Source organism: Onychomys torridus, chromosome 16 (assembly GCF_903995425.1).
Source record: "Onychomys torridus chromosome 16, mOncTor1.1, whole genome shotgun sequence".
NCBI lineage: Eukaryota > Metazoa > Chordata > Mammalia > Rodentia > Cricetidae > Onychomys > Onychomys torridus.
Genome location: NC_050458.1, coordinates 58,012,770 through 58,074,727, shown reverse-complemented (window position 1 = coordinate 58,074,727; position 61,958 = coordinate 58,012,770). Strand labels below are relative to the sequence as shown.

The 61,958-nt window shown below is 43.5% G+C and overlaps 1 protein-coding gene across 2 annotated transcripts; it reads left to right on the top strand.

The window, feature by feature from the left end:
• Window positions 1-7,947: 7,947 nt before the first annotated feature.
• On the top strand, window positions 7,948-40,824 carry Gxylt1 (glucoside xylosyltransferase 1). 2 transcript variants are annotated; one of them, XM_036208252.1, is made up of 8 exons: window positions 7,948-8,176; window positions 13,582-13,674; window positions 19,953-20,124; window positions 22,759-22,884; window positions 28,257-28,508; window positions 33,705-33,828; window positions 34,169-34,341; window positions 38,967-40,824. In XM_036208252.1, the coding sequence occupies exons 1-8, from the start codon at window positions 7,965-7,967 to the stop codon at window positions 39,126-39,128; spliced, it is 1,314 nt and encodes a 437-aa protein (XP_036064145.1). In that variant the 5' UTR covers window positions 7,948-7,964; the 3' UTR covers window positions 39,129-40,824. The 2 variants fall into 2 exon arrangements, with proteins under 2 accessions (XP_036064145.1, XP_036064146.1); XM_036208253.1 differs by lacking the exon at window positions 13,582-13,674.
• The last annotated feature ends 21,134 nt before the right edge of the window (window positions 40,825-61,958 follow it).

Sequence of the window (61,958 nt, the reverse complement as noted above, 5' to 3'; positions counted from 1 at the left end):
TTGTGTGCTCCTGTGTGGGTGCTGGGAATCAAACTCTGGTTCTCTGCAAGAGCAGCAGGTGCTCTTAACCACTGAGCCATCTCTCCAGCCCCGTTAGCTGTGGGTTCTTTTAACCAAATTCTTTTACACTAGAAGAATTTGGATATTTTGAGAGTTTATTACCTTAGTGATAAGCAAAAATGAAGGTGTACTTTGAAGCACACAGGAATATACACTTTTACAACTTATTGTCGGATGGATGACTTAATGGCTCAAAGGTTTTAATTAAGGTTTAATTAAAGGCTTGATAAAGTGCTTTCCTAAAATTATAGTGGTAATAGCCCAGATGAAGTATAGTAATAGAAGAAAGAAAATCAACTAAGTTGATGGCATATGTCAACTTTCTTTTAGGTATAAATCCTCAGTGCCTAAAAGGATGTCCTTTTGTCATACTGTGTACATTCATGGTAAATGACTGAGTTGCTTGTTATACTTCCTTAGCAACTTACCTCCTTTTTGGAATCTTTGTAAGGATCTGATGTAGGAACTAGTCCCAGAAAGGAACCTTGGCTGTGTGATTTTACAGTGAAGTAAAAACAAGAATGTGTGTGTGTGTGTGAGGCAAGGATAGCAGTAAAATAATAATGCCTTGACTTCTTGCTATTTACCCTCTCAACCACCACCAATGAGCAGACGCCCGGAACAAAGAATGCAACAAAGCTGTACAGAAAATTCAGTGACGAAAAACGGCCAAAGGCCAGCAGTGAGAGGTGCCGAAAACAAGGACGATACTGATGATTTTCAAGAGCAGAAGGCAAGGGAGGCTTCTGCTCCACCTTAGCAAGCTGTCCTAACAGCATAGGAGGGAGAGTTGGCCTGGAAGACGGTGCGAACGGAACAAAGGAGAGAGGCAGAAAGAGTGTCAGGGTGGCTAGGCTTCTGGACTACACCTCACAGTGTCACAGTCTCTGGGGACATGTTAATGACATGCTAAGTCATCTTCATGACTAGTCATCAGCAGTTTCCTCAGCACTGTGTTTCATAATTTAGAGTGTTTTTTCAGCAAGCCAGTTCCCTGTAAGCTACTGCAGACAAATTTTCTTCATGTAAATAATTTTCAGAACACACACAGCTACTAGCACAGATTGTTTAAATATTAGGATTCCAGTGTACTAATTAGGCTTAGTCAGTGTAGATCATCTTGTCTTTATGAGCTGGGCTAATTCCTGACCATTTGAAATACTCTGAGAAGACCAGATGCTTCACTGGAAAATGGAAGAGTTCTGGAAGGTGTCAGTATGAGACATTTCCTATGTTTTCTGTGTCATGTGTGCATACGAGAGAGAGAGAGAGAGAGAGAGAGAGAGAGAGAGAGAGAGAGAGAGAGAGAGAGTGTGTGTGTGTGTGTGTGTGTGTGTGTGTGTGTGTGTGTGTGAGAGAAGTATGTTTGTGCAGGGGCTGCCAGTGTCATTCCCCAGGAGCTACCCACCAGGTTTTGTTTTTAATTTTTTAATTAAAAAAATTGAGACAGGGCCTCTCTTTGTCTCCCTGGCTGTCCTGGAACTCACTGTCTATACCAGGCTGGCCTTGAGCTAATGGACAAAGAGGTCTGCCTGCCACTGTCTCCTGAGTGCTGGGATGATAGGTGTGTGCCTGTGTTTGTCTGGTTTTCTTTTATATGTATGTGTGCTTGGTGTACCGTGGTGTCAGATCCTCTGGGACTGGAGTTACAGACAGTTGTAAACTAACATTTAAGTGCTGAGACTCGAACCCAGGCCCTCCGCAGGAGCAGTAAGATCAGCTCTTACCCACTGACCTTACTTTCTAGACCTCTACCTTGTTTATTGAGTCGAAGTTTCTTAGGGGTCGGTAGCTACCAACTCGGCTAGGCTGCTTGACTAGTGAGCCCAAGAGACTGCTTATCTCCACTGCCAGTCCTGGGTTACAAGTGTGGCTCACTGAATTTTTTCTTTTTCTTTTTCTTGTGTTTGGAGGTTCTGGAGAATCAGATGAGTCCCCATCCATGCTCTGTGTAAGCACCTTTCACCTGAGCTCCCCGGCTCTACCTTCTGCGTCTTTTCACAGGCCATAGCTTACCATCCAGTACTTGCCTGAATTTTCCTGATGTAGATTTTTGTCACATCAGTATTATTTAGTTGAGGATATTTATTAAATGTATTTTGGCTTTTAGTTACTGTTTCAAGGTTTGGTTACAAAGAGGCTAAAGACCAGGAATTCACATTTTTGAGATCTATAAATGCAGGCTACCCCTGTAACAATAAAAAAAATATGTACAAGACACAGAAATAGGGGAAGGAGTGCCTGGAACCTTTTTCTGAGAAAATTCCTCTAGGCCTGAAACATCACTGCAAGTCTGCACTAGAGGGTTGGGCCTCACTTTGGCGCTTGCGGTTCACCAAGTGTGACCAGTTGTTAGAACGCGCTGTGATTTGTAACTCCAGCTTGGATTGTCAAAACTTTGCCCTTGTAAGCAATGTAATTTGAGATGAATTATTTTCTAATTTATTGAATATATTTACTTTTATGTGTATGATTGTTTTGCCTGTATGTGTAGGTGCACAGCGTATAGTACCTGAGGAGGCAAGGAAGGCTGTTGGATCCCCTGGAACTGGAGGAATAGGTGGCTAAGAGTCGCCCTGTGGCTGCTGGAAACCAAACCCAGGTCCTCTGCAAGAACTGACTGAGTTTTTCTTAACCCCTGAGCCATTTTTTTCCCCTTAATTTTTTAAAAGTAAGGTCTCATTTCCTTTTTTATGAAGGTATTGAAGAGAGCAACTGTATTACTGTCCAATTAGAAATCTTCCTCAGACCGATTTCATCAAGTTTACTTCATCTGAGAAATCAGTTTGCCATTTTCTTGCAGGCAATTCAGATGGTTAATTGATTATTCTCAATTTTTGATGTAGTTGTAAGAAATTTTAGCTAAAATTGGCTGTTTTAATAATTTATGTAGGACTCAATGGTTGTAGTCTTAACTTATTTATTATTTGTTACCAATTCTGACTTTATGCATTTCTTTTGTTCTTTTAAACTGTCTCAACTCCTGTGGATAAATAGGACTTAAAGTTAGTAATTAAAAGTATTTTTATGTGTTATGCTTATGTGTGTATCTGGGCACCCGTGTGTGCCTGGAGCCTGTGGGGGTCAGAAGAGAGCGCTGGATCCCTTGTCCCTGCACTGGAGCTCCAGAGGCTTGTGAACCATCACGTGGGTGCTGGGTCCTGAACCCAGTGGTTCCTCTGCAACAGTCACAGCTCTCAATCACTGAGCCGTCTTTCCAGCTCCTTTATACTAGTAATTAAAAATGGTTTTATTTCTAAGCGTGAGGATAAGGCAAAGGTGGTAAACTTGGGGCAAGAATCTGGTGCCTCTGCTTCCTTCCCCTGCTGTTTCTGAGGAGTGACTCCTAGGGCCTGAATCTTTTCATCTGATGACTAATAGAAGAAAGCTACCTTCTGGCCATCACCTTTCTGTAAACTTTTAATAGGAAAATACAGAAGCTACATTGAGGACCAAGATTTAATAATCTGGGGTTCCCCATGGGTGTTGTTCCTGTTATTCCCTTCGCTTCATAATTGTAGCAGCATTGAGATGGCGCTGTGCCTACTTGAGGGTGGGGAATTAAGCAAAAATGAGACTATCTGGACAGTAGGAAACGAGCTTGGGAGGAGAGAGGCAAGGAAGACTGAAACAGTGAGCACGTCTTCACATGGAGCAAGTTTGAGTTTTCAGAAAAGGAGCACAGTGAGAGCGTCAGGCCCAGGAGGGCTAATGTACAGAATAGAGAGGACCATATATCTAGCACAGAGTGAGATAGTCTGAAGGACACTCAACTTTTCCTTGCTTTTGAGACAGGGTCTATCTCTGTAGCAGCCCTGGAACTTGCTGTGTAGACAAGCATGGCCTTGAATTCACAGAGCTACCTGTCTTAGCCTTCCGATGGCTGGCACCAAAGTCATGCTTCACCACATCCAGCCAAATGTTTGTTTTTAATGTTGTATTTTGTTTGGACACAGGGTCTTGTTTAATTATCCAGGCTGGTCCCGACCTCGTAAACCTCCCATTTCAGCTTCTCCAATGCTAATAGTAGAGGTGTGTACTCCCACAGATATCTAAGAATCATTTTCTCATTACTAAAATACTGATATGTCGATATGAAAAGAATATGGGGGAACAGAGGCAGTGCAGCACACCTGTAACCCTAGCCAGCACTTAGGAGGCCTAGGCAAGAGGATTTCTCCTATAGGATTACTTCTTTTTAAATAAACACTCAAAGGTAGAAATGAGGAGGAAATAATAGAAAGGACTGTATACATATTTGAGTGGCCAAGGAGAGGGATGAATGGAAAGAATGAGAGGAGAGAACACCAACATTTAAAATTGTTATTTTTAATTACATATGTGTGTGTCTGTGTGCATGTGAAGTCCAGAAGAGGCCATGAGGTCCCCTGAAACTGGAATTACAGGTGCTTGTGAGCTGCGCAAAATGGGTACTGGGAACAGAATGCAAGAGCACTATGAAGTCAATCTCTGAGTCATCTTTCTAGCCCCATACCTTCTAAAATAGAAGACTTAAGATTTGGTGCAAGTCCACAGTCAGTTTTCTATCCCAGAGATCTTTTGTGTAGTTTTAGAAAAAGAAAAGAAATTACCACTTTCAAATTTCATTTCCTGTCCTTGCCTACAGTGTTACCACCTCTAATATGCCTGATTTTAAATTCACTCACATTTGTTCTTTTGAGTTGAATTTGGATTTTCCCAGCCTGTCACTGGAAAGTTAAAGATTGTTGTTCTAGAGATAGACTTGGAACACATACATACAATAAATGAAAGAAATCCACTTGATGTTGAAATAGGTAAAGGTGTTTTCAGTAACAAAAGTCAATTTTGGATTATAAAAATGTGAGTGAATCCTGGCCAGAAAGCAACACACAGCGACTCCTCCCCTTTCCAGCTAACCAGGACTTGGTGTGTAGGCAGTACAAAGGTTTTTATTTTTAGAAGGAACTTAAAAGATGACATGGCATGGTCATGAACCCCTATGTCAAGCACATGATTATTCTGTATGCTATAGATTCCCTGGCTTTAACAATCTGAGTCAAGAGATCACTCCTCATTTTTCCCACATGTAGTTTCTTTTTGGGAAAAAAAAAAAAAAAAGCTGTTCTTAGAAACCTTTTCTTTTCTTTAAAATGGGGCACACTCTGTTGCCCAGTTTGATCTGGAACTCACTGTGTTGACTAGGCTGGCCTTGAGCTTATGGAGGTACCCCTGTCTCTGCCTCCAGGGTGCAGGAATTAATATGGAAATCATCAAGCCAGCTTTACTCGGTGTCTTTTAAATGGACCATTCTTTGCCTGGATACTCGCTCTAACTCTAGCTAATACCTCCACATCATCCCATTTTCCATTCTTGTTAGTGCCCTTGTAAAGTTCTATACTTTTAAAAATCTTTATTTCTCTAAGAATTGTAAGGTGTATTAGAAAGATGTAGTACTCTCTCTGTTTTTACTGGCCTGTCTCCCTTTTGAGGGTAGGACACTCCTTTTATTCCTGAATACTGTGCATCTGAGCCTCTTGTCTGACATGTAGAAAATATGCAATAAATATTTATTGAATGAACAAATGTATGCTTTCTTTGTCTTCACGCATCTTTGATAGTTCACTGGATTTCTTTTTTTATTTTTATTTTTTTAGGTAAGGCAAGACGTTTAATCCTTAAATCAAGGAAACAGCCCGCGCGCGGTTCATCTAGTGACTCCCATGGTTGCAGAGCCAGCTTTTGGTGTGGGGTTGAAAGCTGCTGTGCCCACACATTGTCCTTTGTGGACAAACTTCTCAGTGACCCAGATGCAACTTGAACGATTCAATAGTGTGGTTTTTCTCATGAAGTGTGTGTGTGTGTGTGTGTGTGTGTGTGTGTGTGGCATTTTAAGTGTGTTTTTAAGTATGCATGTATTTTAAGTGTATGCTTTTAAGTGTGTGTCTATATATTCTTAAATGTGTGCATTTTACCTGTATTTGTCTAAAAAATGTTTGCGTTTTAAGTGTGTGCATTTCTAAGTGTGCATTCTAAAGTATTTAGCTGTTTAAATGTATTTTTGTGTGCATTTAAAGTACATTTTAAAGTGTGTGTTTAAGCCTCAGTTTTGGCTCTGAATCCACTTTCTCCAATCTCTGTTCCAACCTTCACTGCAGCCAGAATTGCTCTCTAAAATGCAAATGTGATCATGTTACTTCCTTCCTTAAAAAAGCCTTCACGCAGATCAAGTTCGAACTCCCAGGAGTTTGCTGAGGCCAGGCACTGTAACTGCCAACCCCCTCTGCAGTCTTATCACTCCTCGGGTTCACTCTTGCATTCACTTATCCTGGCATCACACTTCTCACAGTCTCCTGAATACAAGAGCTGGTTTCATTGCTCACTCGGTCTAGAATTCCCTCCCTTGCTCAGGCCACCCTTACTAAGAAATCTCAACTATACAGGAAGGCACAAATGACTGAACTTTTGGGCGTATCCAAAGCCTTACAGATGGCTATCCTGTCCGCGTAAAACAGCCCTTTTCGAAAGGGAATAAGAGAATTTATTCTGAGCCAATTATGAGTGACCCGTGCATGGCGGGGGTTGGGCGGGGGGACGAGACGTGGATTCAGGTTGCCTGGAATAACATGTTCCGACATGGAAGCATTTACACTATAGTAACAAAATAAAAGAAAGAAGTTAAGGCATTGCCCAGACACCGGCTGCATCACCAGGTTGATGATAGCATACTAAGGAAAAACTGACAGGTTTTAGATCTTTAACTGATGACATTCTTAGCTTTCCAACGGGTGGAAACCAGGGGTCCGCTGGTTTTGAGTCATGAGGCTGTTAGGTCAGACACGGGTGCTCCACGAATGCTTTATTCAAGGTCTAAAGGTATCTAAGACTAACCATGAAGTTTAAGCTAGTCACTTTGCCTCGTAAAGTCGTCACCGCAGGTCTCCCGCACCAGCAGAGGTACTGGAGCTGCACACAGTTACGTCTCTACCAACGTGCCCGCTGGGCTTCGGTGTGAGCCGAGCTCACGGCGCGGGAAGTGGCGAGTGACCGCTCGGCGTGGAAGCAGCTGAGGAAGTCGGGGGCGGAGGAGGAAGGGAGGCTCCGTAGGGAGAAGACCAATTTCGCTTTGGGTACGCACATGAATTTGTAAGCAAAGCCCAAAAACGTAAAAGGGAGGACCCCTGCCTCCCAGGCTGTTGTGTGGAGGCGCAGGAGCAGGCAGAGTGGCCAGAACTACCGCCGCGTGAAGAGGCGGCACGAAGCACAGACGTTCTAGACGCGAGGCTGAGGTCCGTGGGGAGCAGAATGGGGCGAGGAAGAGCTACCGAGTGCGGAAAACCACGGCTGTCTTTTTAATCACGCAGCGATTATCTTAGAATTCAAGCTGCACAGCGTCTCAAACCACGCGGTGGAAGAGTCGCAGATTTAGGTCAAGGGCCTGGAGCCCCGCTCCTTCGATACACCTCTCTGCAACTCAGAGCCGGACAAGCTCTTAAGAGAGGAGCCAGCGTCCACTCCTCCCTACTCTGCGCGGTGGCCCGGCCCACTCCAGTGCGCAACTCCGCTTCCGGAAGCGCGGCCGAGCCCGGGCCGGGAGTTGGGGCGTGGCGCGGAGGCGGGACTCGGAGAGACTAGGGGAGTGGCGGAACGCAGAGGCGGGACGGGGGCGTGGCAGACCGCGGGGGCGTGGCACGATAGGGCAAGGGGCGTGGTGTGTATATGGCGGGCAGGGCTTGGGGCGGGGCGGGGCGGAGTGAGACCTGGCAGGGATTGGGAGGAGGGGCGGGGTGGGGCGGGGACCGGCCTGGTCACGCTGCGGCTGCGCGTTGGGGCTCCTCGCAGTTCGCCCGGGCGGGCACGGCGACGGCGGGGCGGCGGTGACGGCGGCGGCGGCGGCGGCGGCGGGGGCGGTAGCGCGGGCCGGGATGCGGCGCTACCTGCGGGTCGTAGGGCTGTGCCTGGCCTGCGGCTTCTGCTCGCTGCTGTACGCCTTCAGCCAGCTCGCAGTGTCCTTGGAGGAAGGAGCGGCCGGAGGACGCAGGCCGCAGGCCGCGGCGATGGTTTCCTGGCTGGCGGACGGCGAACGCGGCGGCCCCGGGAGAGGCGCGGGCAGCGCGGGCTCGGGCCGGCCGGGCAGGTACGGGCCGCAGTGCCGGGCGCGGGGGTTTGGGAGTCCGCGGGCTGGACGCGCCGCTCCCACCACCGAGCACTTTCTGTTTGGCTCGGGACCCACTGTTTAGAGCAGTTAGAAATTGTATTAATTCGCAACTTTGTAAAAGGCTCGTTGGCAAGTAAGTGGTGGCCCACAAAAATCCTGATTACAGTGTGGCTAGTGGGAATTCCCTCCCGTTTCCATGGAGTTGAAGCTGAGCTATTTAAGAATCAGGCTGGCGCCCTTGTTGAGTCCCCCACCTCCCAGGTGTCTGAATAGTCATCCTAAATCTTAACATATTCATCAGCAGCCGTGGTGGTTAGATAAATCTAGCCGAAGCATAAAGCGAGCTATGAATTTTTGTTTTGGAAAATACTCGGTTTATCCGGAAACTTAAAGGAAGTTCAGAAACGGGAACGATACTTAATATGCTCATATTTTGTGGGAGGGGTGGAATGAAGATGTCGGTCTTTAAAAAATTGGATATTTATGACGCAGCATAATGATTTGGTGGATTTGCATAAATCGCTGCCAGGGTTATGAAATTTAAATGGAAACTGTGTTGACAGTGCACTTAACAATCTGAGCATTTCTCACAGCCTTGAGGGATACCTGTAATGGGCAATTCTGGGACCAACATATTGGAGAGTAGAAGACTGGGAAGGGATTGTGAAAAGTACCATCAGAGAGTTGATGGCCACTTCCAGAGGGGAGGGGGTACAAACGAAAAGCAGCATGGGGATTCCGAGTTACTATTTTGTGATTTGATTGTAGCTAGAGAAATGTGGGATCTAGGTATATCCTCGAGTATATTCTTAATATATTCCATTGCCCACATCTTTAAAAAAGTATTAATTACCCAGAATTACATAACAAGAAGTTCTGGGGGGGGGAGGAATCTTTCCAACTCCATAAAGTACAACATTTTAAATGGTAAGAATGGTATTTCAGAGAAATCTCTTCTCAATTAGTGTATACTATTTGAAACGATTATGTCAAGCCAGGCTTGGTGGCCCACACCTGTATTCTCAGCACTCAGGAGGTGAGGCAGGAGGATGGAAAATTCAGTGCCAGCCTGTGTTTCATGGTGAGTTCCAGGCCAGCCTGGGCTACGTAGTGAGATGTAGGTTCAACAGACCATGCAAGGGCCAGCTAAGTACCCCAGGGGTGAAGGGCTTGGGCGCCAGGTGCCGAGTTCCTCTCTCCAGGGTTTTAGTAGAGAGACTGCGTTAAGTTTTAGCGTCCGCCAAACCTGTGCCCTCTGTCTCTCACCTGGTGCAGGATCCCTGGATCACCTTGTTACTTGGTTGTGTATTCATTTCTCTACTGTAAAATGCAGATAATAAATTTTCAGCTACCTCTGGGATATAATCGACAGATAAAAGTTGTGTGTATTTAATCCTGACAACTTAGTGTTTTGATGCCCGTTCAGAGATGATTGTCACTTCCTCCTTTTGTTTTGGCTGGACATCAAGTTCATTTTTTGCTGAGTACTGTTGACACGGGTGGGATACTCTGGGAATTTAAACACTGGGAAGAGTGAGGATTTTTATGTGGGTGCTGGGGATCTCAGCCCAGGCCTTATGCTTGTTTTTCAAGCACTTCACTGGATCTTTAAATAAGATTTAAAATGTAAGAGTTTTAAATCTTATCTGTTTACTGTGTTTTTCAACATGGTGTTACAACCAAGAAACAACCTAAAACTTGACTCTTCCCATCCCCATATGTATGCATTAACTCTGAGTAGAGTTTAATGACGACCCAGCCAAGAGCCCTGTATCCAGGAGTAGTAACTGCCCACTCCATTTCTTAGTCCTGTGACCCCCAACTCCCACAGATGTGTTGTCTTCATGGATTTGCTTGTCCTGAACATTTCCTACAAATGAGTCATACCAAGTGTGAACTTCTGAGTTTGACCTCTTTCATTTAGGTTGTATTTTTAGGGTTCATTCGTTGTATGTGTAATATTTACTATTATGATACTATTTTATTAAATGGATCTGACACATTTTGTTTGTTAGTTGATAAGCATTTGGGTGGTTTTCTACTGTTTGGCTGTTATGAATAATGGTGCTATGAACAGACATTTATATTTCCTTTTGTTGTTGTTTCGGGACAGGGTCTCTTATAGCTAAGACTGGCCTCAAGCTCACTGTGTGGCCTAGGGTGACCTCCTCCTCCCTCTCTCTCCACACTCTCTTGACCATATGCATCTTTCCTATGAACATAGGTGTTTTTAGTGCTCTTGAATAGTTAGGAGTATTGGGAGTGGAAGTTGTGGGCTATGGTTGCTCAAACTATTAGTTTTTTCCCCCTAAACTTATGTATGCACTATAGTTACTATGTGGAGGTCACAGGACAACCTGCAGCAGCTGGTTCTCTCCTTCCACCATGCAGGTTCCAGAGATTGAACTCAGGTCATCAGCAGCAGCAGCAAACCTTCTACCTGTGGAGCCATCTTGCTGGTCCCTAAATTTATATTTTAAAAGAGAATTATGGCTTATATCACTCTTCCTTGCTTTTCTGCAATTTATGAACTAACACTAAACAGTAACTGTTTCTTAAACATTATAGGCCTGTGGCTCTGCCTCTGCATTGGACATCTTGTTCTAACACCAAGGCTGAAGAAGTTCTTGCCCTGGGTGTGCTCAGTCTCATACAGTAGTTGAGTGAGAGGGCTGGGAATGTACGGCAGACCTAAGGGTTAGTCTCTAGCATCATATTACTTTGGCCAAAGCAAGTAGCTTAAGGCCAAAGTCAGTGAACAATGTAAGCCAGGTTCCCTTTAGAGGTGGGCAAATCAATGAGATGAGGATTCACTTACATGTAGTTCAGGGTGTGAGTGAATAATTATGAGCAGTAAGCAACACATATAAGAACTTTGTTTGTTTGTTTTTGTTTTCGAGACAGGGTTTCTCTGTGTAGCTTTGCACCTTTCCTGGAACTCACTCTGTACCCCAGGCTGGCCTCGAACTCACAGAGATCCACCTGGCTCTGCCTCCTGAGTGCTGGGCTTAAAGGCATGTGCCACTTTCCTACTGTAATTTTTGTGGGTAATTTTTCGTTGAAATTCAATGACATTTTTCTGGCTGCCCTCAAACTCACAGAGATTGCCTACCTCTGCCTCCCAAGTGCTGAGATAAAAGGTGTGTACCACCATGCCTGGCAGGCAGATATCATAAAAGTATGGGTAGTAAGGACGTACAAATATTAGCAATGATGAGTGATTTGTTAGGCTTTGAACATTTTTAAATTGTGCTTGGTGACCATGGATCCATTGCAGCATCCAAACTTGAGAGTCTAAATTGTTTTGGGCATGAACGCCCACCCTCAATCTTAACACACTGGAGGCAGAGGCAGGCACATCTCTGTGAGACAGCAAGTTCCAGGCCAGGCAGGACTATATGGTAAGGCCTTGTTTCCTAAAAGAAAGAAAGAAGAAAAAAAGAATCTCAAGTTGTTATTGTATATAAACAGCATTTATTGTATGAGCAGTTTTATCAATAACTTTTTGAGGGGGGTGAATGGGTGCAAGGAACAGTTAGTTGGTATACCTTATGCATGCATACATGGCAATCCCGAGGTAGCACTTTTGATGAACTGAGGAGTTCCTGCCTCAGCCCCGGAGTGCTAAGGATTACAGGTGTTGCCTCCACACCTTAGTCCCATGGACTCTTGCTTGATACACACTGTTTTCATTCAGGTTTGCCCTTGAGGCTTGGTTACATTTTCAGCCACTGTGGCCTCTCGCTCTGCTGATACTTGATTAACCAGGCAGAGGATAGAATCCTGTGTCTGCATCTCTAATAAGGGATCTTAGGACCAGGCAGATTTAGGAAACAATGCCCAAATTGTTTGTTGTGTGAAACGGAGTAAAAGCTGCAGCAGAAAATGGCATTGTTAGACCCAATTTTACAAAGCAATTTTTATTGAGAAGTTGAGATTTCTGTTTTCATTTCCCTCTTAACCTGTTGTGCAGTTTGATAGAAAAACTTGAATAATAGGGTTAGTTCCTTTTTTTTTTTTTTTTTTTTTTTTTTGCCAAGAACAAAGGCACATGCTAGGTGTTGGTTGTAAGTAAACTGTGTTAAAATAACACTGAAAATGTCTTTATCTGAAAAGTTTGTTGTGAGGCTTAAATGGATGTGCAAGCACCTGAATTCGAAAGATGCATATGTGTTATGTGTTAGGATATCGCCGATTGCCTTTAAGCAGTGTTATATTTTAAACACAAATAGTTATCCCTAGTAGGGCACAAACAAAGTTTCTAATCAAGTGGTAAGCATTACTGTTAGGAACACATTTACTTTCTTGACTAATCTTTTTAAAATTAAAATACACAACTTTGTAGACTTTGATGTATCTCTCAAAGGAAAACCAAAGAGCAATATAACTTTTCTTAGTGATTTTAAAATCCCAGTGCTGTGTTTATGCAGTAGCGTAGAGAATTTCATAGTTAGTATTTAAAAACTCACCGGTGAGACCCTGGTCCCAGAGTCTTATTCCATCACTAGTCCTGTGTGCATTTCTTCAAGATATGGCATTATGCCTTCAGGCTGAGGATTGCGTCATGGATCGCAGAAGTTTCTGGGAAGTCAGACCCGAGAGTTTTGCAAGTCTGAAATTTCCTGGACCTTTTGATATTAGAATAGCAACTTTGAATTGACTCCATGGAGAACAGAGCTCCGTGGGGCTGAGAGCTGGAGTGTCCGAGGTTAGTGGCGTGGTGCATAAGGCCTGCAGGGTAGTGAGGGAGTGTCAGATGGTTACTTCGGAAGGAAATGACAGTGAAAAGCATTTGTGCAACTTGAGATACTTTTTCATTTTTAACCCCAGCCTTAAGAAAGCCCACGGGTCTCCTCATCTCAGCTTTGGTAGTATATTGAAACAGAGAAAGTGGGAAGAAACAGCCATGACTGTCAGCACAGTGGCTTGGTTTCAGCTTGAAACACCATATGAGTAGTTTGAGTTGATTAATTTGAATGTATTTAATGATCTTTTCCTCCCATTACACCTGCGTTTGTGACTTTTTACGTTTGTGGTAAACAGAACATGTAGGTGAAATGAATTTTCTAGGATAGTATGCATAGTCTGTGAAGAAAACGATAAGATGTATTAATGTCTTGTATATGCCATCAGAGCAGAGGAGATTTTAATGTTTCCAGAGAGTTCCTGACCAGGAAAAATTCCAGTTGTAAGATATTCTCACCTAAATAATGATCTTAAGTAAAGCAGAAATCAGTTTTGTAAAAATGCTCCGGTTTTCCATAGTAGTTGGATTTGCAGTTTGCTGCTGTACATTGAGCATAGTTACCGTGGTATTCGGTAGATCCCCTGCTAGTGCCCAGCCTAACTACTCTCACTGGCCTGTTGTCTCTCCTCACTGTCAGGTGTGCAGGCTCCTCTCTGTGTCACTGGAGTCCCTATTGGATGCTGCCCTCTGCTGTTTGTGGAATGAACTGCTTTTGGGAAGCGGCTTTTAGGTAGGCCCTTACTATTTAATTGGTAGGTCAGCATAGGTAAGATTAGATAGTAGATGAACAAACCTTTCACTGTAATAAAACATAGCAGTGTTTCTCTTCCTGTAATTCAGTATCATATAACTAAATAATTGATATTCTGGTTAGATTTTTCTATTCCTTTATCTCATCTTTTAGTTATTACTACATTTTAATGCATATTACATGTAAATGCTCTAAATTTTTCTGTATGTTATTAAGATAAACTGTAAATCCTAGGGGGATTTATGATTGAACTATACTAATAAATTGATAAATAGGTATGGTCTAGTTTGCTTTCTGTTTCTGTGATACAGTAATCTGAAGAAATGCAGCTTGGGAGGAAAGGATTTGCTTGGTTTACACTTCCAGGTCACAGTCCATTCTTGAGGGAAGTCAGGGGAGGAACTCAAGGCAGGAACCATGGAGGAATACTGTCTGCTGGCTGGCTTTTTTGCTTGCTCAGCTTTCCTTTCCATAGAACCCAGGACCACCTACCTCAGGATGGTCTCCCCCAAACATGCCCATGTTCTGTTCTGATCCAAGTGATTCTTCTCTTGGATAACTCTTAAGCTGTGTCAAGTTGACAATCAGATTTATGTAAGACAAGATGATAAAAGGCTTCCACTAGATGTTTACAGATAACATGCACATTGCGTATGAATGAGTGCATGTGCATTCATGTATGTGTATATACATCTGTCAGTTACCTAATTTAAAGGGAGGGGCTTCACTCCTGGGTATTACATGCCCAGTATTTTAAATACTGGGGCTGATGACATGGTTCATCTGGTAGACACTTGCTGCCAAGCCTGCCGTTGAGTGGAAGAAGGTAAGTGACTCCTACAGATGATCCCTTGTTCTCAGGTGTGGACTGTGTGCACACCCGCTCCGAACAGATAACATGTGGTAAGACCAAAAAGCTAGTGTACCAAAAACACATTCTGTAGGAGATGTGACAGCTGAGGAAAGACTGTTAGCGTTAGCCTAGAGGTTGGTGGGGGGGAGGAGGAGGAGGACATACTTACTGAAGAGTGAAAGACAGGCCATTGTTTCCTGACTGTTTAAGTCCCTGCGTGAGGAAGAAGCTGTTGGACCAGAGCCTGTGCTGCTCCTGCCTTCAGGGAAAGAATCAAGTGCTGGTAGGGGTGAGGTGTCGCCCTCCTGAGACAGGAGTGTTGGAGCACGTGAGGATGACCTGACGTGCTGGGTTCAGGAGCAGCGACATTTGAGGCTCCTCTGTTTCTGCACTATCTTATGGTTAATTTAGATTCTTGCTCTGTTTGCCAGTGACCATGCTGCTTACCACATTCTTTTTTTTCCCTCTGTAATTAAAAAAAGTAAAATGTAATTACATCATTTCTTCCCTCTGTACCTCTCCTATCCCCCCCACTCCTCCTCAAATTTATGGTCTCTTTTTCTTTAATTATTATTTATTATATATATGTGTATAGCTATACACCCTGCTGAGTCCATTGAGTAGCTTGTGTGCATGTGTTTTCAGAAGTGACCACTTGGTACAGGAGAGCCAGCTAGAGGCTCATCCCTGAAGAAGACTTAATTCTTCCCCTTCAGCAGGTATTCATTGCCTGTGATGTAAGTTGCTTCCTTAATGTTTATAATCATATACATAAAGTCTCAGATTCTCAACTGTGTATCCTATAAGCAAGTGGAAAGGGTTAGTTGATACAGATTTTCTCTCTGTATGTCTGTATGTGACAGATTTCCACGTGTCGGTCCCAGACTGATATTTGGCTTATCGGCTCCAGTAATTGCCATGTTTCAGCCTTTCAGTTAGCTTGAGTCTACAGGCATGTACTACTACACCAGGCTCTTAAATTTGAGATGTTAAGTCATGCTCCTCTTTTACACTTTCTGTTTGTAATATTGTAATCTGTTTATACTATGTGAATACAAAAAGAGAAACCATTTTGCAGTGTGTCAATATTCTCTAAAGTATCTTAAACTCAGTCCCCCCCCCATCTTTTAAATGTATACAAGTGTGCTCACAAAGGCCAGAAGAGGGTGTCAGATCCCTTGGGACTGGAGTTACAGGAGGTTGTGAGCTATCTAACATGGGTCATGAGAACAGAACTCTGGTCCTGGAAGAGCAAGCAAGAGCTCTTAACTGCTGAGTCCTCTCTCCAGCCCTTAAACTCTCTTACGTAGAGCTAAATCCCCCTCCATCCAGTGACCCTGTATCAGACAGACAGTGGAAAATGCAGATCCGCGTAATTTCGCTGTTTTAGTTTTGTGTGTGTGTGTGTGTGTGTGTTCCGTGATTCTGCATGTAGGTGCGTGTGTCACGGTAGAGGTCAGAGGGTAGTCTTGGGTGCTGGTCCTCACCTTATGAAGCAGGCTGTACTGTTTTCCTACTGTAAACAGTAGAGACTTCTGGGGATTTTGCAGTCTGCTTTCAAGGAGGAGGTTACGGTTCTCTCCTTCTACTGGGGGTTCCGGGGATTGAACTCAGTTTGTCAGGTTTGCCTTCAAGCATTTCTGCCCACTGAGCCGTTCCACGGGGCCCCATCTTTTGTGATACTTTTGTTCTGTAGAATGACCCTTAGTTGGGATTTGCCTGTGTCCCTATGAATGGATTAAGGCTTTGGTGTGTTTAGGCTCTTGCCCATGCTGTCCTAAGGAGTCAGCTGGTACCATAAGCATGGCATTGTTGGCCAAGTTTTATCATGTGGTTCCAGTGCTCGGCTTCCTCTTCCGCTTGGTAGTAGTCTCTAGGTCCACTTTGAAGTATGTGTGGGGAATGACCTGTGGCAAAGTAGTGATTGTGGTGATTCTCTTACTTTGTATTTGTTGGCAGAGTTTGAAGAGTTTTTCCCCTTCGCCTCTTACTTAGGTTCACTCATGGATTCAGTGTTTAATTTTATTATGTTGGTCATTAGTGTCATACTGTTTGGTTTTTTTGTTGGTGGTGTTGCAGACTGAACTCAAGAGTGAGCTGAGCAGGAGCTTTAGCACTGAGGTACACCCCAGCTCTCCCTTTCTTTGTGAGTCTCGGGCTCCTCGGGTACTAGAGGGCATTTGGAATGAGAGCGGGTCTGTGGAAGACCCTCAGGTGCTGCTCAGGTTAGGCAAGGCATGGCTCTTTGCCTTGCTTGGGGCCCTTAACAGGTCCTTGTCCACTGAGTTTGGGAAGGACCCTACAGTGATGGCAATTGCTAAAGTGAGGTCGCTCCTCACATCGTTTAAAGGTTCTTCTTCTCTTACCTTCATTTCCTGTCGCTGTGATAAAATATCCCTACATAAACAATTTAAAGGAGAAAGGATTTATTTGGTTTCCACATTCCAGGTTATAGTCTGTTGTGGGAGGTCAGGGTGGCAGAAACCCGTCACACCCGGTCAGGAACAGACAGCAGTGACTTGTTTGTTGGTGTTAGTGCTTGGCTTGTTCTGCCTGTTACTGAGTCGGACCCAGTTCCTGAATTCTTGCCGCCCATGTTAGGGTGGGTCTGCCCAGGTCGGTAACCCAGTTAAGAACTCTCACAGGGCATGCCCATAGGCCAACCTACCCTAGACTGTTTTTCCTCCTTGAGACTCCCTTCCCTTTCGTTCTTCACCATGCCAAGGTGACAGTCAGAATCAACCAGTACAACTAGACGGCTTTCTAGTCAGTAGCTTACGACACAGTAATTTTAGCTGTCCCTAGAACTACTTGAGGGATGTTGGAAGGATCTTTGATAGAAAATAAAGCTGGGTAGGGAGGCTGCCAAAGGGAGCTGCAGCACAGTCTAGCCCCTTTGTAGTCCAGGGCTCCTCTCTGGATGACTAAGCTGCTGCCCTCTTTGTGAGTGGGCTGAGGGATCCTGCTGGGCCTCGCTCACACTTGAGGCCATTCTGTGAGGTGTCCCTCTACTCACAGGCGGCCGTGCTGTGTTTCCCTCCAAAGTTATGCTTTACTGAATTAGAAGAACCCCTGGTGCTCTTTGTATTACCTAAAGATTTCTTCTTGTCATGCAGGAAAGTAGGTGTGATTTCAGAATTCTTTTTGGGTAAGATTCCTTATCTCTGCAGGGATTTTAGTTAAGATAAAGGACATTTTAACAGCCCACGATGAAGAGCCTAACATTCAACTGGCCAGAATGACTGCAATGGCTGTCTCCCTGTGAATGCGTAGGAAATCAGTCACGAAGTCTGGAAGCTTCCTTTAGATCTCTTCTGATCTTCTGCAGTTGTCCTTTCTGTCCTTGGTGTGGAGGGGTCAGGTGGTGGGTGGAGACATCTTCAGTGCGTGTTGCATCTTGTCGGCTTGGGTATTGGAGTCTGCATAATGCTGTGGAGAGATGCCACAGTGGAACCGCAGACCCACAGCTCAACTGTCCTCACTAGCATGCTTGGGGGATTGAATAGATTGTTTTTGTTTTCACTTTGTTGTTGCTTTTGAGACAGGATCTCAGGAAGCCTAGGCTGGTGTCAAACTTGTGATATATATATAGCTATGAGTGACCCTGGACTGCTGATCCATCTGCCTCCACTGCTCACGTCCTGGTATAAGTCATGGCTGGCCCTTGAGGCAGCTTTTTTTTTTTTTTTTCCTTTCTTGAGGAACATTTCTCTTTTTTCCTAAGGCATATAGTGTTTCTTAACATTGTCTGCAGAGAGTTCTGGGCAGAGTTCATGTGACTGTTACAGGTCAGTTAACATTGTCTGCAGAGAGTTCTGGGCAGAGTTCATGTGACTGTTACAGGTCAGTTAACATTGTCTGCGGAGAGTTCTGGGCAGAGCAGCATGTGACTTTTAGGTCAGTTCATAGCTGCTCTTGACTTCTGACTTTGGGGTATACTCTTCTTGTTGACCAGTTAAGCAATCTGAACCTATTGGAGATTCTCATTATTATTATTATTTTTCCCTCCGGAGATAATCTTCTTATGGAGCCAGACAGCCAAGATTCTCTTGCCTCTGCCTTCCGAGTGCTAAAATTAAAGGCTTGCACCATCTTGCCTGGTTGTGATGTTTTAATTTTCTTAGACTTACTTTATGTGTATGAGTGTTTTGCTTATATGTCTGTGCACCACATGTGTGTCTGCTGATTGCCAAAGTCAGAACAAGGTATCCGGTGCCCTGGCCCTGGAGTTACAGATGGTTGTGAGCCAGCTTGTGGAGAGGGACAGTTGAGACTGTGTAGGAAACCAGAAATTCTGGACGGCCTTGTTAAAAATACTAAAATAAAGATAAAATCTTCTCTTGGTTGGTGACACAAGCCTCTACTCCTGAGAACTCGAGAGGTTAAGGAAGGAAGAGTGCGAGCCCCAGCACCTGCCTGGTCCTCTGCAAGAGCAATAGGTGCTCTCAACCACAGACCCATCTGCCCGTCCCCAGGCGGATGTTCTAATGAAGGCTGGTTTAGAACCACCATGACGAGTAGGGTCTGAACACAGTGAACAGGAAGAGGAGGTAGAATTCTCTAGAATTGTGTGCCTTGGTTGCCTTCGCTGTTCTGTGGCCTCTGCTGTTTTGAGATGAACTGAATTCATGTTTCCTTGTCAGCGTGAGTGGTACCCATACAGTTTCCCTGTTAGGAAATGAAGGCCTTAAGGGGTACGAGGGCCAGGGATTCAGGGAGAAGGCGGCACTTCCATCCAGTGCCTTCAGTGGAGCAGTGTGGGAGCTCATGCCCACACCAGAGGGAGGAAAGGGCTCCTTGGCCTGAACACCACTGCTCGGTTAGGAGTGAGAGGAGATCTTTTCTTCCAAAAAGCCATATCAGTATGTGTGAGGTCCTTTCAGAAATGTTTACACATCTTGGTGAGTACTTGGTAAGTGGGACTGAATGTGTGCCCCTGAGAAAAGTTACACGAACAGATTTCTTATGATAAGCTTGGCTTAAGACGGGATGTAATATTAAAATATGTGTGGATGAAATTGTAGCTGACTTCATAGTGATCTGAATGTGGGTTGGAGGAGGCATGTAAAGGGATTTTAAATGGCATTAGAAGAAGTTTCAGTGAAAGAAACACAGTTTTAAAATATTTGGAAGGCCTTTCTATTACTTAGGCTTCCTTTCTTGACACCCATTGTGAAGTTAGTTATGTGTTCTTGGGACAGTTGCCTCGTGCGGTGTGTTGCGTATGGAAAACTGGGTGAGGGTAGAGGCATAAATGATTGGATGATGGAGTCAGCATTGTACTGTTTATTGACATTTCTTGTACATTTTAAAGAGTTGTAAACCTGCTTGTAAACATGGTGAAAATATCATTTAGCAGTAAACACGTGCTGAGCGGTTGGAATGTGCTCTTCTTTGTTGGTAGGTATAGTCTGGAGACACAGCCCACGGAGAAAATGCACCTTGCGGTTGTCGCCTGTGGCGAAAGACTGGAAGAGACGGTGACTATGTTGAAGTCAGCTCTCATTTTCAGCATCAAGCCCCTGCAGGTCCATATTTTTGCCGAAGACCAACTACATGATAGCTTTAAAGACAGAGTGAGTACCCGACGCACAGCGGCGATCGTAGAGGTGACCGTCTCATAGTCTGTCTGCTCTAGTAGAACTGTCCATCCGGCACCTGCCCTCTTAGGGAGAGTGCTTTCGAGGAATCCAGATCCAGTGTAAAGGGAGATTGGATTTTGAACAAGAATAGGCAACCTCAAATCCTCTGCCAGGTGTGAAGAGTCTATTTACTAACTCTGTGACATGGTAGTTCTTCATCTGTAAAAGTTCCTGGCTGTGGTCAGCCCATTTTCAATATAAGACTACCTCATGGTTTAAAGTGGCCGTTTAAACTCCAGCCATCACAGCCGTATTGTCCCCAGTGTGAGGTGAAGGAAGGATGAAGAAGGGAAAATGCTTTTCCCCTTACGGGCACTGTGCATTCATAGTTGTGACATTTCTTCTACTTTTGGTGTGACTTTAATCATTTGATCGTAGCTAGCTGTTAGAGTTGAGAATACTGTCCACTCAGGGCAGCCTTGTAACCTGCTTAACAACAAATGCCCATGAGGAACTAGGGGTCCATTTCAAAGAAGAGACAGATCTTGTATGCGAAGGCAGATGACCCGCATCTCCCAGCCGTGTGTTCCGAGGAGTGGAGATGATTCTTGTGTGATGTGTCCCCCTTCCCATCTCACCCCATTCATGTCTCTGCAAAGTCTAGCTTTCAAGCTGCTGTGGATTTCTGTGTTGATCTATGTTGTTTGTTTTTTTTGCTCTTTTAGGGGGCCCGCCACCCACCTCCCAAATAAATCACAAGTGGAGGCTTATTCTTATTTTTAAGTGTCTGGCTTCAGGTTGGCTTGTTTCTTGCTAGCTTTCCTTAACTTAAATTATCCTGTCTACCTTCTGCCTCTGGACTTTTACCTTTCTCTATTTTTATATACCTTTTATTACTTCTTACTCCTTGGCTTGCTGTGTAGCTGGGTGGCTGATGTCCTCCTCCTTCTATGGCTGCTTCTTCCTTTTTTTCTTCTCCCAGATTTCTCCTTCAGTATATTCTTTCTGCCTGCCAGCCCCTCCTATCCTTTCTCCTGCCTCACTATTGGCCATTCAGCTCTTTATTAGTCCATCAGGTGTTTTAGACAGGCACAGTAACCCAGCTTCACAGAGTTCAACAAATGCAACATAAAGTAACACACCTTAAAATAATATTCTACAACATATCTATATATGCAGATTCTTTGTTTTCCGAGTTAAATTAGTTCATTTCTATGTTGAAAGAAAAATACCATTTGTACCTTTTTAGTTTTTGGCCAAGAGCCTTAATTCTAAGAGATAGAAAAGGTTTACCTACACTTTAAAATATTTCTAGTCATCTTTGGGTTTTTAGAAATTCATTCTTTATCACCTTATTCTCGTTATCTAGATTGTTTCTTAAACTATAATTTGCTTTTGTTGGTATTTTGCTGTTCTTTTGAGACAGGGTCTCAACTGTGTGATCCAAGCTGGCTTTGAACTCCTGTTGATCCCCCTGCCCCAGTTTCCTGAGTGCAAAGCAGGGTGTTGCAACAAAAGCATTCTCAAACTATGTTAGAAGATGCTTATGCTTTCAGAAGTACTTGAGCACAACTCAAAGGGAGATTTTCTGTCTGGTGTAAACTACACCCCATCTCCCCATGGTCATTTCTCTGTGCTCTTTGGGTACTTGAACCAAAAATTCTAAAGCTGGGCTTGTTGCCCTGTGCTCATCATTCCAGTTAGTTAGGAGGCTGAGGCAGGAGCCCAGGATTTGAGACTTGCCTCTGGAGAGTGGCTCTCCTTGTTTAATAGCTGCCGGAGCCTGAGCCTGTCGGGAGGCTGTGCTGTTGAAGCAACAGTGGTAGATTGTATTGAACTGAGTCTGGACCAAGGCAGTGTTTCCAAGTGAGTTCAGGACATTAAAGAGGAATGTTCATTGTAGATTTTCTAAAAATGTATTTTGGGTGTCTAATGATTTTTTAAAATTGGCACTGGATAAGTATGTGTCAGAATAGTTTATTCGGAATACCAGGACACATCAAAACTTTACTTATGTGGACTAAATTAGTGTTATATTAGTCTGACACTTAATATGAACATTTTTTTTTTTGTATAATATATACTAGGGTAATTGAGTGTTTAATTTTTCTGATTTTAATTTGTTTAGGATTGAGAAAATTCACATGAGTGAAATGAAGTGCAATCAAACTTGGCCTGTTGGCTTGGCAACAAGCACCTGTGTGGGCGCTCAGCCACTTTGCGGCCTGGAATTCACTGTTTTTTTGGTGGAAAGGGAGGCAGTCTGGCTACTGAGCAAGCCCTGGTTGCTCTCTTGTGCCCTCTCCAGCACTGTGCTCAGGACCTGAGCTCAGATTCTCACTCTGTGCTCTGTGGACCGATCCATCTCAGTGGCCCTAAACAGTGACTTAAAATACCCACTGTGCCTTAGATCTTACAGTGAAGTGTAGCACACTATTAAGGTTTTCAGATTTGAAATGGGAACAGAGGAAGTAATGGAAAAGAACCTTTTAGCTGTGTGACATAAAATGTATAAGTTTTAGCATTTCTGTTTTGGAGCTTTTGCATTATGATGTTACAGAGAAGGTTGAAAGTAAAATAAATCTACATTGGTTTGTGTTTTTAACTGATTCCTTTTTGTATTTTTAGCTTGACGGCTGGTCATTTCTGCAAAGATTTAACTATACTCTGTACCCCATCACCTTCCCGCGAGACAGCGCCCTGGAGTGGAAGAAGCTCTTTAAGCCGTGTGCTTCCCAGAGGCTCTTCTTGCCGGTGAGTGGTCCCTCCCGTGTTTCTGTTCTGCTCTTTTACATTTGAAATTTAATTCTGTACAGACGATGTCTTAGAGACACTGTGACCATGGCAACTCTTATAAAGGAAAACATTTAGCAGATTCTGGCTTACAGGTTCAGAGGTTTAGTCCATTATCGTGATCATGAGAAGCATGGCGGGGTGCAGGCAGGCGGGGTGCAGGCAGACGTGGTGCTGGAGAGGAAGCTGAGAGTTCTATACCTGTATCAACGGCAGCAGGAAGACAGAGAGACACTGGTCCTGGCTTGAGCATTTGAAACTCAAAGCCGACTTCCGGTGACACACCTCTTCCAACAAGGCCACACCTCCTAATAGTGCACTCCTTGGTGACCAAGCATTCAAATCTGTGAGCCTGTGGAAGCATTCCTATTCAAACCTCTACAGAAGAGTTTCTGAATAATTACATAAAAACCTCACTAAGTAAACAAAGACGCATGTCAAATATGAGGAAAAAGTTTCCATAGAACAAGTCAGGGCTGTAATAAAGACCTAAAAGGTGAAAAGTTTAGGGCTTTGGATTTAGCTCAGTGGTAGAGCTGATCCTCAACACTGAGAAACAGAGGGTTTTTTTTTGGTAATTTCTGTTGAAACAGCATTTCTTGTACATAGTTGCTGTGAACTGTTTTAACCATGGGAAGGAATGCTGGTCAGGTCTCAGTAGAGAGTGTGACCTGCAGGCTCCATCCGGCTGCATGTGCCCTTTGGGAAGTCACTGATGACATTTATGGCTTAAGCCCAGTTAGCTTCCCTTTCCTGAGTGATACTTGAGTCACGCTGCTCTAAGGCATGAGAGCTGGGGAGGGGTGTGGCAGGGAGGGGTGTGGCGGGGAGGGGTGTGACGGGGGGAAGGGTGTGGCAGGGAGGGGCGGGGGTGTGTGGGGAGTGCGGGGAGGGGTGTGGGGGGAAGGGGTGTGGTGGGGAGGGGGCCCCCGCCCGCGGCATTTGCTTGCTGGGGCTCCTCTTTGGTGATCTTGGGTAAAGTCTAAAGATACCTAAGTTTGAGTTGATTTCACTTAAAATTCAAAATCCACAGTAGTTTTTCCAACTCTTAATGTTTAAAATTCTTATGGGATATTCAGTTTAAAAATAAATCAAATGCTTATGGTGGTAGTTAAGACAGTGATGGGCGCACGCCTTTAATCCCAGCCCTCAAGAAGAGGCAGTGCATCTTCAAGTTCAAGGCCAGCCTGATCTGCAGAGTGAGTTCTAGGACAGCCAGTGCTGCACAGAGAAACCCTGTTTCGAAAAGCAGTCGGTAAACAAACAAATAACTGCTCCGCTTTGACTAACTGACTGACTGACTAATGCTTATGGTAGTTCAGATGTCCAAGTTGAAAGTATAAGCTCTGCCAGGAGAAGCAGTGTGCACCTTTAGTGCCAGCGTTTGAAGCAGAGGCAGGAGGGATCTTTGGGCTTCAAGGCCGGCTTGGTCTACATAGATACAGGACAGCCAGAGCTACATAATAGACTATGTTTAAAAAAAAAAAAAAAAGGTATAAGTTTGTGGACAATTTATAGGGAAGAATCTTCAGTTCTGGCTGCTTGTTGAGTGGTCAAAGTAGCTGAGTAAGTTAGGAATATAGTTTACCATGCCCAAACATAGCCATTATACATTTAAGTTGTGATTATTTTTATTTGAGGATCTCTTTCTTGTTTTTTATTTATGTATGCACATGTATATGTGTATGTGTACATGTAGGTGCCTTTGGAGGCCAGAAGAGGCATTGGATTCCCTGGAGCTGGAGTTAAAGGTGGTTGTGAGTTGCCAGATGTGGATGTTGGGAACTGAACTCAGGCCCTTTGGGAGAGCAGGAATTAGTCTTAACCATTGAGCCATCTCTCCAGCCCAGTTGTTTGAGTTTTTGTTTGTTTGTTTTGAGATGGTCTCCTGTAACTTAGACTGGTCTCAAACTGGAGGTGATCTTCCTGCCATAGCCTTCTGTGTGTTGGGTCACAAGGCCAGCTTTCATGTTAGGATTCTGGTGGTCAGATTGGCTTCACCAGAGATCTTTGAGGCTATGCTTAAAAAAATTTATCTCCCAGAATCTTTCTCAATTTTCCTTTCTGCTGTTAAAACACACAAATGAGGAAAAACCTAAGGTGTTTTAGACTTTGTAAGCTTTTAATATGAACATAATAATAATAATAATTTTAGGCAGGGTCTCATTATTTAGTCCTGGTTGATCTGGAACTCAATGTGTAGACCTTAGTCTTGAACTTGGGGATCCAGCTGCCCCTGCCTCCTGGGTGCTGGGATTGAATGTGTACAGCACCATGCCTGGCTTTGTATGACTCTTACATTGGATTACTGCAGTGTCACAGCTATTTAATGTATGAGTCTGGGTAGTTTCTCCCAGTCGGCTTAAGTGTCAAGGTGCATAGGAATATAGTGGAAAGATACAGGCTTCCTGTTTTCATGAAGCTTATTGTCTGATGGAAGAGGTAGACATTAGACTAGTTACACAGATACGTTCCTGAAAATAATACTTGATGAAAGAAAAGCACGGTTAGGGATTTCTCTGCTACTTGTATTTAATAAGTTTTACTGCTGATATTTTTAACTGAATTTACTGGATCCTTTTCATGCTGTTGGTTTAAAGTCCTACATGGAATCTTGAGCACTAAATCTGAAACTTTCAGTTGTCCCTTATACCTCACTGTTACTTGATCTTTTTAACAAGATTTAAGTAAGTTGATGCTTTTATCCCCTAATGACAAACTTTTGCTGAGATTCCTTTCCTGTGAAGTAGAAGAAAGCACTAATGTGCCCAGTAACCATACCTTCTGTCCGCAAGGCACCCCAGGAGAACCTCGACACAGTCACTAAGGTGCCCTGTCCCTGTACCTTCTATTCTCAAGGCACCCCAGGAGAACCTCGACACAGTCACTAAGGTGCCCTGTCCCTGTACCTTCTATTCTCAAGGCACCCCAGGAGAACCTCGACACAGTCACTAGGAGATTGCGTATGTGGTGTTGAGCTTGAAGCTGTTTGATTTTGTGTTTATCTCTTTCTCTATCTATACACACACACACACACACACACACACACACACACACACGTATATATTTTCTTTCTTTTTCTTTTTTTTTTTTGTGGAGCTGGGGGGCCACCCAGATCTCACACATATGAGGCAAGTGACCTACCACTGAACTGAACTTGAAGCCTTCTTTTTACTTGCTGTAATAGAGTCCCCCAAATTACTCCAGCTGGCCTTGAATTCAGTATCCTCTTACATCAGCTGCTTGACTAGGTGGGATTATAGGGCCCATAGCACCAGGCCCGGTTTTGAAGTTCTAAGTAATGTCTTTGTAGTCTTCTAAGAATGTTCATCTGTACAGATGGTGTTTTCTGGCACACTCAGTTCTGTGATCCAGCATTCCTTGGGAGGCTGAGGCAGGAAGAGCCTAGGGATCTCCAGTCCAGCCCGGGATATATATTGAATTACAGGGTGTTAGTCGGGGTTCTCTAGAGGAATGGAACTGATAGAATAAATCTGTGTATATTAAAAAGGAATTTATTAGAGTGGTTTGTGCCTGTCATCTGGCAAGTCCAACAATGGCCGTCTCCTGACAGAAATGCCAAGAATCCAGTAGTTGTTCACTCAAGAACGCTGGCTGTCTCAGCTGGTCCTCTGTCTGCATTGGGATTCCAAAGAAGTCGGTTTTAATGCCTGTAAGGCCTCAGCAGCAGGACAGATGAATTTGCCAACAAGAGTGATCGCAAGCAAACAGAAAAACGAAAGCTTCCTTCCGTGTCCTTTTATGTAGGCTACCGCCAGAAAGGTGTGGCTCAGATTTAGTCTTCAACCTTCAAGTGATCCAGTCAAAAACTATCCCTCTCTGGTGTGTCTAGCTGCTTTGTTTTAGTTGGTTCCAGATGCATGCAGTCAGATTGACAACTGAGATGAACCATCACATAGAGCCAACTAGGACTCTATAACAAGATTCAAAACAAAACAAAACCCACCCAAACCATCAACACCCCTAAGAATAATTTCCACCCTTCTCCGACAGTGGGGAGACACAGCCTTGCTTATGTCCTTTAACTGTGGTCTCTGAGGAAGGGGACTTCCCCAGCAAGGCTCAGCCATCACGATCAGGTATTTTCCTTATTCACCACTAAATTAGCCAATGGCAGACTGCGAGAGGAGTGGGGATTTCAGCTTGCCTGCTCAGTGAGGCAGTGGCTCAACTCTGTTGCAGGACAGGTAATGAATTTGCTGAGTAGCAGAAGGATCAAATCTTGTTCTCACTGTCTTTTTTTTTTTTGAGCTGAGGATCGAACCCAGGGCCTTGTGCTTGCTAGGCAAGCACTCTACCACTGAGCTAAATCCCCAACCCCTCTCACTGTGTCTTAACTAAAATGTTTCAGGTGCATCCAGCCCTATATGAATAGGGGTTAGCCATGAATATAGCCATTACGGAGTTGTAGACTTACTTATTCTGGGCCTGCTGCCCACAGAGGCTAGCTGTGAATACAGAGTTGTAAAAGAACATTATGATACTGTTTCTTTTACTTTTGGTAACTTGATTACATGGTCCTCCAGTGTGTGAACTTGGTGGATGATGTCATGTTGCACATGCCAAAAGGTTGGACACTCTTGCTAGGTTAACCTAATCATTGAGTTTTATGGATATACCAGGATAGATAACAAATTTAAATTTGCAAGAGTCAAATTTTAAAAGTTTGTAAGGAAAAATGAAAACTTATCTTTGAAAATTCTCCATGGGGGCTTTACAATTGATAATTTTACAAAGTGGAGATTTACAATTTCACAAGTATAATAGAGTCAATCTCAGTTTTGAAATAAAAGTCTGCTTCTCTCCGTGTTCTTCCTGAGTGTGGGGTTTTGATATGTTGACAGTGTGTCTAGAAACAGGAGCATAGACTGGAGCAGATGTCTTGGGCCCAGTTTGTCTTTGCACTTGGTAGTGGGTCCTGATGCAGTGCCAGTGTTCAGCAGAGGGGTTGGGTCTGGGAGACCTTCAGTTACGTTGCTTTATTTGTGTTTGTATTTACCTGCTGTTAAGACTCAGTGTATGAATCCACCTTAACTTAGTGTATTCTGTAACTTGAAAAACGGTTTTCTCCTGACCTTTCATATTCTTTTTATTCTCACTGTAAGTGTTGAGTTTTTTTAAATTAGAATTTGTTTTTCTAGCTTTTCTTTAAAAAGGTGAAAAAATTAGCAAAGTATATATGTACTTGTCAAAAATGAATTTCAGAAAAATTACCTTAAAACATTGTAAATTGGTTTGTTAGTTGTAATTTCTGTTACTATGCTTTTACTAGATATATTTATAACTAATTATTTAACTATCTCTCCTCATAGTTAATCCTGAAAGAAGTTGACTCACTGTTGTATGTTGACACTGATATCCTTTTTTTACGACCTGTCGATGATATTTGGTCATTACTGAAGAAATTTAATTCCACACAAATTGCTGCGATGGCACCCGAGCACGAGGAGCCTCGGATTGGATGGTATAATCGCTTTGCTCGGCATCCGTACTATGGGAAGACGGGGGTGAACTCTGGAGTGATGCTGATGAACTTGACGCGGATGAGGAGGAAGTACTTTAAGGTAATGAGTGATGACGGCTGGTGATTGCAGTCCCCTTTCTCCTGAAGTCATTAAGACCTGAACTACCCTGGGGGCTGGAGAGATGCCCCGGGATTAGGAACTCTTACACTAGACAGTGATGAGTTTCTAGCATCCATATTAGGCAGCTCACTACTGCCTGTAATTCCAGCTCCAGGGGATCTGAGGCCCTCTTCTGTGTTTTGCAGGTGTGTGCGTATCACATTATATCCTATTATATCCATCAAGTAAACTTTTTCTTTTTAGCTTTCCATTTTCTGAGTCTTTACAAAGATCTTGATTTTTTTTTTTTTTTTTCTTTCAAATTTTCCCAGTTTCTTTGTGTAATAGTCCTAGCTGTCCTGGAACTCACTCTACAGACCAGGCTGGCCTTGAACTCACAGAGATCCATCCTTTAATCCCAGCCTTCCAAGTGCCCACCCAATCTTGATTTTTAATTCAGTTTGTCTCCCAGAATTGAGTGCAACCAGTGCTCTCTTGATGTATTAGTCAGGGTTCTCTAGAGGAACAGGACTGATAGAACAGAAAAGAAACCCATGTATTTTCATTTTATACATATGTATGTATGTATGTATGGGATTTATTGGAATGGCTTACAGGATGTGGTCTTGTTAGTCGCAATGGCTCTCTACCACAGAAGGCTAGATGTGTCAGCTGGCCTTCATTGCGCCTTGGAATCCTAAAGAAGTAGGCTCTAATGCCAGGGAAGGAATGGACTTGCCATCAAGAGTGAAGGCAAGCAGGCAAAGGGCAAAGAGCTTCCTTCTTTCATGTCCTTTGTATAGGCTGCCTGCAGAAAGTGTGAACCAGATAAAAGGGGCATCTTCCCACCTCAGTAGGTCCAGTTAAAAGGTGGGCCTTTCCACTTTAATTGATGTAATTAAGAAAAATCCCTCACAGGTGTGCTCAGTTCATTCCAGGTGTAGTTAAGTATAGCCATCACAGGTGGCATCTGCTCATGTTGAACAATGACGGTGTTGTTTAGTTTGCATATTGAATATTGACTTTCATGGACCATAAGCTTTCTTATGTGGAACCGTCATCACAACACAATTGCTCTTCCTCATGTTAGACTGTGCTTGGTGATGTCACGCCAGAAGATGGTGCTGTAAGACTATCTGCTCAGAATTATGGGACTTCTCACCAGCTGCCTTTGAGTGTTGTAGAATTATGAGTTTAGTATTGCAAAAACAGTGGAAATAATTTTGATTTTTAAAATTGGGCTATATAGCTCAAGTTCATTACTGCTCTTGGTTTATCGTTTTTTTTAACGTAAAGTTCACTCTCAACCACTGGAGTAGATCCTGTCTCATCCTTGCCCTTCTTCTTTCTGGTATGTCTGAAGCCAGTTAGAGATGTGGATATGAGGGTTTAAATAATATCTAAACTTTCATTTTTTTCCTTTTTATAAAGATTTACTTACATTTTTATTTATGTTTGTTCCTATATGTACACCATATTTGTATAGGCCAGAAAGCTCTCAGATCCCCTTGAGCTAGAGTTATAGGTAGTTGTTAGCTACTGGGAATTGCACTCTAGTCCTCTGCAAGAGCAGCATATGCTCTTGTCTACTGAGCCATCATCGCTCCAGCCTGATGAAATGTTTTTGTTGTGTGCACTAAAGGCTTTACAAAGAAAGTGATGAGTGGATTGAGTGCATTCACTCTCCGAGTGTTCACACAGCTCAGTTATGCTGATGGGAACAATCCCATTGTTCTTCAGTATTGTTGTACAGTTGCTCAGGTGGTGGTAGTGTTTGTTTTTACTCTTTTAGGAGGTCCGCCACCCAGCTCCTAAATAAATCACTCACGGAGGCTTATTCTTACTTATAAATGCCTGGCCTTAGCTTGGCTTGTTTCTTGCCAGCTTTCCTTAACTTAAATTATCCTGTCTACCTTTTGCCTCTGGGTTTTTCCTGTTTTTTTTTTTTTTTTTTTTTTTTAAACATCTGTTAATCTTACTCTTACTTGGTGGCTTGCTGTGTAGCTAGGTGGCTGGCTTCTGGAATCCACCTCCTTTTCTGGCTACTTCTTTCTTTTTTCTCTCTCAGATTTCTCCTATATATTCTCTCTGCCTCCAGCCCCACCTGTTCTTTCTCCTGCCTCGCTATTGGCCATTCAGTTCTTTATTAGACCATCAGGTGTTTTAGACAGGCACAGTAACACAGCTTCACAAAGTTAAACAAATGCAACATAAACAAAAGTAACACACCTTAAAATAATATTCTATAATGATGGTCTTATAGAATTTACTGATTTTTAAAATATATTTCATCATGTATATTTTTCTACAGAGTTTTTCCGTCTATCTGTAGCAGATGTTGCCTTAGTTCCCCTGTTCCATAACTTTGGCATAGATCATAAATTTCAGCTCTTTACCATTTGACTTGTAGTCACTTTCCAGATTGTCCCATACAGATCTATGAATATTGCATCATGCTTATTATTACATGAAGACCAGAAGAATAACTGTTTATAATAAAGGCCATATTTATTTATTTGTGTGGCTGACACCCTGTTCATGCCATTATGATTGTGCAGTTCCAATCTGCTACATTATAGTAGCATTTAAAAAACTAAAACAATAAAAATTCTTCATTCTTTGTATCTTTCACTGCTTGGTAAACAGTGATACTGTGTTGGTTAAGCTGTTGATATACTTGGATTTTGTGTCCGGATCATATTTGCAATGTGGAATCTTTGTTTTTGTTTTTTTGTTTGTTTGTTTGTTTTGTTTTGTTTTTTGCATGTGTGGTATATATACATGTTGTATGTTTGCATGTGTGCATGCACAAGCATGCAAAAGCCTAAAGTTGATATTGAGTGTCTTCCTGAGAGCTCACCAATCATGACTAGGCTTCCTTGCTCCCGAGATCCTCTGTGCCTCCAAGTGCTGGGGTGACAGGTAGCTGCCACACTTGCCTGGCTTTTTTCTGCCTCCTGGGGATGTCAAGTCTAGTCTTTAGTCTTGTGTGACAAGCATGGTACCCACTAAGCCATCTACCCAGTTCTTTCTCTTTTTGGTTGTGATCCTGGTCTTTAGTGGCTGAGCCATCTCTCCAGCCTTTTTCTTTTTTGAGACAGGGTCTCTGTATGCCCTCATGTGGCTTAGGGGTAACCTCAGATTTCCAGTATTCCTTCTTCCTCGGCTTCCCAAATACTAGGATTACAAGTATGTGCTATCACACTCAGACCTTTCCTTTCTTAGAAAATGATGAGCGTGTTACTTAACATCTCTTATTTATTAGAAAAACAAAAACACTGTAAATTAGGATCTGAGTTCTTTTCTTGTGTGTATTCTATACCATGTCATATGTTACATTGTGGAGGGTGTTTTGATTTGTGTTTTTTCTGAGTGCAAGGTTTATCTTTTGTTGTTTTGGGAACTTGTCCTTGGGGAGATAAATGTCTACCTCTTTCTTAAAATGACTCTGATGACAAACCACTGTATAGTGATGTCACCAAAATCAAACTTGGTGAACCAGAATTTGTTTGGCTTTCTTACAGAGCATAGCTGTAGAGCTCGTTTGTTATTCCCAGAGAGTGAACAACTCCTAACAGTTGTACCACCAGAAAGTCTTACCCAGCACAGATGACAGTTTCCTTATAGCTGCACATGTGGGGTCCCCCTTCAGGGACCTTCTGTCTCTTGTATGCACCAAGACCTCCCAAGAAAACAAGGTTGGGTGCAGAATTGGATGTAGAAGTCTCAGAGCTGTGGGAGTGAGCAGAGGAATCTCAGCTCAGGGCTGATGACTGTGCCTGTCTTCTGTTCTGTGATGGACATTGACAAGGCTGATTGTGACAGTCTATGGCAAGTGATCACAGCTGCTCTAAAGATGAAGGCCCTATGACAGCAGGCGTCCTGCTCCATCACTCTCCACCTTCTTCCCTAGTCAGGATCTCACTGATCCTTGGCAGGGTGATCTTCCTGTTTCCTGCCCTGTCCGGCGCTGTGGGCATGGCCTTTTTACATTGATACTAAGGATCTGAATGAAGGCTCTCATTCTTGAGCAGCAAGTGCTCTTACATGCTAAGCCATCTTCCCAGCTCCTTGAAAATCTTTTAATATAATTTGTAGTCATTTTGTTTCCTGTTGTGAATATCTGCTTTACTTGTATATATTTCTATATTAGTTATATGTGCACACATTTACATATTAATTATATATGTGCACACATATATATGTATTCATGCACATGTACACACATACACATGTGTGTTTTATGATGAAGACTGTGTCCTTAAAATGGACTCAGGTTTAGTATCTATGTGTTTGTGGTAAGAAGTGCTCAGTAGAGTGTCTGGCTCCTATTTTTTTTTTTTTAAACCAGGACCACTGTTTCTTTTATAATTAGAAGTTTAAAGAAATTATTGGAAATTAATAAATAAAACACAAGTAAAATTTGAATACTAGAAAAGTCTTCTTCCCCAACATTTAGGAGGCAGAGAGAAGCATGATGTCTTAGGCCATGAGTTTGAGGCCAGCCTGGATTACATAAGATTGTGTATTCAAAAAATAAAAAAGACCAATAAGCTTGTCAAAAATAGATTAGAGTGGGTGGGAATTAAAGAGCAAAGAATGAAAACTTAATGAATTTTGTGTCCTTGTGGTCCAGTAGTTCTCCCACCATCTGAGGGGAATGCGTTACAAGACCCTTGGTGACTGTCTCAGTGAAAGGCTGGGCTGCTGTGTCATTTTCTCCTAGAGAGGTGTGAACATATGTCCCCTTACCCCAGATGGGGCGCCAGTGATGTCTTTAGCAACCTTGCCTTACCAAACGGTAAACTTTCAGAGATGGGTGTGATGGTGCAGTTTGTAATCTTCGAATTCCAGAAGCAGAGGCAGGAAGATCATGAGCTCTGGACTACATAGCAAAACCTTGGACCCCCGCCCCCCAAACAAAACAAAAAGCACTTCCCATTGTCCTTACCTTAAGTGAAGACGTGGGTGAGCTGTCTTCCTCCACGCCTTTCTTTCATTTACTTCAGTTTTATCACTGCTGTTTCCTCCCATGCTGTCTGCCCTCCTCACATGTAGCGTATAAATGACACACGGTTCTGCAGCAGAGGGGTCCTCCTTTCTCTTTGGCTTTGTGATGGTTGCTAAGGGAAGAATGGGGACTGTCATGTTGCCTCTTAACCTGAGTGCTAAGATTCTTCCATGCTTTATCGACAGAATGACATGACAACCGCCCGGCTGCAGTGGGGCGACATACTCATGCCGTTGCTTAAAAAATACAAACTGAACATCACGTGGGGTGACCAGGACCTGTTAAATATCATGTTCTTCCATAATCCAGGTAACCATCTAAATTCCTTTCATTCTTTGCATTTGTAAAAACGATCACATTAAAAATCAGAAATCAAGAATCATTGGGCTGGGCCTAGCTCACTGGGGAAGTGCTTGCTTAGCGAACACAGTGCCCTCAGTTCAATCCTGGGAAACAAATTTCTTTGATTTTTCCTTATATTAATTAATGGTGGTCGGTATTTTCATCTGAGGCAGAATAAGATTTGAATAGTGATTTGTCTGGGAGAAATCTAAACACCAAGTGTAATTTTTAGCTGAAATGTTTGCAAGTGTTAATTTCACCGCAAGTTCCTTCACCGCTTTCCTGTTGTTGGCCCTCTTCATTGTAGAAAGCCTGTTTGTCTTCCCGTGTCAGTGGAACTACCGACCAGATCACTGCATATATGGGAGCAACTGCCGAGAAGCAGAGGAGGAAGGGGTCTTCATTCTCCATGGAAACAGAGGTGTTTACCATGACGACAAGCAGCCAGCCTTCAGAGCTGTGTATGAAGCACTGAGAAATGTAAGCTGGGCTTCCCTGAAGCTGTCACTGAAATTCACAGCATTGTGAAGATTGCAAGTGTGGTGTAAAGGGTTTCCTTATCCTTTGTTGTGAAGTCACGAGCTCCCAAAACTTGGCTTTGTGGTTTGTCATGGTTCTCTCTGCACATTTATGAATGTGAATTGTATATAATATCCTCTTGACCTTTAATAGCTGCAATGTTTTTTAGTAAGGATGTTTCTTTATTAACCATTAGACAGATATTAACTCAGGTCTGTCTGCCATGTGTTCTAATCTTACCAGAGCTTCTCAGTAGCTTAGCCTCCTCCACAGCTGTGATGCTGTGTCCGGAGTTCACATTATCCTCCACAGCTGTGATGCTGTGTCCGGAGTTCACATTATCCTCCACAGCTGTGATGCTGTGTCCACAGTTCACATCTGGGATCCAGCACTGTACCACTTAACTGGTTTAAGTGTAATCACTATGGACATTGGAGGGTTCTTACCCCTCCTCTTATTTCTATTTCCTCCAAGTTGTATTGATGCTGCAGGTGTTTCTGATTTGGCCATTGGGAGCCTCTTTGGCTGCTACTTGTACACTTTTGACATGTTCTCATTTTTTTTAGACTACCTTTCTGTTTCCTGCTTTAACAGAATAGTCGAGGTTTATTTAATCCTTTGCGTGGGGAGCTCTGCAGGTAGCCATCTGTCAGAGGTGCTTTCTTCTCTTTAATGGATGTTCTCTGCATGTTAGGTACATTTATTGCTTTGCTTCTGTATTAGTCAAGGTTCTCCAGAAGAATAGAACAGAGGAGGGTGGGGAAGGAGCTATGGGACACAAATGGATTTCTGTCTTGGCAGTCCTTGGAAGGTGCCACCACTTGTGGCCTGTTTGCTGAGTTCTCATTATTTACTAGTGACTTTGAGTTTTGGGCTTGTATAACTGTGGTTGGAGAGCTTCTCTCCAGGTGCCACCAAGCCCTGTTAGTCCAATAACCCACTTGTAAAATAAACACACAGACATTTATATTATTTAAACTGCTTGGCCATTATCTCAGGCCTATCATTGTCTAGCTCTTATTACTCTTATATTTAGCCCATTTCTATTAATCTATACTTTGCCACGTGGTTCGAGGCTTACCAGTACCTTATCTCTTTTTTGTCATGGCAGCAGCTGACGGTGTCTCCTTCCCCAGCCTTCCACCTCCCAGAATTCTCTTCTCTCTTGTCCCGCCTATACTTCCTGCCTGGCCACTGGCCAGACAGCATTTTATTTATACAGAGCAATATCCACAGCATATAACTTCATTGATAGCAGGAGAAATATTAATATTGAACTATAATCACTTGTGACGACAGAGTGTATTTGGACTGAGAAGGGCTAGCACTCTTTTCTGGTAAGGTTATTTGAAGTGGGCCCTGAAAAATGAGGGGCAGTTTGCCAGACGAGTGGGCAAGCCTGGGCTGTGCCTTTATGTCTGGAGAGGCTAGGCATTGACTGATGGGTGATAGGTGGGTTAAAGGTGGATGTGTGCCTTGTTGATGTGAATTGAAACATGTTCAGCACACCAGTGTTCCTCAAATGCAGTTGTAGACACGCATTCCTGGTACCATAGGCTGCGCTTTCCATGTGTTCTTTGTGAATTTCTCAGGTTTGTTCAATAAATTTATTTAGTTAGTAAGTAATCTGGCTTATGAAAATACGATGTATGCATGGAAGAAGTTTACATTTTAGTGTTAACTTTCATGTTAATGTAGCAGGTCTTTTGTGCTTTCAGAAATCAGTATCATTTTAATAATGCCTTACTATGGATTATCAGAAACAGATAAAAATGAAGAAAGGTACTTTTGGGTTTCTGGAACTTTGAGTACTTACAAAAATGCAATTTTGTTTCCTTTGAGCATTTAAAAAAATCTGTTATTAGAGAATTAAATCTCCCTAGTTTTATTTGATATTTTTCTTTTGCCTTACATACCATTTAAAATTTCAGTAATAGTTTAAAATAGATTAATTACATGTAATTTTAGAAATAGGTTTTCTGTTTCAAACGATTTTAATACTGAATTAATGAGTGTTATGTTTGTGTCAGGTCTTTACTAACTACAGCTTATAATTCTCTGTTTTTTGGCTTAATGATTTTATTCGGACTTTTCTAGTGCTCCTGCTTTGTGTTCTATCTTTCTTATCTATAGTTCAGCAAGGATGCAGCTTTATAAAATCGTGAGGATGTTTACATCAGTTTCAGAGAGAGGCCTAACCAGGGACTGCCTCGAACAGCAGACTAAGGCTACGAGCCCTCTGAGCCGTGGGCACAGCTGTGCCTGCCACAGTCAGCCCTGACACTTGTGCCCATCTGTGAGCTAGTGCCTGCCCAGCAAGAGAACTAGTGCGAACAGTTAAAAGCTGGATGAGAACATCTGTAAGGCGTTCTCTGAGTTGTCCTTTGCTTGGCTTCCCTGTTGCCACTGCTCACCTAACCTCACACGAGCACAGCTGTGTTCAGAGACACGTTGAACCCTCCACAGTACCTCGTACTCAGGATCTGTTGTATTTTGAACAGTAGTTTTCTGTACTTTGAAGGTATACTGTATTCTTTGAAAGTGCCACAAATGCCCAGTTATGATTGTCATAGGGTCACAATTTATTTACCTCTTAGAAGCAGTCGTACATACAGCAAGACCTTTCTAAACATTGGTATGCTGGGTACTGTCTGGAAAGCGCTTCTCAGAGATGACACTTGACCTGAGACCTAGGAAAGGTAAGGACCAGTCAGGCACAGCAGTGTAGAGCAAGGCCTGCAATCAGATAAGGACATGAGAGGCCTCCAAGAAAGAGATGCCAGTATGCAGGCTGTGGGATACAGTTATGCACCCTGCAGACTGGCATGCAGTGCGATGGCTTTGGCTTGTTTGTTTTGTTCTTTTGAGACAGTGTTTCTCTGTGTAGCTTTGGCTGTTCTGGAACTCTGTAGACCAGGTTGGCCTTGAACTCGCAGAGATCTGCCTGCCTGTCTCCTGAGTGCTGGGATTACAGGCCTGTGTGCGCCCTCACACCTGGGAAGGCAATTTGAGAGGCAGCACATTATCTCAATCTAGTAACACAGCAATAGTAGCTTTCCTTTTACACCCTGTGAAGGCTTCCGAGAGGTTTTATTTTCCAGTACTAGATGTTAATCCTTTCCTATGGTGGGAACCTTAGATCCTCTTAGAGAACAGTTGGTTACCCCATAATAGTCATGCTGCTATTACCCCAGTGGGCACATCTTGCCTAGCAGGTGAGTAATTGGTAACATTTCTCCCCATCCGTCTACACAGCACTTTCCAGCACCGCTGAAGCTAAGCCAGCAGGGAGGTAGCTTCCAGTTCAGTCCCAGCTTGATTTGGGGCTTCGGTTTTTTCCCTTGGGGAAATCACCCCTCAGGGATAATCTTGGTTCATTTTTTTCTCTGATTTTAAATTAAATTTCCTTATGATTTTGGTTTTCATTAACTTTAGACTTTCATGAAAAATGTTCTATTTTCAAGACCCATCCATCTTTTAAATAGAAAACAGTTGAAAACACTAAATAAAGATATACACATTAAGTTATTTCTACTTACGTCTACAGTGTGTTAAAGTGTATCACTTGGAGATCGATATGTTGTACATTATAGATGGGGGAGCTGATCAAAAATACACTTTGAAAGTATTAGGACTACCAGTATTAGTTTCCTGGTTTCCTTTAGAGACATTCATGTGTAGTGATACTGTGTTATAGCCCCTGTGAAAAGTATGTGATATTTAGCAGTTCTCATGTGTGTTTATTTTGTGCAGTTTGTTAACAGACTTTGCATTATAGTAAGAAATGCCTGAGATCTGTCGTTTATGTGTAGAGAGGTTTGATTTTTGCTCCCAGTTTCAGCAGTTTCAGTTCCTAGTCATCTGGTCCCATTACCTGTGGTAAAACATTCCATCATGGTGGGAGCAGAGCGAGGAAGCAAGAAATGGAACTGGAGTGGTTGCAGTCCTGTGTCCCCTGCGAAGGAATGTCCCCAGTGATTTCACTTCCTTCCACTAGACCCCACCTCCTAAAGATACCATCACCTCCCAATATCACCATGATCTAGGGGCCAGCCCAACATGTGGATCTTCTGAAAGTGAAACATTTTGCTCTTCCTGCTCTGTGGCTGTCCTGTTCATGTCTAGGCCAGCGTTGGCACTGTCACGGAGAGCTCACTTCAGCAGTGGGGGTGAAGTGCGTGGAAAGCCTGCCCCTCTTCTTTAAATGGGTGTTGGTTGTGTTAGTTCCTCCCAGACGCCTTTGACAAAGGTTGGCTGTTCTGTGCCAGTTTCTCTGCCTCTTTTCTGCTCTTGAATGGCTCTTCCCATCGCCCCATTTTGAAGTTTTCCCTGTCCTCACTGATTTGCCGTCACCGACTCCTCCTTTCTCTAACATTCACTGAAAATATCTGCTGAGTGTACACTTGATGTGAAAAGTAAATGGAAGTGGTCAGTATTTCACTGATTGAAGCACTTCCTTGGAAGAGCTTTACACTTTTGTATGTGCACTTGATGTGAAAAGTAAATGGAAGTTGTCAGTATTTCACTGATTGAAGCACTTCCTTGGAAGACAGTTACACTTTTGTATGTGTTCTTTTCTTTTCCAGTGTTCTTTTGAAGATGACGCCGTCCGTTCCTTATTAAGACCTTTAGAACTGGAATTGCAGAAGACAGTTCACACATACTGTGGAAAAACGTACAAAGTATTTATCAAGCAGTTGACGAAAAGCATAAGAAACCGTTACGACACACCGCCAAAGGAAAGGTGATCTGCAGGAGGGAGAGCAGCAGAGGAGACGTGAAGGAATCATACTGGAGAAGGAGTTGGAAGGCGTTTCTGTCTCTGGGTCAATCGTCTTCTGAAGAAGTTAGAAGAGTATTACGTTCACGCCATGAAGAATAAGTTAAACTCTTGTCTCCAGTAAGAAAATAAGTTTGGTCTGATATTTTGTATCATTACTTGGTGTCATTCCAGTGTTAATGAAAACATTGAGCAGTGTGGCCAGTGGAGCTGTGTTGGCTCTTGAATCAAGTAAGTGAGAAGAGTGGGGGGAATGGATGGAGAAATGTACCTCGAACACAGTGGAGACACTCAAGCTGTGAGTATAGCAATAATTGTATGTCAGCACTAACCTCACTTTAAAGTGTGAGAAAAAAGTTTACAGGGGCAGAGAAGTTCTGTTTCTTAAGAAATGTGATATAACCAATGTAACCATTGACAATCTATGTACCTGCATACATTTCATCTCTCTGCTACAATATTTTGTGACAATCATGTTTAAAATTATTTGTAGATTTTTAAGTAAGCTGCACATTTAAAAATTAGCTGTATGAGAAAGAGGGAGAAATAGTGAAAACTTGGGGAGGTGTTTGTATGTGGTGTGTGTGTGTGTGTGTGTGTGTGTGTGTGTGTAGAAAAAAATTAAGTGTTTTTATTTTATATGTTTTAAACTGTCTTGCCAAACCTAAGCTCTAAGATATTTGGGGACATTTTAAAAATCACTTTAAGTGAAAAATTTCAGCTTTACTGGGCATTCTGGAAGCAAACTATATTACGTTGATAATAAAGTGAGGACCTTAACCACAACACTAACAGGATGGTGGAAAATGCAACGGACCAAATGTATAAGCCTGTGAGATTAAAGAGTGGTCCATTTAGACTTTAATTCTACCTCAAAGTGCATTCCAGGATCCTTTTGAAGAGACAAATGCAGAGCCTTACTTTAGATTAGATGGTTGTGGTGGACGTTTCTGAGGAAGAGGATTTTTATATCTAGCTTAGAAAAAGTGGTTTTACTTTGGGTAATGTGCATATTTCCTGTTTTGAACATCATTGAAGACTGTTGCCTTTTGAAAATCTGGAAGCTGAGAAGAAACATTACTCCTTGTCCTTTTTGTCTTGACATCTAATGTAGCTGTGGGTTTGGAGTGGGTAGCATGTACTGTGCTGGGGTACATGTCTCATCCTACCCATTGCTCCTAGGTTATTGTCTTTTTCTCTTGGGTTTTTAATACTTACATGGAGAAAGGGAAATTATGAAGGAACCATATCATTTGTGAAGATCCTGTATCTTCTGCAGTGGAATATTCAAAAGAAGTGACCATTACAGTTGTTCCAACTTCTGCAGTCCAGCCAGGGACAGACTGAAGAAGGTTTAAAAAACAATAAAAGTGTTTGTACCTTTTTGTGCCCAGAAGAGGGATTGTTGGCCAGCTCAGTACACTAGAACAGATCGGCTGAGAGTAGCAGCCATGATTCCTTGGCAGAATGTCATGGAAGGAAGAACCTGTGAACTGTGTTAACATTTAACTTGTTAGATAGAAAAATGAGAACCTCTCCTTTGAAGTTTTGCTGATAATCTGAGGGAGACTGCTGAAAACAAATAACCTATGTATACTGTAACCAGGAGTCTTCAAGAATTTTTTAATTTGAAGAGATTAATTTTGTTTTGTTTTGTTTTGTTTTTCGAGACAGGGTTTCTCTGTGTAGCTTTGTGCCTTTCCTGGGACTCACTTGGTAGCCCAGGCTGGCCTTGAACTCACAGAGATCCGCCTGGCTCTGCCTCCCGAGTGCTGGGATTAAAGGTGTGCACCACCACCACCTGGCAGAGATTAATTTTTAAATGAAGATAGAGATAAATTTTTTTAAATGAAGATATTGAATATTATGTGAAAGTGGACTAGGGCTATAGCTCAACAGTAAGAGTGCTTGCTTAGTGAACTTAAGGGCCAGCACTACAAAATGTAATAAAAAATAACAAGAAATTGAGAGTCTCATACAGTGGTACTCACTATTCCAATCTATTACCTATCAGCATCTTGCCACGTTTACTTCATATATTTCTTTTTCTTATATTAAAGTCTCAGGCATCATTGTAGATCCCTGCAGTGAATGTTTCAGTAATTACAGTAACTACATCAGACTTAGCAAAAGTGGCAGCTGGCCTTTGGTCTCATCCATAGCCAATCCTTAAGCAAATTTCCCAGCTTGTCTTAGATGTGCATGTGACATGATGGTTCTGTTTTTAATGAGTTCCTCAGAAGGTTTGATATCAGATAGTTTGGGAACTACTGGAAATTATTTGCCATCTTTAAGGTTGAAGCTGAGGTCACAGTTATTGGTATAGTTGCTAAATTAAAAGTGCCATGTTTGGATAGAGGAAGCAGGTGGGGTTATTGACAAGATAGGAATTGCTATGAGTAAGTTCCTTAAGATTTCATTTTCTCAGTACCTAGAGACTCAACCCCATGGGCTTCAGTGGTTGGTTGAGGTGCTATAGAGGAAGAACACTAAAATGCATTGAAACTTCAATTGTATAAAAAGATTTTGGAAAACCTTGAGAAAGCACATTTTTAAGAAGATGCCGTTTTCCCATATGAAGAAGAGCTCAGAGCTGTGTAGTTGCTTGTCTTGGACACTCCTTACTTTGTTGTCTCCAGTGCAGTGACAAGAAGATTGGCAGCTGGGCCTGGATTCCCTTCTTGGGCGTGAGGGGCATGCTGATTGTACATGTGCCTAAGAAGGGAGGCTTGGGTGGGAGGTGACTGGAGGAGCTGGTGTAGCTCTGCAGCTGCACCAGTGTATTGATGGAGGCTGGCTTACTGAGGGCCAGCTCCTGAGACGGAGGCCGTTTGACTTCTCCTCCAGTGTAGATTTGCTGATGGTATGTGGAAGGACCGTATTTTAAGGAAGAGAAGGTGGAGAAGAGAAGGATGATGCAAATGAATAGTAAGAAGAAAGAAAGGAAGGAAGAAAGGAAGGAAGGAAGAGGGGTAAAAGAATGACGGAAGGCTGAGTAAGAAGACAGATGGAATGATGGTAGGGAAGTGGAGAAGGAGAAATGGAGGGAACGGTGTGCAAACATGGGGTCTCCCTGCCTGGGCCAATGCTTGCCTTGTGCCGACAGCTGGGACTGGTGCCTAGATTCTTTGCGGGGGGACAGCAGAGCCAACCTTGTTTGGTTTGTTGATACCAGACATATTTCTTGGTCACTTTGTTCAAGGTCTTTTAGGAGTAGGTGTCCAACATCCTTTGTTCTCTCCCAGGGTCCCTTTTTGTGAGCTAGGACCTGTGGAAGCACACAGACTATTTTTCAGTGTCCCCCATCATCTCCATGGGAAGGCTGTGTGAAGGGAGCTGCTGCGTTGTGTCGACATCTGGTGTAGCAGTTGTCCCTGGTACTGTTGGGGGGCCAGTAGGGGACTCACCACCCTGCCTTGGGTGTTGGCTGGCAATGGGCAATCCAGTTAATCCTCAGTGGGGGTATTTTCAGTTGGACTATTGTGAGTGGATTCAAGAGGACAGGAGATGGTAGAAACAGTAAGAGCAAAACCTTAAAGAATATTCATTGTTAAGACAGAGTTGGCTCAGTAGTTATGAGCACATATTCCCAGCACCCACATAGTAGTCCACTAATATCTGTAACTCCGATTCCAAGGCATTCAGCACTCTCTTCTGACCTCTGTGGACACCAGACACACATGTGGTGCATGTACATACACACGGGCAAAGAACACACATAAAATAATCTAAAAAATTCAAAGTACTCATTCTCCTTTTCAGTTGCTTACATTGTAACACATAACACAGGCACAGTCAGAGCCTCTGAGATGCTTTAGAAAGCCCGCTGAGCTGTCTTTTCAAGAAGAAAAATAGAGTGTGCAATATGTCAGGGGTGGGGCCAGTTATCCATTTGCCAGCTGTAATTTCAAGTGTCTTAAGTAATAGCTGCCTTACTACATTCTAATATTTAGTGGCGGTGACTAAGGTGACTGCTGTCGCGGTCATCAGCCTTTTCTCCATTGCCAAAGCAGCCCTTCTTGTCTTCAAAATCCTGGCTGACTTGTTCTGATGGTGGTTGTTTTTTAATTCATTGAAGATAAAAGTAGATTTAAAAAACTAAATGGTAGAGATTTAAGACAGTTGTCTAAAAGCTGTTGTAAGAATTAAAACTGGGCATGGTAGCACATGACCTGTTACCCAACACTTGGGAAACGGAGATACATTCAAGGCCAGTAAGGCCTTTCTTGAAATCTTATCTCAAAAAAAAAAAAAAAAAAGCCCACAAAAAAACCTTAAAGTATATAATAATTAGAGAATTATGAGAAAATATATAATAGCATATTGGCCTGGGCAATCTACAGTTGATTACATATCAGTGACAGTTTACTTTTGAAAACTTGTCACCTCATCCCAGCTAATAATTGCAAGTATCTACTGGGATTTCCTTAGGTTTTTCTATAAATTGATGTTTCAAACAACCAGGAGCTTTGTAGAGAATGTCTGTCAATAATCCTGTGAATAGCAGCTATTTTACTACCAAACTGGAGAACTGTTTGGAGCCTTTGATCTGTGTAGGTCATGTATGTAGTTGAGCTATGAGAGCATATTCACACCATGACAGCACCTAAAAGTTCATTAAGAGAATGTGATGACCTATATGCCATTTAAAAACTCAATTGTTCCACTATAATAGCTCAGTAGGGATACTTCCATTTGAACTGTTACAGTGGATTTTTTTTCCCACTATAATAGCTGTTTTCAACTTTTGTATAAAATCTTTTCAGGGAATACCAAAATGATATACAATAATCCATAGCTTGTGGCATTGCTGTAGACTGTGTTGTCCATTCAGAATTGAGCAAAACATGTCTTTATCATACATGAATCACCATTGACATTGGAGAGCTGGATCAGCAGTGTTGTGAGCACTGTATGAGGTTCTGGAATTCAGAACCTGGGAACGGGTGCAGGTGTTTACTTCTGCCAAGCATTTTGCATGAGTCTATTGCTGTGCTGAGTAGAGTTGTCTGAAACTGCGTAGACAGCATCGTGACGAACCGTGCTGTGTAGACATTACTGCCTCGAAACTGCTTTTTACCTTAAACTATTTTGGTTTTATAATAATGTGAATATCTTTCAGCTACTTTTGTATCTTGAAAATTCTTAAAGGGGAGTATAAAAATCTAGATTTGGGGTCTAGTTTACCAGTATTGGAAGATGCCTTATTCTGTTTGGGAGGGATTCAGCTCAGGTTTTTCTTGAGAAACTGTATTGCTGTTATTAAATATGTACTCAATAAATATTGGATTTTCTCATGTGTCTTTAATTATTTTACCAGGCAAAACCATTTTACAGGCTAAGTAGATGGCTCAGCAGTTGAGCACTTGGTATTCTTGCAGAGGACCCCATTCCTAAATTAGGATCCCCATCACCTAAGAGTCAGGCATGCTGATGCACACCTATAACCCTAGTGCTGGTGAGGGTTAGAGGTAGACCCTGGAGCTTGCTGGCCAGCTAGCCTAGCCAGTGAACTCCAGGTTCAGGGAGACCTTGTCTTAAAAGCCTGGCTATGGTGGCACACAGCTTTAGTTCCAGGAGTTGGGAGACAGATGCAGGTGGGTCTCTGTGAGTTTGATGCCAATCTGGTCTCTAATTCTAGGCCAATAGAGCTACACAACAGTGTAATGTGGCAGGGGAGGGCACCCAACATGAACCTGTTGTCTGCAAATGTGCACGAACATGTATACCACAGATACACACAGCATTAAGAAAATTCCATGTTCAGCCTCCTACACCGAAAGGAAAAATAAATGAGAACAACAGTTAGAATCTTTAGGATGGTTGATGAAGTAATCTCTGAAGGGTCAGTTCCTGATTGGCTAGTTCAGCAAAGGCAAGACATCCATTGCTCAGCACCATGTCTCCATGGCCAGACTTACCTGATGACGCTGTTCTCAGGACTCCAGTGCCATAGCAGATGGTCCAGGTGGCAGATGACAATTAGAGGGAGCTTTTCCTAGGTCCTCTTGTTACAGCAATTTTTCTAAAACACTTGGCAAAGGGAATGAAGCTCACCTGGTTGGCTCAAACATTGAAGGTTTGCCCCTAGATTTAAGAATGGCTTCCCTTAGAAGAGGGCCTGCTGAAAGCTACCATGAGGTCTGGGCGAAGTCGCTAGGGTAGGAGGGTAGGGTTTGGGGAGTAGCTTCTGGGTGGGCACACACCATATTTTATTTTACTGGTGAGCATTTGCTGTCATTTTAAGAGCATGCTAAAAGCCAGGTCCAGAGCAGGGTACCCTGACTCTGCCAGGGACTGATTTTGATTTAGCAAGCTTATGATCTATGTGATCTAAGCCTTCAGCTTCCTGTGTTTTATTTCTTACACAGTACAGGTCTGTTGGCTGTTTTCTCAAGTGTCATAGTGTAAGGGAGTTTGGGAGATTGTTAAGTTGATGATGACTTATAGTTACTGGAGACATGGCTGCTCTTCCAGAGGACCTGGGTTTGATTCCCAGCACCCACATGGTGGCTCACCATTCATCACTACAGTTATAGGAGATAAGACACCCTCTTCTGCCCCCTATGGCTATTGCATACACATGGTACACAGACAGTACATGCAGGCAAACAAGCATAAAAAACATTTAAATTGGTGATAAAAATATTAGTAATATCCCTTTTTAATTACTTTGTAAGCTGTGAAATACCCACTTGAAATTTAAAAAGAGAATTCGTATACAGAAAAAAGTGTGCCCTCTTAGGTGTATGTTTTACTTTGTTTCTTGGTTGTGGGATTGAACTCAAAGTATGTGCGTCAGCTTTAGACTTGTGCAGTGTACATGTGTGAGACATAGACATGATGGTAAAACCTGTGCATCCATACATTATCTTTCACATGTGAGACACTTGATTTTCCTCATTTTTATAGCTCCCTGTCATTTCCAGCTAGTGTCTTTAATATTAGTATACAAACTGGTGGGCCGCCATAGTGTTAGGTATTGAATTTAGCTTTCTAGAGGAAGTAGAGTGATTAGCCAGTTTTCACACTTGTCTAGTTAGAGCTGACTTAGTTTAGGGATCATTAGTTTGTGAGTAGAGCTGTAGTGTGCTTCAAGTGCAGACGTAAATGTTAAACCGCTCTACACTGAAAGTGAAATTTACTCGCTAACTTTTCAAAAGCTGCTGTAACCGTATTTTGTAAAAATGGCCTGTGACTTCCAACATTCTTTTTACACTTATACACACACACACACACACACACACACACACACACACACACACATGCCACCATCATGTGTGGAAATTAGAGAACACCTTGCTGGAGTCTGTTCTCTCCACTGTGTGGGTCCCAGGTTCAAACTCTGACAAGTTGTAGGTATAGTGGTAAGTGCCTTTACCTGCGTAGCCTTCTCACTGCCCCTATTTATTTGCTCAGGAATTAAGGTCAACAGTTTACAACTGGGACTTCATAAAACTAAAAAAGCTTCTGTACAGCTAAAGAAACAAGCAAATGAAAAGCAGTCTACGGCATGGGAGAGAATCCTTGTCAGTTACATATTTGACAGAGGATTAGTATCTAGAATATGCAAATAACTCAAAAAGCAGTCAAGAAAACAAGTGACCCAATTAAAAAATGGGCTAGGAATCTAAACAGTTCCCAGCAAAAGAGATAAAAATGGCCTAGAAATACTTCAAAAGGTGTTCATAATCCTTAGCAATTAGGGAAAGGCAAGTTAAAACAACTTTGAGAGTTCATCTCATCCCAGTCAGAATGGCTAAGATCACCCAAACAACTGTCAACAAATACTGGTGAGATTGTGAAGAAAATAACCCTCATTCATTGTTGGTCGGAGTGCACATTTGTGCAGCCACTGTGGAATCAGCGTGGAGAATCCTCAAAAGAAGAAAAGAACTAAGAATATACCTTATGACCCGGCTACATCCCTCCCAAGCATATGCCCCAAGGACTTGACATCATGCTCCGTAGATATGTGTTCAGCCATGTTCATTTACTGCCCTATTCATAATAGCCAGGAAGTGGAAACAACCTAAATGTCAACGGATAAATGGATGATGAAAATGTGATAGATGTACACAGTGGAATATTTGAAACTTGTGGGTAAGTGGCTGGAACTAGAGAAGATCATATTGAGGGAAATAAAGACAAGTATGTGTTCTCCCTCATCTGAGGTTCCTAGTTTCAAATCTTCAAATGTGAGTATACAATGTGAAGTAACTGAGAAACCAGGAAAATATAAAGGGACCATAGAGTGGGAAGGGTGTGTGTGTCAAGCATTGGGAGGAGAGTAGCAGGGTCTAAGTGATATCAAGTGAGAAACAGTAATGGGGGAGGGAGAGATGTCAGTACAGAACAAGAGAGAAGTGACTCAAAGGTTGTTTGAGAAAGCCTCAAGGAATCATGTCTACCTAAAATTATACACAGTGTGTGTGCATCTGTGTATAGCAGTTGCCCAGTGTAGCTGCTGGGATCTGGTCTTCACAATAGAGCAGTAAGCATTCTTCTTTGTTGTTGTTTCTGTTTTTGTTTGTTTGTTTGTTTGTTTGTTTGTTTTTTGAGACAGTTTCTCTGTGTACCCTCCAGCTGTTCTGGAACTCCCTCTGTAGACCAGGCTGGCCTCGAACTCACAGAGATCCACCTGCCTCTGCCTCCCCAGTGCTGGGATTACAGGAGTAAGTGAGTGAGCACTCTTAACCACTGAAGCTACCTCTCCAGCCTCTCTCTTAAGGGTTTTTAAGAGTAGATAGCCAATATGAGAAATACTAATCTGGTTTGGTAGAAGTTCTGTATCACCAAATTTTTAAGCTAGTAGTCAAATGCTCAGTGCTCTATTGGATGCTACTAAACCTTAGAGTTTGAGTTTGTATTCTCTCTCTACCCCTCTCTCTCTCTCTAACCCTCCCTTCCCCCTCCCTCCCTCCCTCCCTCTCTTTATCTTGAAGATAATTTATGATTAGGGTAGGTGAAACACATTCCCCTAGCTAATCTGTTTCTCTACTTGTTAGTCAAAAGTTTTATTAGAATTCCCTGATGAATGTAATGCTATTACTAGCCCCAAATCATAAAATATGCTCCCCAGCAGCTATCACCTGTCAACATCTCCTCTAGGGTGGAGCGTTGGGAGCTCCAACCCCTTTAACTGGCTTGATCCTGTGTAGGTGTGGTGGAGGTAACCACTACTGCTGTGATTTCACGACTATGGCATTCATGTACTGTCTGGAGGACAACAGTTCACAGCACAGCTCCCTATGTTCCAGCCTTTACATTATTTCTACCTGTTCTTCTGCAGCTTTCCCTGAACCTTGCAGGGAGTGTGTGATAATAAATGTCCCACCTACGGCTGAGGACTCACAGCCACTTATTCTTGGAACTTTGAACAATAACAAGTCTCTATTAACAGCTCTCCATGCAATAAGATGATTCTTTAACCAAGGCCAGGAGCGGTTCATACCTGGGGATATAAACATAAATATTTGGGAGAGGTAAACAACTTGTCTTAGTTACTCTTCTGTTGCTGTGGTAAACACCATGGGCAAGAGAACTTACAAAAGAGCATTTAAATTGAGGGCTCACGGTTCCAGAGTGTTAGTGTCATCCATGACCGTAGTGGCAGGGAGCATGGCAGCAGGCAGGCATGGCACTGGGGCAGTAGCTGAGAGCTTACATCTGATCTACAAGCAGGAGGCAGAGGCAGACACTGGGAATGGCAGAGCTTTTGAAACATCAAAAAGCTGTCCACAGTGGCATTTCCTCCAATAAGGTCACAACTCCTAATCCTTCCCAAACAGTTCCACTAACTGGGGAACCAAATGATCACATCTATGAGCCTACGGGAACCATTCTCATTCAGACCACAGTGGCCATTTAGGAAAGAATAGAAAGTTTCCCCTAGAGCCCATTGCTTCCCTAGCAGCGGGCTTTGGCCATGTGTACAGGACTAGGCATGAATTCCTTGCTGTAAAGCAGACCTCAAATCCAATCAAGAGAGTGACTGGTTACCCTCCCTACAAACAGCTTGCCACTATCACACCAGTGGCACATATTGCCTGATGGGTCAGTATTTATGTAGCATGCAGGGTCTGGCACTGGACAAGCCCATTGATAGGTTTTTTTTTCCCCCCCAGAATCATGCATAGCACCTTTCACCACTGTGAAAGCTAGCTGGCAAGGAGAAAGCTTCCTGGTCAGTTCAGGATTGACTTCTCTGTGCCCTGCAACCAAAGTATGTGATGTCTTCAGAAGTAGGGTCTTACCATGTACTTATGATGGGTGCCCAAGTGCAGTGGCAATAACCAGTATTGGGTTGGGTGTTTCTGGGACCTCCCTGACCAGTAACTCGTAGAGTAACCTATGCCTGTCACTGATTTTTGTTTTTTAATTAGCCACATCGGGGAGCAGCATGGCTCACTAATGTAGGTTGGGCATCTTTGTACAAACTACTTTAAAAAATCACACACACACACACACACACACACACACACACACACACACACACACAAATTATCTTACAAACTAATGAGGTTCATGAGGCTTCTTCATACATTCTTAGGTTTGGTTAATCTACCTCTTCATTTCTCTTACCCTATTGCCCCCACATTTGTAAACCTTTGATCCCTATATCCCCCAAACTGCCTTTTATATCACATGTGTTCTACTATTCTTCATCTTTTATATTTTATTTGGGTTGCAAGATCATAAATTCCCAAGTACCTTCTTTGATGTGTGCTTCATGATGAAGCTTTCCTTTGGCCCCTCCGCATCCCCATCACTGTGACCTGTTTGAAACCTTCTTTTCCCAGCATTCCCCTTAATACTTGTGTTTCACTTTGCATCTCCCCCACCACCCATGGTCCATTTCTAGTTTTCTGTCTTCTACACATATGCTAAGTTAACACAGAAAACTGAAGGTTTGAATCTGGCATCCGCATATTCCAGAGGACATGTAACAGTTGTCTTGGTGGCATGGCTACTCTTCACAGCAGCTAGGAAATGGAACCAGCCTGGATGTCAATCAGCTGATGAGTGGGTAAGGAAATGTGATACATGCCCACAATGGAATAATACTCAACTATAAAGAATTAAATTTGCAGGTAAATTATGGAACTAGGAAAATCTATATTGGTGGTCTTAAGTACATGAGAAGACTCCACCTAGAGATGACCAGGAAGAAGGTGAATCCTTCTCTCATTATTTCCTTCATATTTACCTTCCCACAATTCACCACCTTGGGATAGCCCTTCTCTATTCATCATTCTTGAAATACCATATAAACTGGCCTTTCTGCCCATCAAGTCTCTATCCTCTTACGTGAAGGCCTCCAAGTACAGGAGAGGTACAGAATTTGTCTTGCCCTCATGACTTGTCTTTTGTCAGTTGGCCGGACCTAGGAGGGCAGAGCAAAAGTGTTTCCTCTACAGCTTACCTACTGGAGTTCAGTCCTGGAAGTAGCCACCAGGAGGGTAACAGGGTAGGGCCGATTGTAAGAAGGTGGTTGTGCCAGTTATAAGAGGAGTCTCTGGAAGTGGGGGGTGGGAGGATCTAGAGAGCTAGCTACTAACTAGCTGTCCTGAAGAGCTGGTGCGGGTGGGCAGTTTGGAACTTGCTGGGAAACATGAGAAGTCCCATCACATCCCACCAGAAAGGAGGAGCTTGCGGCCAGGTCTTAGGACACTACTGTCCGTGTGTAGCTGCCTCCTCTGGAGTTGTGGCATTCAGAGGGGCCCGATGCAGAAGAGATGGATGTGGAATGGAAAGCTTGGACCAAATGGACCCTGCAGGTGATTCTGTCTCGGGTCATCACTGTATCTGACTGAAAATCCTCCCCAGAGTATGGGTGGAATTTGTTTTCCATGTTAGCAAAGTTGGAGAAAGAACATGAGTGAAAAAAGTTAGGAGGAGAGAGGACGGAAGGACAGAAGGACAGAAGGACAGAAGGAGGGAGGGAGGGAGGAAGGGGGGAGGAGGAGAAAGTGTAGACTTCAAAATGCTGGACATTATCAGTATGAATTTTTTTTAGTATAACTTTTTTTTTAAGATTTATTTATTTATTATGTATACAGCATGTATGACTGCAGGCCAGAAGAGGGGGCCAGAGCTCATTACAGATGGTTTGTGAGTCACCATGTGGGTGCTGGGAATTGAACTCAGGACTTCTGGAAGAACAGCCAGTGTTCTTAACCTCTGAGCCATCTCTCCAGCCCTTAGTATAACTCTTAATGTCTCCATCTTCACCCATTTAGAAGCAATGAATGGTAGATCTATCACTTTTCTTGATCATTTAGTAGTTACACTGGGGACTCCCTATTCAGTGCTCATGATGAACTAAGGTTGTTAGTCACGTGAAAGACAGGAGGGTAGCATACTGTAGTTGCTGAGTTGTAACTTACCACAATCCCAAGACCTTCAGTAAGCTCATTTAAATTTACTCTATTTTGGGTTGAGGGGATAGCTCCGTGGGTAAATGGAGCTGGATGACTTGTGTTCAGATATTCAGTACCCACTAAAGCAAGATGCAGTACCGCAAGCCTGTAATTCAAGCTTACCCTTGTGGGGAAATGGCAAGTGGAGCAGAAGACTCTTGGAGCAGTGTTTCCCAACCTGTGGGGCACGACCCCTTAAATGATCCTTTATAGGGGTTGCCTAAGACCATCGGAAGACACAGATATTTATGTTATGATTCATAACTAGCAAAATTACAGTTAGGAAGTAGCAATGGAAGTCATGTTAATGGCTGGGGGTCACCACCACACAAGGAACTGTATTAAAGCGTCGCAGCATTGGGAATGTTGAGATCCACTGATCTAGAGGCTTGTGACCCAGGTGGCCTGGCTTACTCAGTGATGAAGAGACCCTATGTGAAGATGGAAAGGTACGGAGCGACACCAGAAGGGTGTTCTCTGACCTCCACACATGCCACTCATGCTGTGCATGTCTTCATCCATATGAACAAACATACACCAACTCACTCCTGTCTGTCTCACGCATAAGTAAATAAAGTAATTACAGCTATTAAACCTTTTTCTGAGTACTACTGCAGAGTTGGGGTGGGGGGCGGTTCCTGTAGTAATAGGATTGACAATACTGTGGTGATCTTAGGAACATCACTGCCATCCAGGATGGCAGCACAAGAGCACCAGGAGACCAAAGCAGAAGAGCAAAGAAAGCCCTGTTCCCAGACACCTGGGAAGTGGCCCACTGGGGACCTCTCGGGTATACGTGGAGGACGGTAAAGGAGATTGATGTTCAAACTCTTAAGGCCAGAAGATGGAGGCTGGGGATGGAGGCCTAATTGAGATTGTGACTGAAGATACCCCATCGCAGCTTACTTAACAGTACTCACTTGTATTTTGCTTAGCATTGTGATCATCTAGGGAGCACAGACCATACTTCAGCCGTAACATACCCAGTGTCTGGAATATTGAACTTCATTGTGACAGTGCTGGTGTGCAAGAACCACAGCCTGTCCAATAAGACTGGGTGGGCAGGAGAAACTGAGGACCAAGGCCAGGTCAGCAACAGTGCTAGCCTCTTTCTGGAAAGAGCAGTAGAGTTAGGTACTTGGAAATGGTGCAAAGATTAACTGGCAATAACAGCACCTGATGAGCGTAAATACCTCTCACTGAAAAAAGGAAAGGATGTAGGAACATGAAATCAGAAAAATTAGGAGTGTCATGATTGCACGGTGCAGAATTGCCTAGAAATTATCCCTTAAGTTAGCTTTGTGCTGGTTGTTTGACCAGAACCTTTGAAAGAGTGGGAGAGTGTCAGGGTGATGGAGGCGGATACTGAAATGGGGTGTTTAATGAAGCAAGTATTTCCAAATAGTCAGGGTTAAGGAAACAACTTGGAATCTCACAGCAGTGGGCAGTCATTACTTAATCCTAACCTACTCAGAGGTAGAGGGTTCCAGAATTTAGCATCATCCAGCAGCTAGGAGGAACCTGGCAGGGAGCCCATGATGGAGCCCTTGCTGTCTGATCCCAGACCTCACACCTGGGGAGGAGTTTGGTGGAGGGTGGAGTTGGGTAGGGGGCACACAGGAGCTGCCCAGCAAAAGTGCCTTTAAACACGTAGATAGTGTGTGGTGCTTGGTCCTCCTCTTGTGAATATTAGGTCACTTCTGTGTTGATATGTAAAAAATGAATGACAGGTACTGGGAACTGAATCCAGGTCTTATGCAAAGAGCAGCATGTACATAACCACTGAGCCATCTCTCCAGCCCTAAGTTGCAGTTTCAAGGGGTTAATTTCACCTAGGTCTAACAAGTGTCTCCCAAGTCTTTTCTGCTGCATCTATCCACAGCACTGCTGTTTTACAGTAGCTAACACAGCCTTCAGGAAACACCAAAGACCTTTGTTTAAAATCCAGACTGAACCAAGCATGGGGCACACACCTGTAATCTCGGTACTCGGCAGGGGGAGACCCCGCATCACACAGCAAGAACTCACAAACAAAACACAATAACGGAACTTCACAACACAGAGCTGGTTGAACTCTAAAATACATGGGGGGAGGGGGAAGAGAAAGAATGGTGATCCTGGCCAACGTTGGTGCTAAGAGGAAGCAGTGCACAGGGAGGTCCAGAGGGCGAAGGTGATGGTAAGGGAGAGCAGGGGTGCGTGCGGATGCTGAGAGAGGAGACATAGGCAGTGCATGTTGGCAGTGACATGAGGAGACACCGAAGGAACTCATGGACTAGTGGAGTGGAGCCAGTAATGATGCTCAGGGGGTGTGAACCTTCAGTTCTGCCAACAGAGAAGAGCACTGGGGATTGTCAGCAAGGTGGTGTGACTGTGTTTGACACTCAGATGTGGTTCAGATGGAGCTGGCTGGTCCAGCACACTGGCACACGCCTGTCTTCTCAGCACTCAAGGCAGAAGCAGTGGTGGTATGTAGATGTAATTCTGAATGGTTTTATTAAATAAGAAACACAGAGCCAAATGCAGAGTTAAAAGCCCCAGAGGTCAGCGAGCAGTAGCCAAGAGCTGAGTCCAAGACCACCTTCTTACCCCTCACTGCAGCTGCTGTCCTTCCAGAGAAAGAGACCTACTTCCTGTGTGTTTTGTTTTTTATTGACTTTCTGTTCTGCCTTCTCATTGGTTGGTTGTAAACCTAACCACATGACCTCCTTGTCACTGCCTGTCTATACAGACCTCTAGGTCTCTATGGTTGGTATTGAGATTAAAGATGTGTGTCTCCAAGCTGGCTATGTCCTTGAACACACAGACTCTGCCTGCCATGTGATCGGATTAAAGTTCTGCTATGACTTGCTATTAGCTCTGACCCCCAGGCAACTTTATTTATTAACATACAAATAAAATCACATTTCAGCACAAATAAAATATCACCATAGTATCATGGAGCCCGTGTGGGCTATCCAGTGACACCCTGTTCCCAGAATGGCAAAGGTAACAGCAAAAAAAGAGAGGATGCCGTGATAAAACCTATATACTGTGTATTTGACGTTTAGCTCTCCACTCCAGAATCCAGTTGGAGGAGTGGAGATTCCCTTCTGCCATGGTGTCACTATATGATACTTTAAAAATAAATTGTTCTCCAATCAGCTTAGGTGGAAATCTCAGGCAGTGTGGAAAATGGGTAAAGACCAAACACTGCCATGGACCTGAAAGTGGTTTTCTTCCATCGGTGCGGAGCAGGTGCAGCCAGGTGGCAGACACAGCCAGGTAGCAGAAACAGCAGGAAGCCTTGCATGGCTGAAGCATTGTGACATCCAGTTGCATATTTCTATCTTCACTTTTCTCTTTCTGTGTCCAGATAAAGGACATAGTAATGGGGTACCAGTTGTGCATTCTAAGTTCACGATGGAACCTCAAAGGTAGCAAAGACACCAGATCACTAACAGTGACACAGAGGCACTCCCCCCTCCCCTTCCTCCACCCCAGTGTGTGAAAGATCTTGCAGGAGGACCCTTCCCTAGATAAGCACTGCCTAATTACGAATAATTGAATTATAGCTCTTACCCATGAAGCTGATATCATTTGTCTTGTTGATAGTAACTCCAGAACACACCCACGGTTGGATTAATTAACTGGCAGTTATCAGAGGAGGAAGGAATATCAGCTTGAGGAGGGCTGGCCTGGCTGATAGCATCTCCATGTGACACCCTAGCTGCTGTGATATGCCTTTGATCAGCTGACTGACCCACACTGACCCCTCCCCCTCCCCCCTTCCTCCCAGTGTCTGGTGTATTGGCCTCAATCCTGCTTCGATCATGCAGAAGCAAAAGTGACAGCCTACTTTGCCCCATGTGACCCAGCACATCACCTATGACAACAAGAGGAAAACAGATGTAGCCGGTCGCTCACACTGGGGTGGCCCTTCTAGCAGACCCAAACTGTTTGCTGCGAAGTGTCTTCCACCTCCTAGTGGCCGCGCTGTGAAGGAATGGCTCAACCCTTGACTGTCCCAAGTGTGAGGAAGCAGTTGCTTTCCCTTGGGGACAGACGGACGTCGGCTTGGTCATCTGGGGAATTCCGCGTGTAGCTTTTTTGTTTAAGCCCTTTAATGTGTTTGGTTAGCCACTCTTGAAGCATGATACTCTTGCCCTCTTGGAAAAGATACTTTTTTCTTTTTTAAATGCTTCTCTCTCTGAGCCTTACTTTGACAATCATCTCAGAAGCAACTGTGGAAAAAGCCTAGGGTTTTCTTAGTGCCTTTGTAATGTGGTCCAAGTTCCTTTGGCTGGTGGCGGGACAGCCTCTGAACCCTGACCTCTGACTCTTCCAAGCAGGTGCCTCTTGCCCCTTTACATGAATACCTCAGTGCCAGGCAGACCTCGACACCAGGGTTGTCAACTCCCTACCCTCCTTGCACGATCCCTTCCAACTTCAAAGTTCACTCTGTGGCTGTCCATCCATGCACCTGTGTGTGTCCGCCCAGGCACATCGAGTGCACGTCTTGTGTGTCTGTGGAGCTGTACACGCTGCCCTCCCTCACTTGCTATGTGGTGTGTTTCTTCATGACCACTGTCAGCTGGAATTCCTCCACTCCCGGATTAGATGGTGCACTTCAGTCTGTGAATAGAGTTGGTTTTCCCAGTGCAAGCCTGATCATCGTCACCGGGTAGTTGAAGCTGGAGTATGGTGTACTTCTGGTTTGCCCAAGCATGTAACTGCATCATAGAGATGCAGAATAAGTTGAAGGCATAAGGTGGTTTTTAATAATTTATTCTAAATCCCATTTTCTGCCCTCCAAACAATACCTTGGGAAGCTCTCACCATTTTCTGTTATTATTATTATTATTATTATTATTATTATTATTTCTCACTTTAGAACAGTAACAAACTCCATTCTCATACCTGAAGAAAATTCTCCCTCAGTGCTGGTAGGGTTTGCTACTCTTCTGTTTTCTTCCTCAAATATGGGGAAGGATGAGAAGAGAGGGCAAGCCCTCCGGCCCTCTCTGGGTGAGAATGCTGTTTCTTCTGGCTGTCCCTGGTGAAGCTGAGGCTGTCCTCCAGCAGAGGGAGCATGTTGCCTGGCTCTGCAGACCTCAGCACGGAGGTCCCTGCCTGGGAGTACTCAGGGTTAACCTCTTCATTCTCTTGTTGTCTAGATCTCACTAGCTGCTGCTGCTGTCAAGACGCAAACCAGGCACTTTCTGCGGCTCCACTGAATGCAGGAGAGCTGTGCTACATAGACCCTCATGTGGTGCCAGCCCTAGACTCCCTCAGGGATGCTCTCCTCTGTGCTTGTCCTTTCTGAAACTCAAGTTACAATCCCATCTCTGCTATGCGGTATCTAGAGAGCAGAACGTTAACCCAGTTTTCCAATGATGATGCTCAGAGGGAATTTGGGGAAGTGACTGGGGTCAGATGACATTGTCAGTGTCTGGCTCCTGTGGTTGAATCCTGGTAGGTCTGTAACCAGACAAGTACACATTCCTACACTCCCTGCCACTTGCCACGGGAGCCTGGAGACTGCCTGGGACTCTGCCAACAAGATACCCATTACCAGATGGGTCTCCCTGAGGCTGAATCAACTGTGAGCCAAATTAATCTTATTTCTTGATGACTTGTGCCGTTTACAACAGAAATTTGAGGACCATTCTAATTTTCCTGTAACAGAAGCTCTTTCCAGAGTGTGTGTGTGAGGTCCACACTCCAATGGCGGGGAAGGAGAAGGGTTACAGGAGGCTGGGAGGAGCCATAGGCAAATAAGACATTCTTTATTCACTCCAGGCAAAAGCAGCCAAGACAGGCAGACACAGGCAGGCACTCAGGCACACAGGGACACGGGGTCAAACACAGGCAAGCGTAGACATACATGCAAACAGGCACACTGACTCCTGGAGGAGGACACACAGGCCTGAAGATAGACATACAAGCAGACTGCTGAGAGCAAAGGTTCAGGTCCCTGGCCCCAAGGCCGTATTTGTACAGAACCACAGAAAAGTGACATTCTGCCAGGAATAGTTATATATAATAGTTACATCACTGCTTACTTTGGGGGATCCCTGGACATCCAGTGTCAACCATTTCGTACTGACTCATTGCCCCTGATGCCCAGTGTCAGTCACATTTTAGCTGACTGCTACAGGATACCCAAGATGGTGCCATGTTGTCTAAACATAAACAGCTTTTAGGGCCTTGTGTCTACCTAGGTGTTCTTATTGACAACTGTAAAGTGGCAGCTGTTTCATTGCTAATAAAAGTAATTCTAAAATCCTCAATTTTCCTAAAATTTGTGGAATCTAAATTTCATTCTGTAAGATCCAGTTTGGAAATGACAAATTTCAGAAGTCTGTTGTCTTTGCATGTTACTTCAGTTTCAATTTTATTTTTAGTGGTGTGTTTGTGTGTGTGTGTGTGTGTGTGTGTGTGTGTGTGTTAGTCCAGTAAACTCATTTCCAGATTTTTCACTTTGGAACCACTGTGTATTTCCTCTTTAAAAATATTTTTTCTTTACTTTTGAGATTATAATTACATCATTTTCCCTTTCCTCTCTCCAAACCTCTCTCTCTATCCCTCTGTGTTCTCTTTCAAATTGATGGTATATGTTTCTTTTGTGCATTCTTTTTTTAAGCTGATGTTTCCAGTAGCTGAAGTCTTTGAGGGCCTGTTTTCATACCTGCTGATTTTTGCTCCTTGGGTTCTGTTGGCCCAAGTTGTATTTTACAGTTTGGGTTTATGAGGTCTTGTTTGCCCGATATTTCTCTGTGAACATTTTGTTTTGGAATTTTGGAGACTGTTAATCACAATGATGTGAGAAGTGGTTTGAACAAGAAGGGCCCCCAGAGGCTCTTAGATTTGAGTGTGTGGTCACCAAGGAGTGGTGCTATTTGAAATTCTTAGGAGATGAGTCCTTGTTGGGGGAAGGTGTCATCGGAGGTAGGCTTTGAGGTTTTTAAAAGCCCAGGCCAGGCCCAGCGTCTCTCTCTCTCCCTACTGCTTACAGATCCAGATGAGACATTTTTTAGATTTTAAGGCACAACAGACCTGGGACAGGACAGGCATATGTCCTTGCTCTTGAGCAGACCGCTCCTCTCTAGCCTCCTGTTAGACTGAATGTAAGAACATTTAAAATTCAGAATTCTTTCCTTATGCAAGGTCACAACTTATTTATTATCCCCAAGTACCTGGCAACTCCCAAGATAATGGAATCAGCAGTCTGAGGCCCACTGAACTTTTAGTGCCTGGGATAGTGTGAATGTAATTGCCCCCCTAAGTGCATAGGGAGTGGCACTCTTAGGAGGTGTGGCTTTGTTGGAGTAGTTTTGGCCTCCTTGGAGGAAGTGTGTCACTGTGGGGGTGGGTTTTGAGGTTTCCTGTGCTCCAGATACTGCCTAGTATCTGAGTCCTGTTGCCTTCTGACCGAGAAGTAGCCAGCACCATGTCTGCCTACACATCATTACGCTCCCTGCCATGAGGACAATGAACTGAACCTCTGACTGTAAGCCGCCACCTCGGTTAAATGTTTTCCTTTATAAATGTTGCTGTGGTCATGGTGTCCCTTCACAGAAATAAAAATCCTAACTATGTCAGTGTGTAAAACAGGCCACAGTGAGGATTTTAGCCAGGGCTCTGGGAAAAACCTTATGTGATTTTCTTTTTCTTCTTTTTCTCTTTCTTTCTTTTCCCTCCTTCCTTCCTTCCTTCCTTCCTTCCTTCCTTCCTTCCTTCCTTCCTTCCTTCCTTCCCTCCCTCCCTCCCTCCCTCCCTCCTTCCTTCTTTCCTTCCCTCCCTCCCTCCCTCCCTCCTTCCTTCTTTCCTTCCCTCCCTCCCTCCCTCCTTCCCTCCCTCCCTTCCTTCTTTCTTCCCTTCCTTTCTCTTCTCCTTTTTCATTTTTCTTCTTCCTCTTCCTTTACCTCCTTTTCAGAAGGGTTGGATTTTTCTTTCTTATTTTATCTACATATGTATAGAATCATTTGGAAAACTTGGCTTTCTTTTCTTACGTAATTTTCCCACACGATTTTCTCTGCGTTTTCTTCTGAAGGCATGAAATAATAAACTGGGTGCTTCACTGACTGTCTCTTTTGGTTAAATGCTTCCACCCGGGATCTCACTGTGCCTCCTTCGCTCCTGTAGTGCTGACCCTCTGTGAAGGGGACCCGTGCCCTCTGCCCCGTGCTGACCCTCTGTGAAGGGACCCGTGCCCTCTGTCCCGTGCTGACCCTCTGTGAAGGGACCCGTGCCCTCTGTCCCGTGCTGACCCTCTGTGTGATGGGGACCCGTGCCCTCTGCCCCGTGCTGACCCTCTGTGATGGGGACCCGTGCCCTCTGTCCCGTGCTGACCCTCTGTGATGGGGACCCGTGCCCTCTGCCCCGTGCTGACCCTCTGTGAAGGGGACCCGTGCCCTCTGTCCCGTGCTGACCCTCTGTGTGATGGGGACCCGTGCACCCTGAGCTGACCCCTTTGTGAAGGGGACCCGTGCACTCCGTCCCACTTTGTGTCTTCTGTGATTCGGTCAACATAATATGCACATATTCATTCTCAGCTTTATTTTTCTGTTCTACTATAACACAGGCTTTGTGAACAGGGAGTGTGGCTATCTTGTTCTTCATTGGACATTTAATTTATCCTTTCATAATTTTGTACTTGTCTGTAGTGTATTTTGATTACCACCAACCTGTTCTCATATTTCTTTTCCACTCTTATTGGCTCCTTTCATCTAAAGTAGTTCTCTCCTCTGTGTGTGTGTGTGTGTGTGTGTGTGTGTGTGTGTGTGTGTGTGTGAGAGAGAGAGAGAGAGAGAGAGAGAGAGAGAGAGAAAGAGAGAGATTGAGATATTTTAATTAGGACTGCTTACACTTTACACTTCCGGCAAGCTCTCCACACATTTTATTATTATTATCATTATTATTATTATTATTATTATTATTATTATTATTATTTTGCCATGTTGATGATCACAGTGTGTGTAAAATTGTGCCTGACTTCATCTGAGAACCCAGGAACAGAGAAGCGAAATGACTTGTCCACGGTTATGGAGGCACCAGTGATGTGTGATACAGGACCAGGTCGGCAACCAAGGTCCGTCCCTTCTTATTGGGACACTGTTTCTTTCATTAGTTTCTGAGAAGCCAAGGTGAGTAGGTGCACTGAAAAGTGGTTTGATTAAATGGTAATAATGTTCACATCATTAACTTCAAATTGCCTTTACTTTTAATACTCTTAGATGACTATATAGAATTAAGAATTTTATTGAGTCAGCATGTCATGGTAATGTGTCCAAGATCTATAGATTATACTTTGTGACGAGTTTTGTCATGTTCCCGAGCAGTGGATAGTTCATTTATTTTGGGAAGAGAATTGTGAATTTTCATCCTAGTTGTAAAGACTGTTAAAAGTTGTTCCTTTCTTGGGCTAGCAACATGGCTCAGTGGGCAAAGACACCTGCTGCCAGTTCTCACAACTGAGTTCAGTCCCTGGGACCTTCGTGGTAGAGGAGGAGGAGGACCAGCTCTTCTTCAGGTTGTCTTCTGATCTCCACATGTACACAGATGTCCACACACATACACACTCACAGAGACACACAAACACACACAGACACACACACACATACCCTTACAGAGACACACAAACATACACAGAGATACACAGACATATATAGACACAAAAACTCACAGAGATACAGAAATGTACACACACATGCAGAGATGCACAAACACACGCAGACACACTCACAGAGACACACACAAACACACACACTCACAGAGACACAGACACACACAAACACACACAAGACATACATATACATACACTTACAAAGACACAAACATCTCCTCATGCTGGGTCTGTTCTCTGATATAATCCTTCATGCCCTTTAGACAAAGGCATATTAGCTGAAGGCAAATACAATATCACAAAATATTAGCTATGGTGTGGCAGGTACCATGCCCCGAAGTTGCAATATAACGTAATTCTGATTGCAAGGAGGTGTCCTGTGTCTGGAACAGTGAAGGGCCCAGTTGTTAATGTAGGAGACCTGCAATTTGGACACTTGGGGGTCATCACCATGGGAGCAGAAGGCGAGTTGTGTTAAATTAGTGTATCTGTCCTGAGCACCTGTGTATGTGGGTGTTATGAAGCATGTGGACAGACTATCATGTGCTAACAGCTTTAGGATCTGTGTTTGGTCATTGAAGCCTCGGGAGGAAAGGTAGACTAAGTAGAGGATAAACTCTGTTGTGAATTTGAAAAAAGGTATATCTGCTCATGGAAACACACTGCCCAGTTTCTTAGGAATTGAACTATAGTTCTGTCACTGACAAATTGCAGTCTGGAACTGAAATTCAAAAATAGCCATTGCCACGTGTAAAGATTTTTTTTTTTT

What these genes read in the sequence shown, in the direction of transcription:
- Gxylt1 (XM_036208252.1), top strand. Translation starts at nt 7,965, where the DNA reads ATGCGGCGCTACCTGCGGGTCGTAGGGCTGTGCCTGGCCTGCGGCTTC. An exon ending in CCCAGAGGCTCTTCTTGCCG is followed by an intron (nt 22,885 to 28,256) that starts GTGAGTGGTCCC and finishes CTCTCCTCATAG; the next exon opens with TTAATCCTGAAAGAAGTTGA. An exon ending in CATGTTCTTCCATAATCCAG is followed by an intron (nt 33,829 to 34,168) that starts GTAACCATCTAA and finishes TCTTCATTGTAG; the next exon opens with AAAGCCTGTTTGTCTTCCCG.